Consider the following 60,948-nt stretch of genomic DNA (forward strand, 5'->3'; position numbering starts at 1 on the left):
CAAATAAGCGAAAACATCATTAATGATACCATTTTCTCTTCCATGATGAAATATGTTACTTTTCTTGTTCAACGACTGGAATTCAGAACTTAGGGCTAAAAATGGGGAGGATGTGAGAAAAATCGTCCACTTAGGACGTGTCACTCTCAAGGAACAAAAATATTTTCACTACAAATTCACCTCCACTACGAGACAAATGTATTGACATAAAATCAATGAATATATGTAGTTGCAACTCTTGAACTGGGCATTTTGGTTAGAGAAGTGACTGCTGAAGATTATAATTTTATTTCAGAATATGTTATGCTCTGAATATTGATCAGAATTGGATCAATAGTTTTATGAGGTGTGCTTCAAAGATTGATTCTTCTGCACGGAATCAAATTTTGCATCTTTGACGGTACTGCAGAAATGATTTTCTAACATCACAAATAATATGAAATTTGCCCAAGAGTGCTGATTTTTGGATCGTATGCATTTTACATCCATTTCTTTGCAGGTTTTCAAGAATATTAATTTAATAGGATGTCAATACTTTCTTAGTATTTTCCAGCTTCTCCTTTGGCATGTTCGGGGTCGAAAACATGTGAATACCATACCATATCGCTAAATACAGTCTCCAAAATTTATTGTTCGAAACTCTCTCTCCTCCACTACAGAAATCCCTTGACAACCTAAGATTTAACACTTTATCAAGAGCATTTTATCTCCCCCTTTAAATTTAATACTCAATCAATTTTAGACTTACTTTTGATATTGAAGAGTGGATATTGCCTCCTCCAAAAAATTAATTCTCAGTCTCCGCACCAGAATTTTCGCAACAGTCTAAGACAAGAATTGGATATCCCCTCAATTTAATGCTCAATCCCCCTCTAACTAAAATACCCGCTATAATATAAGACTTAGAGTTGGATACTGCCCCCCCCCCAGAACCCACATGTCAATTATGGCCTAATATGTAAAAGTTGGATATCTCTCCCCCCATCTTTGATAATACCCTTAAACATTTTCTTTTCTTCATCTAATGAATTTTGGAAAAATATATAAATGTTGAATTTTATATTATTTGAAGAGAAAAAAAAAATCCATCCCCCCAAATTTTGATGGCACAACCTGCGCCGTAATACTCCCCCTGTGGGCACCCCTGGACGCAAGCATTGAGCCTGGTGATTGCTTCGAAGCTGAGGGAGTTTGTGGCCATAAAAAGTTGCCAAATCGAGTGCGATGGAAACTAAACAGGGCTAAAACATTAAGTACATTATATAATGTTCTAATAGTTCAAGCAGTGCTTGCATTGCTTGTACTATATCTTCGCCACTGAATATAATGTTAATGAATCATTTATTCATTCTTGCGCAAGCGCGAGCTCCTTTGGAAATCAGCACACTCCTACATAAAAAAAAATAAAACAGAATTCTAACGGGGGTTGTAATACGGCAACATCAAAATACACATTAGTACTGTGAAAATATATCAAGATTTTCCTAATAAGACAATGGAGTTTTATGTTACAGACAACTATTGTACCCATTTTTGGCAAGTATGTGTCATGCCATCACTTCATGAGATTTTATATCCTGATCTCAGTCGGAGTTTCAGACCTCGAGATATGGAAAAACTGCTGTTCAACTGAAATTCTACCCGTAGATGTTGTGGGCTATGACTGACTTGGCATATTTTACATCACTTTTCTTCCACTTTTGGCTAATCACGACGATAACGGTTTGTTATTATTTGATAGTTGCATTTTTTAATTCAATATATGCATTACGTTTTTATTCTTCAACTGTGCACTCAATGCTCGTTTCCTAGTTTCGTTTTGTAACATATTCCTCACACATAGATTGATCACAACGGGAAAAATTCTATGAATGGTTCAATGGAAAATTCAGATATCGCCCTTTACTTACCTACTGCTCTTTTTACAGATATACTAGTTCACACAGGTCTCATTTTTTCTAACGGTAGCCCTGATGTTAGATTTAATAACTATCATCCTCTTTATTATCATAATTATAAAATGAAACTCACTCACTATAACTTATCATTTTAAATATATTTTATTCAATTGTATTATATAAAAAAAATAATTTAGGATGTAGGTTTAAGTTAGAAACCATGTTTATCCCTGATTGGCAATAAACAAGTTGTTCTAGGGGGACAGAACTCTCTTTTCTATAAAATCCACAGTGGTTATGACAAACATACCATGATGCCAGGGGTCCTGGGTTCGAATCCCAACCTGGGTATGGGTGTTCTTTTTTAGTGTCCCTTCATCAATTTCATCCCATCATCACTAATTCTCATCTTCAGGCTTTGCCAAAAGTGGCAGAAAAGCGAAGTAAATAAATTCTATAACATCCTCCCATCACAAATGCAATGTTCTATTGTAATGAACAACATGCATTGTTAGGGGAGCAATTTCAAATTCACCAATTATTGGGACACTCATCCTCTTATCCCCCTCCCCTCCCATCTTCAAAGTCTGTTTAACACTATACAGTGGTCGCATGGATCATAATATCTTTATTTAGCAGGTGAGGTAAATAGTGACCCATACACATATTTTCACGTGCTACTTCAGTTTGGTAACACTCTTCACCTTGGCTCCCAGTCTACCTTCGTGGAACAGTCCAGGGACTAGGTTTGTTCAGCTGTTATTTGACATTTATCCATTCTTGACTTGTTATTAGAGCTCATATTTCAGTGGAGCACAATAGTGACCCATGCAACCATTGACGGGAGTGTTTTTGGATATGCGGTATTTCTATATATGTAAGTACGTGTTTCTAAAATATGTTATGAATATATAAAGTGGGTGTGTCCGGACCAACAAAGTCCTATTTTTGAATTTCTTGGGAAACAAAATAACAAAAGTAAGAATCTAAGATATGTATTTTTTGTTTTGTTTCATTACGTACATATAATGCACTAAATTTAGAATTTCCTCCCTACTGTTGTTATGTGAACTAGAATCCTTCAGAAAGGAGATTCTCGGTATAAAACGAGAAATTTTGACCAATAATGAGTAAAAATGATAATATTCTATGGATCACAATAGAGATCCGCACAACCAATGAGGGGATTTTTTCCCGCACAACCACTGCAGTGTTAAAGAAAAATAAAATTCCATTGTCATCCTGAACTCCTTCAATCATTTACTAGAAATACACTATTCTAATGCACCTTCTAATAAATTGATGGATTAGAATATAACCAGAGGCACTCCTAAACCACGATCTGCATGGTATATTGGTCCACCAAAATGTGTTATGTGCTTCAAAAAGCTCTTGCTTTATTTTGGCGCATTATTATTAGTGTAAATAAAATCTAATATCGCCTGTGGTTAATTGTTCAATCTGCCTAACAGGCCCTACATGTGATAAACTTTGGATGCCTTGATATAACAACCTCATATTGCAATAGTTTTGGCATGAGAGAATGTCCATAAAAATAGAATTTTGATAGGATATAGTTGTTGCAGTTTTTCTACATTTCTGAAGAAAATCCACAAATAATTACTGGTGACAAAATTTCATGCGTAATTTGTGGACCTTAATTAGATAGCTTACAATTCTGTACACAAATATGAGCAGAGATAACGTAGGCATAAAGGGTAAAATCACATTTTAAAATATTGAAATGTGACACAAGAATGTATGTGAAGCTTCCCTACCCCAAAAATTCTAAAGTTCAAACATTGCTTGCAACTCAGTTCCAAGACAGCATCAGCAGATCAAAGAAATCACATCATGAGCAGTGTTACCCGTAGCAAATTCTTATACTTGCTTTCATCAATGAGGACTAATGGATTAATCGCACGTCAGTGGCTGGATGACCAGTTCCCAGGGAGGTGGATAGGTCGGCGAGGTCCCGTTGCGTGGCCCGCGAGGTTCCCTGACATTCACACCAAGGGATTACTACCTATGGGGGTCACCTAAAGGCAATGGTTCACTCCACCCCGACTCGCGACATCCACCATCTGCAAGAGAGGATAACGGAATGTGCCTCGCAAATACCGCCTCCCACAATCCTCAGTGTCCTGAAGAACTGGGAGCGTTGTCTGAACATGTGCTTTCCTGAAGAGGGTCGAGATATTGAGCATATCATGTAGATAATATAAGCTGAAGTTCCTGACTTTTGACTTACCCTGTATATAGAAATTGCCGGACTTCTGTTTTTGTTTTATTTGCATGCCTGCATTGGGGTTTTATTACTACTATATAAAATTAATATGTAATAAATATATATACAATAAATAAGAATTATTGCAGTAAACCAGGGACTATCGTGAAAACTTAAAAAGTGGGAAAATGTGAAATCTGGGAATATATTTTTATATTTTGCTCCAACAGGCTCATGGCATATAATGTATGGAAATGTAAACTCGGGGTTCCACTCTCTCTCACACACTCACTTTCACTCTCACACTCTCACTCTCTCTCTCTCTCTCTAATGCATAAACTAGTGGTAAATGTTCCCTCCGTCGATCCTGGTGGAGTTCCACAATTTATTTGTTCACCCAGCATTGTGAGGACAAGTTGGGAGCTACTTGAAAACAATAGTGGCAGCCTCTGGTCTAAATAGCCCCAAAACAGCAGCTTTGAGACATGATCCAATAAAAAGCCACTTGGTAAGGCTGTTCCATGGAGTTAAGCTGCAGTGCCATGGCTCTACCCTCAGAAAGAGCACATGCCTTGTCAAAACAGTTAAAATAATACCTTTACCAACAAGGAGATTCGAACCTCGCAAGCATTCAAGCTTACGGCTGCCTCATTTACGTACTTTGCCACATTCCCAATTGTTCTCTACACTTGCTCAGAGCTATCCGAGCCGAGCACAGTGTGGCCCTAGGTTCACGCATGCGCAGAGGCTTCAAAAAGTCTTGGCAGGAAATGTGGTAGTAGGGGTAGCTATGCTGGCCATAAGATACCAGCCGAGCAAATTTTCGTTTGGTATGACGCGAGTGCTTTCGCATTTTGTTCACATAGTTGCACACTTCAGAGAGAAGTCTCTAATGCTGACCGATTTGTAATACCCGTTGAAGTAATTCGTGAGAAAGATACTTTTCTGCCTACTTGGGAAGAACAAACGTAATATCTTCCCAAAATTTATATAACCGTTTAGATAGATATTGTATGTTTAAATTTGAATTTTGAATTTGATTTTAAAATTGTGGGAGCGTCAGCACTTAGGCTATTTTGCTCCCGTCACATTATACGGGGGCCAGCCCCTTATCATTACAAAGAACAACTCTAACATTGCATAATTAAAAATCTTAAAATGTTCTGACTTGTTAAAAGCTGAGGCTGGAAACGGGCACTCAGTACACATAAGGACAACAGGACAATACAAACAAAATTATACTGGCCATGGGGCCAGTCGCCAGAGCCTCGTTAGTCTTCAGTCCAGGGTGTACTAACGTGGTTGTATGTTTAAAGAGCCATCCAGAATGTTTGGTATCGATTTCTTCCCTTGCTGTAACGAACACAGACACACACACGTGTTGCAACTGACGGTGGCAATGTTCTAGACATTTTCCGTAAAAAAGAATTGTCTAAATATCAAAGGAAACTTGCATCACCAGAGGATTTTTTACTTTTATATTTTAAAAAATCACATGGAAAATCTATCATTCTATATGAATTTCACTTGGAGATATAATTCAATTTCTTAAATTGAATTATAAAATTTTTAGATCCACATTTCATTCAGCAGATAATCATATTTTAGTGGTTAGAAACACTGGTTCTTGATGTACCATCTGCTGTGCTGGGGTTGCAGAATTATAAACAGAGCAAGGTTAGAATACAGTGTTCAACTCGGAGTCTCTAATTGTTCAGTGTTTATCTTTTTAGTGAAGTGAAAGTGTCCGATGGTCTGTGAAAGGTAGGGTAGTGAGTGGAGATATTAGTGTTTTATTACATACACAAGTTTTTCCATGGTACTATACGATATTTAATTAAAAGTTAAACAACTTGGCTGTCCCACGCCAGATTTAAACATCAATTCTATTAAAAAAAAATAAGTGGTAAAGGTCACATATATTTCTTAGAAACTTTTGCCGACCTCCATGCACAGCATGCTACTATGCCAGGGGCCACGGGTTCGAATCCTAGCCTGGGCATGGCTGTTCTATGCGAGTGTTCACTCATCCTCATCTTCGCAATTCTTTGTGAGTGCACACAAATTGCCTTTTAATAAACTATATTGCAAATTGAACTCTTCTTGCTTTGCTAAATCTAACTTACCAGGTATGGAACTATACATCTCTTTTATTATTGAGAACAACCATTCTCCATTCATCCTAATCTTTGCGATTAGCCAAAAGTAGCAGAAAAGCGAAGTAAAATAAATCAAATCAATCTTAGGAACCCTGAACTTTTGTCTGCAACTTTAGTAAACAAAGTTCCATTTAAATTACTTCTTTCATTAGATTTCTATGACTAAGATTTCTTTACAATTTCTTGATCACGTTGGCACTACCCATAATACTAACTTCCAGCCACCACTGATCTGATATAGTGATCTAATGGAGATGATCCTAAATAATGAAAACATTACCATGGGCAGCTTATAGCTTTTAAGTGTGTTTCAGTCTACACAATAGAATAGATTCTTATATTTAGCTAAGTTTAAATTTCTTATAAATCAGGGTGTCCAGTTTCTTTTCATGTGGTCCCCTTACTCTCGAATTTGATTTTGTGAGATTGGACCTATATACTCCCTCTGTCCCATAATTATTGTCCGGTACACTTTTGTTTGTTGTCACAAAATACTTGTCCAATATTCAAACTGTGACATTTGTGTATACAGAAGAAGAAAATGAAACACGGGAATGAGTCATACAACGTTATTACTCAAGGATCAGTACAAATTGGCCGTTCAAGTATCCAAAAGAACATAAATAAAAAGTTACCATTTTGGCATACCGGACTATAATTATGGGACAGAGGGAGTAATAAAAATGGGAAGTGCTCATAAGCATGTACTCCATCAGTAACAAAGTAGGAGCTTAAGAAGTTCTCCAATTTCGTATGAATACATTTCTTCTCTACATGGTTTCTAGCAGGAAAGTATATTCTATCTGCGAAGCCTGAAGTCTAGAAAGTAAAGTACTGAAGAAAAATAGATTAGGAACTGTGAATTAACCTGATTTCAAAAAGAAGATAATGGTGATATCTGAATACGTAGGAGTTGGCAACCTAAATTCTTAAAAGTTGGCATCCTGAATTCTTAGGAGTTGGCAACCTGATTTTTTATAAGTTTGCAACCTGACTACCGTTGGGATGCAACGTGGCTTCCTTGAAGATGTCAAGAATGAGCCTAGTCTTCTCCCGTCCTCCATAGCCTAGGACCACTCAGGTGTCATACTGAGCTATACTGTGTCTCAACCTTAAAAGTCAGTATGGAAGTAAATGGAGTACTTCCCTCTCTCTCTAATACATGCATTTTGCCAATAGCTCTGTCCTTCTCTATCACCGCTGCGTTGCAGAATGTTACAAAATTTACAAAATGTAAAAGTAAAAATATTCAAACAGTGAAATCATTATCCTGTAGAGTTTTTTATGCTCCGTCATGAATTCATGTGATCTGAATTTTTCATAATTATGCAATTTTGCAAAACGCTCAATTTTTTTCTAGTAAATACTTCAAAAGCCATAAATATCAAACCGCTTGAAAAACTTCGCCCGTTTTTTTTTCTACGGGATCTATGATGTTTGTAGATATGATATTCTTCGCCTGAGTGAATTAATTTGCTTACGAGGAGAGTTATACGTGGTCTGTTAGGAAAGTAATGAGACTGATTTTCTGTAAACGATGAATTTTATTATTTTTACAAATCAAGGTTATCCCCTTCAAAATAGTTCCCTTGGGCAGCTACACAGCGATGGAGGCGTTGTTTCCATTCTTCGTAGCAATGCTGGAAGGCTTCTGCTGGAATACCTTTTAGCGCGTCAGTTACGCTCTTCTGGATATTATCCAAAGTATCAAAATGGCGTCCTTTCAAGTTGTTTTTGAGCAAGGGGAATAAAAAAAAGTCACAGGGACTGAGATCCGGCGAATAAGGGGGCTGGAATGCCTTTTTTTTGCCAAAAATTCATTGATGGAGACTGCCGTGTGACATGCTGCATTGTCGTGGTGCAGCATCCAAGTGCGTGCAATGTCTGGTCGCACACGTGCAACCCTTTTCCTGAGTCTTGCAAGGACTTCCCGATAAAAAGTTTGATTGACAGTTTGTCCTGGTGGAACAAATTCCTTGTGGACGATCCCCCGACTGTCAAAGAAACAAATGAGCATCGATTTGATTTTGGATTTGCTGCTTCTCGCTTTCTTGGGACGGGGAGAGTTTGCAGTGTGCCACTCCTGACTTTGGCGTTTTGTCTCGGGATCGTACTCGAAAATCCATGATTCATCACCTGTGATCACGCAATTATATTGCAACTTAGTCATGCCATTCTACTAGAATCTTGCTCTAAATATTATTAAAATTTATGTGATTATTGCAGTACCGAATGTCCCATAAGTTTGGAACCATAGGTATTGTTCATATTACTCCTTTTTCTGTTACAGGTAAACCATGACACTGATCAAAGAGGAGGGTGGGGACTTTGAACACATTCTTTAACTGTGTTGCCGGCCCCCTGTGGCAGAGTGGTTAGCACATCACACTATGATGACAGGGGTCCCAGGTTCGAATCCCAGCCTGGATGTTTGTGAGTGTCCATTCATCAATTTCATCATATCATCACTCATCCTCATCTTCGCAAATTAGCCAAAAGTGGCACAATCTTTAACTGTGTTGTACAATAATAAGTTCCCAACATGAACTTGGTTTCTTCTTCTCCTATGGTTCCACACTTATGGGACACCTGGTATTTAAAAACAGAAATTTTATAAGTCAGTTTTCTTATGTAATTTTGGCACAAAATTCATCAAAATTAGCACATAGATCCCAGAAAGTTTCAATCGTGATTATTTAAATTAATTCTGATACATCAGTATTGGTGCCAGATCAGGCCCATTTTAAAAGTATCTATTCCCTGGATAGAATTCTAATTCATTATGAAGTAATTTCTAAAGTTGACAACTTAACCAAACATGCTGGGTTCACGAAAGAGATCCAAATTAGTAAAGAAATGACATGACATTAATGTAATAAATAATCAAGTTTATTTGACAAACATTGTCTTTGAGAAAAACAGTATAAAAAATAAATTTAATATGTATAAGACTTTTCTTCTTTGGAGATTCATAATTATAGTTAATATTAAGTATGACATTAATTAATGCAACTTTAATTTAATTTAATAAACAAGCCTTTGTTTTCGACTAGACTTTGGCGAAATAAAATCACACTTTTCTGTTTTAACACAAGTTCATAGTTTAATATCAGAGAGAGACTTCCATGTAAGAGATGACGGCCCTTCTCCAGTGCTCATGGGATCTGAAAAAAGTTCCAGAAGACGTTTGCGTACGCGTTCATTTATTTCCTCCTCTTCAAATTCAATTGTCAGTTCTGTTGAGAAGGTTTTCTCACAAGACTTTCTCTTGCTTAAAGGCACAGCTTTCTCTAGGAACATCAACTGCTTTAGGTCGGCATCCTTTCCTTGTTCCAAAATCCAGGACTGTACAAGAATAACATTATTGTTATTGCACAAACAAATGAAGAACAAGAATTTTATAATTCCAAAGCAATGTTATTTGTTACGAATCATTAATATTTTGATATTAGTCATGTAAACCGAACTCCATAGTGCACCAGTCCCATGAAAAGACCTGACAATGAGTAAGTAGTCTTCTTACTATGTGATGCATTGTCAGTGCATCGTGTCCCACCACCCCTGTTTTCTGGCTTTCAGAACCACATATTAGTCATCTATCTATTATGTACCTATTCTTGTTATTTTACATAACTTTTTCTGCCTCTTTAAGCTAATCACATCGATGAAGGTTTTAATTGATTGATTTGGTTTATTTTTACTTTGCTTTTCTGCCACTTGTGGCTAATCGTGAAGATGAGGATGAGTGATGGTATGATTAAGAGATACTCGCAAAGAACACACATGCCCAGGCTAGGATACAAATCCAGGACCCCTGCCATCGTAGCATGATGTGCTAACCACTTTGACATGGAGGTTGGCAAATTGAAGAAGGGATAATCCGAAAGGAACATGCATGTTCACATCAGGACTTGAATGTGGAAATTGAGTGCAGAGATAAAAAACAATAGCTGTAGTTGGAAGGAACACCATATATTGATTGAATGATTTGATTTTACTTTCCTTTATGCCACCTTTGGCTAATCGCGAAGATGGGGATCAGTGATGATATGCATGGACGTCTGGAAGGGGAGGGAAGGGGGGGGGGCTCTTCCCCCCCTGGAAAATGAATGTCCATCTAAAAATTATCTATTTCACACATAAGTTCATTTCAGTCGCAGTAATTTGTGTTAATTATTATGCATTCGTTGAAGAAACATGATATTTTCAGACTGAAATAGTGTTCTTTGAGGGGGCATCACTATTATGGGAGAAAATTACCTTGCTTGCCCCTCCCTGGAGAAAATCCTGCGGACGTCCATGATGATATGATGATGATGAAGAAGGGACAGTCACAAAGAACACTCATTTCCTGAACACGATTCGAACACGGAATCCCTGGCTGGCGTTATACTGGGCTAACCACTCAGGGATGTCCGAACAGGGGGGAGGGGGGGGGGGCAGCCACTCATCATTGAGAGGGGCAAAATAGTAACGTTTTGGTACTACACAGATGACAAGATCACATAATTTCACATCTCCCACTTTACCTGCGTTACTACAAGAGCTGCTCAATGTAGCGACCCTGAAGTTCATTGCAAACATTGTACCTCCGAAGGATGTTTGCATACACACGCTCAAAAATACCGGTGTGTGCTGAATCGTGTCTGCTGCAGCCAGAACTCGTGCAAGCAGGTCTTCCTCTGACACTACAGGAGTCTCATAAACAAGACTCTTCATGTGGCCCCATACGAAAAAGTCAAGAGGAGTTAGATCCGGTGATCGTGGTGGCCAAGGAGTTGGTCCACCGCGACCTATCCACCTGTCCCCGTATGTTTGATTGAGATGTTGTCGGACGTCATGGGAAAAGTGTGATGGTGTGCCATTATGTTGGAACGACATGTGCTGTGTAAACAGAGGACATTGGAAGCAGCACATATGACATCAGGTGACTGAAGACATCGCCCTCCGTCAATGTGAGTTGCTTACCGTGAGGTGGGAGATGTGAAATTATGTGATCTTGTCATCTGTGTAGTACCAAAACAGTACGTTTCCGGACATGAGGTTCCTTATCAAAACTTGATCTACTAAATCCCCTAGAAGTGTATAATAGGAATTCTGAATCACCCTGTATATTTGAATCTATAAAAATTATAACAAAATGGCAGAACATTGCACCAAATTATAAGACACTTATGGATTTATCGGTTCAGTAATTTTACCGACAAACCGATATGCCTATATCAACTGATACCAATAGAGTACAGAAGTATAATCTGTTCCATCCCTAGGCCTACATACATAAGAGCATGCTTGTGTGCAACTGTGTGCATGTACATTTAAGCCTCAGCTAAATTTAGGAAAATGTCCTATTTTATCCATATGAAGCACATGACTTCTCTGACCATGTTCTCAAGTCAGGACTTAAGTGCTGGCTCCAAAACAAAACTAAGGAAAAAGTAGGTGCTCAGTTTTATTAATACGACTGACCCATTTTGTACTCAACACTAACAAAGAAGCAGAACTGCACTCTTTTTTTAAAAAAATATTAATAGAGAATGAGAAAATGCAATGTTTACCTGAAAACGCTGCACGACTAATTCACTCAGAATTTCATTCTGGCTAGGGCTCAAGTGATGACTTTCTACAACTGCCTTCCACTGGGGTAAAACTTTCTTCTTTTCTTCAATAACCTGGGCAAGACAAGAATAACTTAAATACAGGGTGAGTCAAAAGTCCTTTAACACCCTCTGTAAAAGGTAAAGGAATTATGCTGGGTACAATTGGCCCTGATAGAAACAGCTTTAGGGCCACGGGAAAGCATATTTTCATGTGTCAAGCAGATGTTGTACCCAGCATCTCGTTTACAGAGTGAGTCAGAAGTCTCCTAACCAGGGTGACTACTCTAGGACCATGATAAAATTCAAGTATAATTCCCGGTTTTCAAGGCGAACTTTCCAAAAAATCAAGCAGATGTATTTTCTATTTCAACCTTACGTATTACCGCCTCTCAACATCCACACACACAAATATCTTCATAATATAAAGGTCTATGTGATTCCAACATCCAAAAATTATAATTCAATTAAACGGTATATGTAATATAATTAAAATATTTAATTTAAAGTGCTGAGTTTCTATTTACAATCAGAGCCGCAACCACGAATTTTTGTCTGAGAGGGCAGGGAGAAAGTGCCAGGATAAATGTACTAATACTACTACTACTAATAATATTATTATAACATTATTATTATTATTAATTTGTTTTATTTTACTTCGCTTCTTGTGCCACGTTTGGCTAATTTGCGAAGATGGGGATGATGAAATTGATGAATGGAGAGTCACAAACATCCATGCCCAAGCCAGGATTCGAACCCACCGGGACCAACATTGTTGTTGTTGTTGTTATTATTATTATTATTAGTAGTAGTAGAATCAAAGACATTATCCTCGTAAATTATGCAAAAAAGGGGGTAGAAGTTGGTGCTAAAGCATTTGTGTTCGAACAAACGATTTCAATTATTTTTTCTCCACACGGCACAGTAGTTCGGATCCCACTTCAAACTGTAGGTCCAGTCCCGACTAGCCTTTCTGTGCATAAAGTGGACTTAAAACCACAAATCAATCAATCAATTTTACAACATTTTTCATTTAGATAGTTTGGCGCCCAGGGCCAACTTCCGCCGCCTCATAGCTATGGTTATAAACAGGGTTCCCACGCAAAAAGATGAAGAAGTGAGGAATGCTAGTACGTAATGGTAAGTTAGTGACAGTTGCAAGTGCAAGTGTGATGGGGGTTAAGCATACACCATTCGACTGGCCTTCACCTCATGATATTCAATTTCTGGCATATCTGTTGAGAAAACTATTTCCCTACATGATATTAATGTAGATCTGCTGGTCCTACAAGTAATTCCATTTTACACATATGTGAGCTTTTGAGGCATGTAAAAATTCACATATCATGTCATGACTATAACAATAGTTGAACATGATCAAAAACTTAAAATATGAACAAGTATTTATGAACAGTACATAATTCATATATGGCACTAGTAAGTAAATATTTAAAATTCTGTTCTAAATGCAGTAAATACACAATTAACAATATTGTACACAAAAGATGGCAGAAAATAAATATTTCCCTAAACAGGACACTCCATTTTTTTACTATTTTGTAAAAAAAAGGAAGAAAAAACTTAAAACTACTCCCTAATAAGGGAAATCAGATGAACACTGGTTAACTTTGGACATCAGGTTATCTTTATTATGCGTTTTCCACATCTTGAAATATATTTTACGTCATGTAGAAGATCAAAATCGGCTAATTAAATTTTAAAAAGCGCAAAATTTATGAGGGTATACACTTGGTCACCAACCCTGGAATCACATTTAAAAACAAGAAACAGCCAAATAAATAGATACGAGTTCCTTGCTGAAAGAGAAATGCTACAATAGCCTGGATTATCCACAGACAGGAGCATATTATAATCCCTCAGTTTTGCTTCATTGGGAACCATTAATCAATTACAAGATTTTCCCTGAGATTTGTATTTTTTTTTCTAATTCCCTGAGATTTCCAGGTTTTCCAGGTGTTTGGGAACCCTGTATAAACTTGATAAGACTAAGGAAAGCAGGAATTGCGAGCGAAGAGAGCAAGAAAATTTTACGAAAATAATTTTTATTTGCATAAAATTTGAATAGGATTTAGATTAGAAAAAGTTGTAATTTTTCACGTCTATGGAGAAAAATTCAAGTAGAATTCGCACATAATTCCTAGAGCCAAAAATTCACACATAATTCCCAGAATTCAAGGATTTCCCGTGAGTAGCCATCCTGCTAACACACTCTATAAGTATAAATATATATATAGGGTGTTAGGAGGCTTTTGACTCACCCTGTAAATATAAGAATTTGAAGGGCCCAGGACTAGACAACATTTACACACACAGACATTTCATTAAATTCCTTTATATTTGATTTCAGCAGGTGTAGCATCTTTAACCTTTGAAGTAATAATTATTAGTTCAAATTTAGTTATATTGTTGTTATCAGGAGGCAGTCCTTTATCTTGTCCTTCATTGGGACTCATTGATCAATTAAGATGATTTTCCAGGAGATTTTTATTAATTTAAATTCCCTGACATTTCGAATTTATCCAAGTTTTCCAGGTACATGAGAACTCTGTAATTTTGGGCTATCCCTTGCAAAAGAAAAAAAATGGGTAATAGTGTATGTCAGGGGTTCCTAGGTTCCAAAATCATTTTTTTTTGTGCCCTTAGTGTTTCAATATTTTTCCATTGAGCACATGTCAGAACATAGGCCTATCTAATACTTGCCATGCTCAGTTAGCATGGTTAGGTTGCTTGCCTTAAGTAAAAAAATAAACACACATTTCAAATTCAGAAATATTTTATGTGTAAAAAGTACTAAATAAGCACATATTTTTAGAACAATCATTATTGATTGAATATATTGGAACATTTTGTGGCATCCCTGCAAGCTAGCCGGGCACAGTGCCGCACACTTTAGGAGTCAACCACTGGTGTATGCAATCGACATGAGGATCTCCAAAGACATGTACATTTTTCAACATGACAAGACAAGTTAACCATCAGCCAATCATTAATGTATACTATATTAAAAATAGTAAGCTCTATGCATCATTATTACTGAAACACATTATGCACACAGCATTAATGTATACGTGACAAAAAATAATCATTAGTGTCAATGTTTTGAACCTTCAGATTATTAGTTTTGATGATTAAAAAGATAAATCTGCATTAAAGAGAGGCAGTACATGTTGCAAATAGTTTTACGTACCTTTCTGTACTCTGAAGGGAGCTCATAAGGTGACCTGTATGTTGGTCCTTCCATGTTGAAAGGAATTGTAAACATATGGAATTCCAATGGTGGCATGATATTGTAGATTTTAGCCTTTTCTGACTCGTCAAAATCACCTATGAAAGACAAACAAACATTCCTTTATGTTCCCGGATTTTACATTTCCATGCATTATACATATTTTCAGCATCTTAAGTTATTCTCCTTGATTCTCTGAAAAACGTTGTTGGTATTTTGTTTATTTTAGTTGTTTTTATGCCATTTTTGGCTATCAGGAAGATGAGAATAAATGGCGATACGATAATTGATTGATTGACTTGGTTTATTTTACTTTGCTTTTCTGCCACTTATGGTTAATCAGTTAATCACAAAGATGATGATGAATGGTGATATGATGAAATTGATGAAGGAACATTCACAAAGAACACCCATGCCCAGGCTGGGATTCGAACCTGAAACCCCTATCATCATATCATATTAAGCTAACCACTCTGCCACGGAGGTCGGTGGTGATAAGATAAGATGGATGAACATATTGACAACAAAAAAAAACTTCACAAAAGATTATATTGACTGTGGGTCCAGGCACCAGAACTTTTATAGCCTTCAAAAATGCAGCCCAAGGTGTACCATATGGAAGAGAGAATGTCTTCAGTGAGTCACCCCTTGCAACTTTCCTCGATGTAAACCATAAAAACAAGGTTCTACTGTATTCATTATTAGAATTTTTAAACACAAAGCATTATGACAGTATCATGTCTCAAATTTTGGTTTCAATGTAGTGAATACGAGTGTCACTCTGAAAGTTTTGAGAATGGAAGCCTTAAAATGAAAAAAAAAAAATATTCTGTCACACTCCAACACACTCTATACAACGTGTCATCCGTTCAAACCACTTTTTGAATGCTGAACGCCATGCGGCATACTACAAAGACACTGTTCATATGCAGCCACCACAGCTTCAGGTGAGTCAAATCGACGACCACAAATGTTTTCTTTCATTTTAGGAAAAATAAAAAAATCACATGGGGCCATATCTGGGCTGTAAGGGGGATGGTGTAATGTTTTGACTCGTGACTCGTTCAGAAAATCTGTTGTCCCCCTTGCGGTGTGAGCAGAGGCATTGTCATGATGTAGTATGATTCCGCGCAGGCCTGTCTTTGGACGGTTCCTCCTAAACGCATCAAACACTTTGGGCAGACATTTTGTTGTGTATCATCTGGCAGTGACTGTTTTTACGTAGTTCTTCAAGTGGAACTGTCACAATGTGCACACTAGCAGAGAAAAAGAGCAGATCATCTTTTTGCCAACACTTCTTGATCTCTTCACTTTTGTTGGAGGATCCTCACCAGAGAAGACCCTGACTGATGTCTGCTGCTTCGTTTCAGGATCATATTGGTATATCCAGCTTTCGTCACCTGTTATGATGTTAAAAATGTTTTTTGATCTTCCTCCAATTAATTTGTCCAACATTTCCTGGCACCAATCCACTCGTGTCCTTTTCTGCTCATTTGTTAGGTTGTGGGGGATCCAGCGACTGCAAATCTTCCTGACATGAAGTTTTTCATCCAGGATCTGTCTAACTGCTGTCGATCCAATATTTACGCTTGTCTGAATCTGCACTGCACATATGTACATCGTTGATCTTCTCTCAACATTCGTTCAACTTTCGCCACATTTTCACCTGTTGTGGCTGTTGCAGATCACCTTGAACAATCTTTATCTTCAAGGGAGTCCCTTCCTCTCTTAAATTCTGCAAACCATCAATCGATGGTGGCTTGTGAAGGGCAAAGATCCCCAAATGCACGGTGCAATCTTTCACGACACTAACTCTGCCTAAACCAACTTTGAAGTCATAAAAAATCATAGCGCGGAAATGCTCTCGTTTCAGATCCATCCTTGCTCGAAAGAGGATCTCTAAGACTAGTATCGAAGTTTTTTACGAATTTTGCCATATAATTACATACATTTTACTATAACTAATAAAGTGTAAGCCCTACTTACACGGCTTACATGGACGCTCTGCGCCTGTGCTTCAGTATTGTGTGCGTATGTCTCAGAGCATGGTGGGTGATGTTCAAACTGACACCTGCCAAGAAAAGTGGTATCTATGCTACTTGGGAGTCTTTCAGTTCAGACTACTTTGACAAAGTATTATTTATTTATACAACAAGCCTTACATCAAATCAAATATTTAAATTAAGAGCACAAATATTAATAATAAATATAATTCCAGAAAAGCAACGCTAAATAATTTACTTGTGTGTTAATTTGTACATGCATCTACCACATACCTGCCAGCAAAGGAGAGTCCCATAAGTTTTTGTCCACAGAAAGACCGCCGTGAAGCAGATGAGCCTCCAACAATGGGTATGTAGTGTTGTAAGGTGCTAGAACTATGTTGGTGTTGTACCGCCCCATTAAGAGAGGTCTTCTGGGAGTCAGAAGGAAGAACTTGCAGTTTGTGCACCTACTGCAATAGGAAGAAAGAACACATGAGAGATAAGGTCTCTCTGTTCAAATTGATTTGCAAATTCTGTTACATCCTTCCATACTGGTTGCCGAAAGCTGCAATCAGCACAGTTTAGATTTCCCGTTAGCAGCAGGGGCCATGCCAATTTTACTGTAGAAAATATGAGGTTATGTACAGAACTAAGAGCCATTTGAATCTTCTAATTAGTTTAACACGTTGACTGCCATGTGAGTTGTATTTAACTCATGCCAGTTTTACGCCTGGGGCCTCGTGAAGCATATTTAACTCTCACATCTTACATTGGGAGTCTCATGGTGCACAGGCAACTCACACTACCATGCTACAACAAACATGATACATGAAGGGTTGCCCCATGGACAAAATTTTGCAGATGGTACGTGAAAATCTTATTTAGTGATGCTGTTATTGTTACAATTAATACAAACAATTTAAATGCGTGGATCAAATGAATAGATGTACATTATACATTAACTTCAATTATATTTATTTTTGCCTTTAAATTTCACTTAAATCTGACAAGTAAACAAAAAAAAATATTCCACTCATGAACTGTTTTCAAGTTTTTCCAATTGTGCATTTGGCCTTGAATTATTGCTGGGCAGCTCCTCGAACTATATTGAGAAGTAGCAATTTAAGCAAAAAATGCACCGGGACTCGAATCTGAGTTTCTTGCAAACCATGCCTTGGTTCTACCAACTGAGCTGTCTTCTGTGGCTAGGCAGAAGCAATAAGAAGTTGCAGTCTACGGGAAATGGTCAAAAAACTTACACAGATTGTGGAGAAGCCAGATGTTGGCTTCATAGCTCAGTGGTAAAACACTGGCACAGAATGCTAGAGACTCAGGTTTGATCCCTGGATGAGCCACAATTTTCACGTAATTTTTCATGTACAGTAGAGCGTCGATTATCCGAACGACCGCTTAACCGAACTGTGTACTCGCTCGCACCTGTTACTCTGCCACCCTACCGTCCATCATCCCCCTCACTCCCAAACCAAGTTTCCCACAGTAGTCGCCGCACTGAGCCACCGCTGGCGGAACATTGCTTCTAATGGGGCCTTCATAAGGCGCTGCTGACCGGCCAAGCCGCCAGTCGCTGTGTTTCAACAATCAGCACACTTCTGTCGGTGTATGTATTGTTCATGCAAAATGCGTATGTAATATGTACATATTTTTGTTTAATAAACTGTACCACATACTATATATTCCTACTAAAGTTGCCTTTGTACTACATACTTAAAGAGATGCCTGTTTTTATGAATAAATTTAATGTACAGTACTTCTTTTTGGCAAATAAACATGTACAGTTCGATTATCCGAACAAACCAGTTTTCCGAACACCCATGTCCCCCAATTACTTCGGATAATCGATGCTCTACTGTAGTTATAATCTATTATAAATTTATAAAAATAAAATGTTATGGTACCCTTGGATTGGGAATGACTGATGTACACAATTGCTTCTTGTTTTGAAGAATATTTTGCACAAATAATATTTGTCAGATACCAATTTCTGAAACTGACTCTTATGACACTTCTATAATATTCTTCTTTATTCAGATTTATTCTGGGGCTCACCCAGCCTCAAATCAATGGGTACCTGAGGGCAAGCCTGAGAAGTAAAGGTGGCTGGAGCATTGTGCTGTTTACATCACCTTCAAAATTGCCGAGATCGAGAATGTGTGGGGCCTTTTTTTATTCAGATTAACGGGAACTTTACATTTTTTATTCAGATTAATTAATGCAGTTTGACAATCAAACTGCACAAGTTATAACTGTTATGACTGATTCAAGTTCACATTATTTAAATTACAAAATATCACGTCCTTATTTGCAAAGCATGACCATATGTTCAAGATATTGCCATATACTGGTGAGAAACTTTCAGAGCATGTGGAGGACAAGGCAAACAACTTTTCTTAATAACACGGTATCATTTGTCAGTGAGAATGACATCTTCTATCCTGAATGTATGCAACCACATGATTCGGATTTCAGTTGCCAGTAGCATTTTATTTGTTCTATCTGACAGGATGTTAAATTTAATAGTACATATGTTATGCAAACAATATCAAGCAACGATTGCAAAATTTCATTTCAGATGGGATCCTGATTACCCCACCAAAATACAACTCTAAAGTCAATAGGTAATCAAAGATTTTTGTCACTGCACACATGAAAACTTTCCCTACTAAGAAGATTACAGGTGCTAACAGGTACTGGTGGCTAAAGGTTGCAATCTTCTTCACTTCATGACTGTATCACATGGCATCGATTTCTTGCATTGAAGTTACATAAAAAAATACATGTTAGTTAGGGTTTGATTAATTCTATGATAAAACACTGAACAGTTGAAAATATAACATGCATTTTATAATAAAATAACATCGAAATATTGGGGTCCTTAGTACTGTATGGGACTTATGGCTACAGTGTTGCAGCATGGTTGCAGAAGGTTCCACTGAGCATTGAACATCTGTTGTAGTACATACTAAAACAAAAGTTAGTGAGTCACCATTAATGTTTAATATGAGAGCAAAAATTCCACAGTAACAAACCATACCATACTACTAAAATTCTTATTCCAAACCCTGATGAAAATTTTGTGTACTGTTTCTAGTAGATCCATAGAAGTCTTGAAAGATCTACTGTGTTCAGATTTTTAAACACATATAAATAAAAACTGCTGATAAGGTGGAAAGAAATATAATATTTACAGATACCACATTTAGCTAAACACACTACATACTATAGGGCTGAGCCGATACCACTTTGAACTGATACCGATGCCTATACTCTTACCGATTCCCACCAATACCGATACTCGAAAATTGCAATAATTAAAATGTGTTCAAAATATTGTTCAATATTGGTGTGTAAATATTCTTCTCCAATTTATGCATCAATTTACCAAGAAATTTGCTTCAGAATATTCAAGAATTACATCAGAATATTAAAATTGATGTTATGTAATCACAAAATACAGTTTTTCGAGAAGAATTGGTACAAAATAAAAATAAAGTTTGAATTTTGCATACTTTCCGGGATAATTAGACTCCATGAAAGTGTCGGGCACAATTTTTGTGCACCCCGTGAAAGACCGATATGCCGGAAAAGTATCGGCTGGTATCGGTAGAAGAATTCCAACCAATACTTTTCGATACCAATACATCGGTATTGGCTCAGCCCTAATTAAATATAATACTGAAGAAGTTATTTTTTCTTGTTGTTCCTCTACTGAACTGTTTTCAGTAGACCAATAGATGTTCTGAAACATCTACTGTGTTTAGATTTTCAACAGATACAAAAACAAATTGATAATCAGGAGGAATGAAAAGTTATATTTACAGCCAACATGTTGAGCTAGACACACTACATACAATATTACATGTCATACTGAAGAGAATATTTCACTTGTAGTTTTCCTACTGTACATGTACACTAGACCTACTGAATGTGTTCAGTAGAAAACCACTGACCTTCAGTAGATTTCCAAGAAATACAGTATAGTACAATTGATAACAGTAGATTTTGTCTACTGTAAGCAGTAGAAATTTCTAGTACAGAAGGAACAACACTTTACATTGCCTCATCACAGATCAAGAAGCAATAAAAAAAAAGGAGGAAGAAGGAAAGAAAGCACACACACACACACAAAGTAAACCCATGAAAGCCCATTGGCGATGCCATCTTCTCTTTTCGCAACATGTGTTTGTAGTGGATGACAACTGCCTCAGGCCCTCAAATTATGGAAAAAATAAGAAACAAATGTATCTATGTAAGATGATCTGGATCGTAAGAGAAAGGGTAGACAATCAAAACCTTACAATCCTTATGTTTATTGTATATGCATTACTTTCTCTTGGAATCTTAACACCTTTGTTCATGGCAAAACACTTACTTGGGAGAGGTGATCTCAAAACAAAAAAGCCCATAAGACCCCATACTGAACTCTTAACTTGGGATCTCTTTTATCTACCTTGTAGTAAGTGGCCTTACATCAAACCAAAACTAACCTCCAAAGTTGCTCAAAGAAAAATTTGTCCTAGCAGTTTATATTTATGTATTTCCATACCTATCGATGTACTATTTTCAAGATACATCAACAATGGATTATTATATCAAGTAAGGATAAGATAAGATCTAAGTTCATACTTACTGAATGATAATTTGTCGGCAAGTTGCGGTAACCGTCAAATTGCGGCAGCCCTCTACCATCAAAATAGAACCCACTGATCCCGCAACAATGTGACTATCATGGGACTTGTAAACATACAACGACCTGAAAATGTATTTGAGAAATCATCAGTATTTCTTGGCTCCAATAAGAACATTTCCTCTAAATAAAGTTATACACTATAAAGTTCCAATAAACAACATTCAAACATTTTATGAACCGAGCATATAACAACATAAAAACTAAACTAAACAATATAAACACTAAGTGGAACAGGTGCAAGTCGATTAACATTAGAACGGCAAAGGATTTGATATCCCCCTAGAACAGCGGAAAGGGTCATTTTGACGCATTGTAAAAAATGTATTTAAAAATTCTTATTATTTCAGAATGGGAACATATTTTTAATATATGTTATTTTCTGTACTTTATGTATTATAATCAAAGTGTTTAGGTGGTTTGTGATACATTTTCACTACAAAAAAAGTATATAATAATCAACAACTGAACACTCCCGAAAATGCAACATTTCACCACGAGAAACTGCTACTTGATGCAATATGTTCGGAGACGTCCAAGAAAAATACCTACATGACGATATGTAAACTGTAACAAGTGGGAACATGCTAAAGACAGGATGACACAGGAACAGCAACCTAGCGCTGATATTGCTGCACGCATAAATGAAAATTTACAGGGTTCAAATTGACCCCTTCCGCTGTTCAAGGGGTATAACGTGAATTTCACAGAAAGAAATTATATTTTGTAGATTTCAATACACCATCTTAAAAATGACAAAAAATTATGAAAAGTCACAAAATTTCGAGGAAAAAAATAAGAAAAACGTAATAGTTATTAGAGAAACTGTGAAGATGAAAATAGTTTGAGAATGAATTAATGTCTTAAATGTAAGTAGAAAAAGAAAAATGGGCATGCTAATATTCCTGTTTTATTCAGTATGATTGTCTTTTTCAGCGAACATAGCCTGGTCATGAAATTGTGAATTATATTGTTGTTATTAAAGCAGCCTGCCTCTCTGGAGGAAGAACTGCAATGATATGCTTCCATTTTTCTCCTGTCCCAGCTTTTCAAATAATTTCCCAGTTACACCATGAGGTGCAGCTGATACAATACTCCTTTGAAGGACCACAGTGCATATATATTACTTTCGTCTGTGTTATTTTTATCTATGATAATTAAATGCTTTCTTTGCAGCAAAGCCTCACCTTTTGTTCTAGTTTGCAATATTTAAACATTTCAAGTAACTTCAACATTTCTTCCATAACAGCCATGACCAGTGATCAAAAAATCATCTTCAGAGCTAGATGCCAGCTCTGAATATCAGGTGCCAGGAAACCACCTACTAGCAATTGTACATACTACGGTGTTTCAAAAGTCGCGCAACCCAAACTTTGAAAATGTATATCTTGAAAAGCGTAAGAGATAATTACACCAGGTTTTCTGCATTATAAAGCCTCATCCATTGAGATATTTTTCAATGCTAAAAAATTATCAGTTTACGCCACACAGAAAATTAGATAAATTAATAACTGGCGGAAGGCAGTGTTAAAATTTTTCCAGAAATGCATTTTTGAGTGAGAAATACACGTATATGTAAGAAATTATCAAAGGGTCATAATTAGATGTCTGATGCCATGTCAATCTGTCATTTGCGACCAATATTGATTATGTGCAGCATTTGATAGATTTGTGACTGGCGATTTTATGGGTTGAGTGGTGAAAAAGTGTTATTTTTGGGACATATACTCCGTAAATGGCAACACTAACAGGTCAAAATTTTGTCAACAGACACACACAACATGTGCTTAAATATTGGCCATACTCCATGACACGGGTTAGGTGGCAGAACAGCCTAAGGCTGAACCTCGCCCACGGAAATAGAGAATAAAGAATCTTCAAAATTTCATACATAATACAGCAAAAGATCACAGTCGCCAGGCTGAAAATTTTAGTCACCATGGCGACCTGGCGACCGGGATTTTTCGAGCCCTGGCCATGACCACATGCTGCTACTACCTCCTACTAACTGAACATACATAAGAGATGTATCCTCCATACAGCGGCCATATTAGAAGTGATGCTAGGGCTCAGGTGGTAATTTTAATTGCAAATAGCTTTTTTGCTGGGTGATGCAAAGTCAGCATAAGTCCCATTGCTTTTCGAGACTGGAGCCCACTACGACTTCTTCTCAAGTAGCTTTCCAATTGCACCCAGGATGCTGGATCAATATAAATATTTTGGGTGCTCCCACTTGGAAATATCAGGACCGCCTGCACCAAAGATGATCACATAAAGTATGTGATATACACATTCAGTTAGCGTCTGATCCAAAAGCAGTGACCACTAATTTTGAATGGATTAACATAAACACTAGAACAGGGTGCCGTTCTAGGGCTATGATAAAATTCCCTGTTCTCAAGGTGAACTTTCCAAAAATTCAAGCATTGGAACAGATGTTTTCTCTATTTCAACCTTAACATCTCTCCACCCACACACAAACACACAAATATATTAACAATATATAAAGGGTCTGTGGGATTCCAATGTATCCAAACATTCTAATTCAATTCAATTAAACGGCATATACGAGGCTTGTCCGGAAAGTAAAGATACAAACACATTTGCACGTTAGGGGAAAAATGTGTACCAAAGTTGGCAACACTGGCAGTAACCGTGATCCATACGACGAGGATTGGGAGTGAGTCGTCAGTGCTGCGCTGAGTCTTGTGAGAGGAACACGCGTTGGAAATGGCAGCGGCGATACCAAATCCCGCCAAGTGCGAAGTGCGCGCCGTGATCAGGTTTTTGCAGGCACAAGGAAAGCGTCCATCGGAGATCCACCAAGAAATTGTGACTGTGTACGGGAACGTAATGAATCGTCAAAATATGGCGAAATGGTGCCGTGCCTTCGCAGAAGGTCGACATGATGTTCATGATGAAGAGAGAAGTGGGAGGCTGTCTGTGATCACTGACGACCTTCGCAATCGTATTGAAGCAGTGGTGCGTGCGAATAGGCAGGTGACAATTCGAGAATTGTGTGTGATGTCTCCTGACAGCCCGAAAACCGCTATTCATGAAGTTGTGAGTGGGTTAGGGTACAGAAAGTTGTGTGCACGCTGGGTCCCAAAACATTTGACTGACGAACACAAACCCAAACGACTGGGATATGCACTGGGCTTTCTTACTCGCTACGCAGAAGAGGGAGATGCATTCCTGGACTCCATTGTGACAGGTGATGAAACATGGGTGTTCCACCATACACCTGAATCCAAGCAGCAGTCACTGCAGTGGCGCCATACCCATTCTCCAAAAGCCAAAAATTCAAAACGTCAATTTCAACCCTCAAGCTGATGGCAACCATTTTCTGGGATCGCCGCGGTATCCTGCTGGTGGAATTCATGTCGCCTGGAAGAACGATTAATGCTGAAACCTACTGCCAGACTTTGAAACATCTTCGACGTGCAATTCAAAACAAACTAAGAGGCATGTTGTCAAGTAGAATCCGCTTTATTCATGACAATGCCCACCCCCATGCAGCGAATGTCACCAAGGATCTGCTTGCACAGTTTCAATGGGAGGTCCTTCACCATCTGCCATACAGCCCCGACCTTGCACCCAGCGACTACCACCTGTTCCTGTATCTCAAGAAAAAGCTTGGTGGAAAACACTTTGCCTACGACGATGAAGTCAGGGAAGAAGTCACAACTTGGTTCCAGATGCAGGCGGCGGATTTCTACGATTCAGGGATACAAAAACTTGTTCCGCGTCTGAACAAATGGTTGGACAATGGTGGCATTTATGTGGAGAAATAGTGTATCAAGTGTAACTTTAATTGCGAGAAATACATTTATTTTATATCTTATTTTTGGTTTGTATCTTTACTTTCCGGACAAGCCTCGTACATTTAAAATATTTAATTTAAGATGCAGAGTTTACATTTGCAGCTTCACATACTCAGACTCGAAACACATGTACAAACACAAATAACAACTGTTATGGGATATACTAATCTATGAAAAATTGTTAATTGACTAAGAATTTCAAACTCAAATTTACCTATCAACTTCAAGATATCTTAGTCCGCAATAATATTCTGTCAGATTGTTCTGCAAAGGACGCTAACACAGTAACCGGACTGAGAGAATACTGTTTTATTTTCCATGCAGATTTCTTTTCCTTCCCTGATAAAAATAAAAGCTAAAGTGCTTCAGGGATTTATAAATATGTATAAATTCAATGGAATTTGGATTAATAAGTTGCAATTTTTCACGTCTACAGAGAAAAATTCACGCAGAATTCCCGGAGCCAATAATTCATGCAGAATTCCCGGAGCCAATAATTCATGCAGAATCCCCGAAGCCAATAATTCATGCAGAATTCCCGGAGCCCATAATTCACGCAGAATTCCCAGAGCCAAGAAGTCATGCAGAATTCCCAGAGCCAATAATTCATGCAGAATTCCCGGAGCCAATAATTCACGCAGAATTCCCGGAGCCAATAATTCATGCAGAATTCCCGGAGCCAATAATTCACGCAGAATTCCCGGAGCCAATAAGTCACGCAGAATTCCCAGAGCCAATAATTCATGCAGAATTCCCGGAGCCAATAATTCATGCAGAATTCCCGAAGCCAATAATTCATGAAGAATTCCCGGAGCCCATAATTCACGCAGAATTCCCAGAGCCAAGAATTCATGCAGAATTCCCAGAGCCAATAATTCACGCAGAATTCCCGGAGCCAATAATTCACGCAGAATTCCCGGAGCCAATAATTCATGCAGAATTCCCGGAGCCAATAAGTCACGCAGAATTCCCGGAGCCAATAATTCATGCAGAATTCCCAGAGCCAATAATTCATGCAGAATTCCCGAAGCCAATAATTCATGCAGAATTCCCGGAGCCAATAATTCATGCAGAATTCCTGGAGCCAATAATTCATGCAGAATTCCCAGAGCCAATAATTCATGCAGAATTCCCGGAGCCAATAAATAATTCATGCAGAATTCCCGTTGAGTAGCCACCCTGTAGAATGAACAGATAAACATGCAGACCCAGAAAGATGGGACATTTTTAACCACTCCCATTCTTAAAGGTTTGTGAAGCTGCTTAGAGTGGTATTACCTGAGATTTTTCAGCAGAAATATGTTGCTCTTGTGTGCTCTATGGACCCTCACATCACTCCCATTCAGTGTTTCGCTTTTTGGTGCTAGCAGCTGCTCCTGGATCTGGGAGACCAGAATCTTTCTTAAGCTGCAAAGAATAATGCAATAAGAAAAAAAGAACTGTATGGCACACAGAAAAACAAGTTACGTATCAGAAAATTACCAATAAACCAATGGCCAACATGATAGCATAGTGACTAATGCTCTTATAATCAATTCCCAGTAAGGGGCACAACACAGTGGTTTGGATACCACTTTAAGCTGTAAGCCCATTCCCAATTAACCTATGACCTCCCCGACGGTGCAGCGGTAGCGTCGTCGCCTTGTAATCAAGGGGTCCCGGGTTCGATACCCGGTGGAGGCACAAGTGGTTCGGATCCCACTTTAAACTGTAGGTCCAGTCCTGATTAGTCTTACTGTGCATAAAGTGGACTTAAAACAACAAATCAATCAATCAACCAATTAACCTATCTGAGCATAAATATGGACTTCAATTCTACCAGTGAACTAACATACTAAAATCTTATAACTAGGTCTCAAATAATGAAGTGGGGCCTCCCTGATGGTGCAGTGGTAGCATCGTCGTCTTGTAATCAAGGGGTCTCGAGTTCAATACCTGGTGGAGGCACATAGCGGTACGGATCCCGCTTTAAACTATAGGTTCAGTCCTGATTAGTCTTACTGTGCATAAAGCAGACTAAAAACACCAACTCAATCAATCAATCAAACAATTAAGTACTAAAAAAACAGCAAAATATGGACATATATTTGTATTACAAAATTCAAAAATATGCACTGAAACCACTCAAAAAGTAAGGAAAACGTAACATCAAAACCACTATATTACCAGCATTTCCATCCTAATTTTTTAAAACAAATTCCTGAAGTGAGAAAAACATAATATTTTGACATATTTCTGTTACTTTTGCAATATACAATCCAAGAACAACAAATGTGTTTTATAAAAAAATGTTCAAATACGAAACCTCTCCTGTTATCATGTAACAGGGTTTTGTATTGACAAAATTATCTTTCCGCTTTGTGCAAAGTAATGGTGGATATTTAAAATTGCACAAATCTTTTGGTGTGTACTTGGTTTCCAAGATGTTGGAGTTTTTGCCTCCACTTAACACTCTGTTAATAGCTAGAATTGTATTGTACTCTGGGTCAAAATGAAAGACATATCTTTCTTTACCACATCCCTAGCTGATCCTTCCATGTTTTCCAGAGAAGTGACAGAGTTAAAAATTTCAAGCCTGTCTGTTCAAGCCATTGTGTAAATATGGAAGGAATCTAAAAATAATTTAAAATGTGTACTTCATATGAAAATAGCAGAAAATATGTATTTATGTAGTTAAATACCGTATTCATTCATGTATAATGTGCACTTTTTCCAAAATCTTTGCCCCCAAAAACTGTGGTGTGTATTATGCACGAAATAATTCAGACAGCCAACATGAAACCGTATAAGGTCATTCCATGATTTTGGGACACTTGCATAGATTTTTCATGTTTACGGTACCCTATCATGTTATACCATATCGTTGTAAAGCTTGAATCCTGCAGTTTCTGAATATGGAAACAGTATTCAGTTCAAGATAACGACACTAATGTCAAATGCGGTTGAAATAAGTTCATCAAAAAATGAAGAAACGTTCTGATTTTTATGGTACTTTGGATGAAAGAAAACATAAGGAAAAAGATAATAAAAATTAAAATTTATTACTGGCCAAATAATATGATATACATGGAGTGTGTAAAATCCTTACTGGAATAAATCTTGTGTTGCTAACTGCTATTTGGAAGATCCTAAATTTGCCTCGTATAAATGATACATTAGTCACGGAAAGAAAAAGTATATATTTTGAAAAAGAAGGAATGAGCAATTGAATAGGTATGACACCATTCACTCTTGATCAGCATAGCAACAGTTTTACAACCTACAACTAAGAAAGTCATTTCTTGAAATTTGATTGTACTGCGCATTATATAAGAGATATAATTTTTTGTCACTTTTATCCATCCAAAACCAGAGTGCGCATTATACACGCATGCACACTATACATGCGTAAATACGGTATATCAAATAAAAATAATAACAACCACCCATGGCTAGACAGACCTTGAAGGGCCTAGCCGATCTCGCGACAGCCAGTCTCCCTCCCACAAAATGTTTTAATTTAATATTATACATTTATCAAGGGGTATACAGTATTAAATGTGAGTGTAACAAGGAATACATCGGACAAATGGGCAGGAGTATGGATATTAGATGGAGAGAACATGACAAAGACATAAGGGAGGGGATTCCCAGAACAGGACTTTCTGAGCATATTATTGATATGGGACATAAAATTAAAAAACGGGAGGTCGTCCGTAACGAAAGCAAACCAATTAGTAGGAATGTGTATGAGGCTTCATACATTTGCAGGGATAGAGGTAATAAATTAAATAGAGAGGATGGCAATGTGGATGAGCTTTGGGTTGGAATGTTTAGAAGATGGGAAGAATGCAACTACAGGAAAATTGGTTTCCATGTTACCCCAGACGTTATTCGGGCAGCTCAGATACCGCACAATTTCGCATACGACATGACGTAAGCGAGTAGGGGAGGTAAGCGGGAGGAGAACTGCTTGCGAACAACTTCCTGCATTCGGTGAGGGAGCATTCAGAGGTTACTATGGGTAGTGAAATGACCCGAGCTGGTTGTAAACTTTTTTAAAATTTTTCAATGTTTAAATACGTGTTTTAGATTAAAAAGGCCTTTTAACTTGTAAAGGAATATGGAGACAACAACAGTTTTAGACATAGTCTTTAGAATCCTGCATAACCCATATCAAACCCACATCCTTATTCCTGGTTTTTAAAATATCTTGACGTGACTATGGATAGGATTTCGTAGTCAAAGTTTTAGGCCTGAAGAGTAGATTCTCGAAATGTTGTCTTGTAAACAACATACTCACAAAACGTAAGTAGCACCTTTTTGTGTTTTTTAAATATTTTTAAAAAATACGTGTTAAAAAAAAGTAAAGTTCCTCGTGCACTTTGCACCATGCCACGAGACCTACGTAGGGGGATGTTGGGGTAGGACCCCACACATTCTATAGGCCATGTTGGAAGTGATGTGATCAGCAGCATGCTGCAGCCACCTTTACCCTCAGGGTTGCCCCCAGGTACCCATTTAGTTCAGGCTGGGTGAGCCCAAGGGTTGCTTTATGCAAGGACAAGGTCGGAAAGATTCCATCCTTAGATAACCCACTACAGGGATTGAACCAGGATCTCCTGCCTGGCAGTAGATGCCCTACCAAGCTAACTACCGCAGCTCCACGCAGACCATAATATTCGTCTCCTGAATCACAATTAGGGATTTATGTAGAGTGAAATGCATAGGTATTAACAGGCAAATTGTCAACTGCCATGTTTACTTCCTCCCTTTAACAAAATACACAGTGATGCATTTTGTAGCTACTGATGTCAGTGAGAGACAAATGATGTTACTCATATTAACTTTAAGACGAATGTAGCTACACAGACAATTTGCAAAGATGAAACAGATATTTAATATACCTCACAAATATACATGCAAGCACGCTATAACATTGTACCTGTCTGGCGTGGAGTGGCCGGTTGTTGCAATTCGATTGCTGCGGAGAGACTGGTTGCTCGAACTCGAGGAACCGACCAACCATCTCAGCCTTTTCCCATGGGAAGCACAGGCCAACACCCCATATGGGCTACAGACTAAGCTCTTGATAAGCCATGGCAGAAATAGGCCACGTTTCCACTGTTTCTTCACACTGTCATATCCATTGACTTCGCTGAACTTCGGCATAGAGGCCACAATGTGAAGAGGAATGGTTACATCTTTGCTGAAAGATGATACAAAACGAACCCTTTATAAACAGGGGTGGAAACTAATAAAAACAATTAACTGTCAAAAACATATTAATTACTGCCTAACTGCAGACCAATTTAATTACAGTTCACTGTAAAGTAAAAGTAAAACAAGGATTTACTTTAAAAATTGTATTATCTGGCACCCAACATTCACATATTCAGTCATTATATACTTATATTGAACACTAATATTATTTTGTACAAAAAAATCAAAGCTGACGCACTGTAAATAAAGCTGATGTGGGAACAACAGTAGGAAGCAGAAAAGAAACCAATCCTCAATCTGCAATATTTAAGTTTTTCAGCAATTAAACAAACAACTTTCATAATTCGGCTTGCTTTTCAGTACATTAATACTTATTGCCAAGTTAATAAAAATACTCTTTCAATGAAGTGCAGGGGATGGACAAAAATATGGAAACACCTGCGAAGAAAAGCCGGAATGCTGTAGCTAATAAGGTACAGGACTGCCTTTAGCTTCCAAAACGGCCTGCAGTCTCCGAGGAATGGACAAATACAAGTCCTGGATGGTAGATAATGGGATCTTGCACCATTTTTCATGCAAAACATGGTCACAATCCTTCTAAGTGTCCTTCTGTCTCTGTCACTCAGTGTACATTTTCGTCCACGCAGGTGTTTATCTGATGATGGCATTCCGGACACACTATTATGTCATCATGATTTTGGATAGAGTCCCTCTCGATACACCAAATAACATGGCTACTTTGGCAACAGAGGCGCCTGCAAGGCAGGCACCAACGATTTGCCCTCTTTGAAACACTGTCAGCTCGGACATGATTCAGTATCAACTGCACTGCACGCTATCTACAGTGCAACTGTCGACTCCTACCAGTCCGACAGGGTCCTATCTCACGGCACAAAACAAAAGAATGTCGCACCTCGTCCGATTTCAAGTGGAAAAATTGCATCGATATCACCCGTTCTGATGTCGTGGTGTTTCCATACTTTTGTCCCTCCCTGTAAGAAAGCTCACTCACAGGAACTCATATATTTCCCAAAATGCAATTACTAAAACAACAAAAATGACAAATTGAAGTAAAAAAAAAACTAATTAATCAATGTTGTTATTTAATGTATGCAACCAGGTAACTACAATAGATTTCACTACATAAGTAAAGAACTGGGCATTTAGAAATTAACTTCACAAATCCAAATATGAATTATATAATTTTTGCTTCATCGAAACTTACAGTTTTCTCTCGCAATGACGATAAAGATCGTTCCACAGTAGGGGCTAATTTTGAATATGATTTGAGGAAAATTACTGCATAAAAATAACAACAAAATAACAAAAATCATGGAATATATTATAGGCTAGTTACAGGTATATCAGATCAGTAATTTTACTGATTTGCCTTATTGGCTGATACAGGGTGTCTACCAAAATACGAAATCCAATATTCTTGACGTTTCTGTCCTTTTTCTTAACATTAATTTAATCGCCCCTTACTTAGGAATAGTTGGAAATTAAGACAATAGATATTTTTATTCAATGAAAAATCCCTACCACAATGTCGGTTAAGATGAAAACTGAAGCTGTACTTTGACAAGAGATGTAGACTTGTTTAAATTATTAATGCATGTAAAAAGTAACCCTTCAGACTTCATCCTGGATGAGGAATGGCCACATCACTTTATTTAATATTTTTCATGTTGAGGGGAATAAACAACGCGGTTCGTAATATAAGACGTAAATATTTTTAATAAAACTTCATGAATACAAGAATGTAATTCTTGAAAAAAGTTAACAAATCTTAACCACAACTCAATAAAATTTTAGGTTTCGAAATATTCAATTTTTATCGAGCCGTGGTTGTTTAGTCGGTGGGGCATCTGACTGCCATGTGGGAGACCTGGGTTCAATTCCCGGGATGGGTGATCTAAGATCAGACAGTTTCCAGCCTTGTCCCTACATAAAGTGGCTCTGGGGTTTACCCAGCTCCAAATCAATGGGCACATGCGGATGGAGGGGACAAAAGTAGCCAAATCATGGTGCTGATCACATCACCTCCAAAATGAGGTTAAGAATGTGTGGGACTCTGCCACCACACCCCCTAAATGTGCCTTCATGGCACAGTGCTACATGCATGGGCAACTTTGCTTTTAATATTCAATTTTATCAAATCCCAGTACAGGTATATAAAAATGAAAATTCACTATACTGTAAAAAATAGCAAAAATTCTTGACCACAAGGATAAGGTTTTGACTTTCTCTTGATTGGTTGACACCCTGTGATACCTGTCCCAGCTGCTACAAGGGACACCTTGAAGCAGCACAATAACCACATACAGGCATGATGTATTTTCTTTAGATCTTTCTGGGTTATTTATTCCATAAATATTCAGATGATTGTACATAGAATAAAAGGGCAAAGTGCAAAATAATAAAGTAACATTTATTCACATAGTAAATTCTCATTATCATTTCATTCAAAATAAACAAACTAAAAATTCAAATAGTGTATTAAGTACACTTCTGTTCAGTTAAAGTGGCACACTCATTTGAGTTAAAGTCCAGCATCATAGGCAATCGTGTTTGGAGGTACAGCCGAAGAAAATGTTCAGAAAACAGCATGCCATCAGTGGTGGTTACCACTAAACATTTCACCACATGCAGGGAATTTTCTGACTTTCCAAGTGAAAGAAAATGGTTACAGGAAAGCCTTGCATTGTAATTATTAATGCAATGCAGTGTAGAATGTTACATTTGAAAGACAGGGGAAAATTTCAGGAAAAAAAGAGTTTTTGAAACACTCAGAATTCCCCTGGGTGAATGTCGACATTGCTGTTACGTTATGCTAGGGGAAGGGGTTAATGGAACCACCATCCACTCCCAACTGATATCAAACAATTATGAGCTTCTTCCCAAGTGAAGGAATTGAGTCAGTTTTTTTTTCTTTTATATTAGTTAAGGGATTCTGAGTGTTATTTTCCTGTAGTTTACGGTTATTACAAGCATAAGAAAACTGTTTTTCGTTGTGACGTTTCAGGAGAACACACGCTCCCTTCATCAGACATTTATTTTCATTTTGACTAAAGATACAGTTATAACCGTAAACTACAGGAAAATAATTCTAGAATGCAAGCAATGCATACATACAAGAAAAACTATGATTATGAGTGTTTCGAAAACTTTTATTTCCTGAAATTTTCCTGTCTTTCAAATGTAACATTCTACACTGCATTGCATTAATAATTAAATTACAATGCAAGGCTTTCCTGTAACCATTTTCTTTCAGCTTCAGAAAATTCCCTGCATGTGGTGAAATAGTTTAATGGTAAGAACCACTTGGATGCTGTTTTCCGAACATTTACTTTGGCCAAATATGATCGCCTACAAAGCTGGACTTCAACTCAAATGAGTGTGCGTGCATGTCACTTTATCTGAACAGAAGTGTACAAGTAAAGTAAGTTCAATCTTTATGATTATACAAGGGTCGTTCAAGGTTGACCGGGATTTTCGTACGTAAAAAATCGATGAATAGCCGGATCATGATGAAACGTGCCGGTGACGTAATGTATTCCTTCGCGAGTAACTAGCGCCCGGCATGACGTATTTCGCGCATACGGAGCAGTTGCAGCGAACATGGCGGCAAGCAGTGTGTCTGTGGCTGTAGAGCAGCGGTGTGTAATCAAATTTCTCGTGAAGGAGAAAGTGAAACCAGCTGAGATTTTCAGACGATTGCAAGCACAGTATGGTGAACAAACGATGTCGCGGACAAGAGTGTACGAATGGTGTGAGCGGTTTCGCGAAGGATGGGAGCTGGTGCGCATGGACACATCCGCCCGACTGCAGTCACACCAGTGAATATCGCACGTGTTGAGCAAATGATTCTTGAGAACCGGCGAGTAACAGTACGGGATATTGCTGCCAAAATGAATATCAGTGTCGGGAGTGCTGAGACAATCATTCACGACCACTTACGCTTCCGCAAAATCTGTGCAAGGTGGGTTCCCCGCCAGCTGACATTCGATCAGAAGTGGACACGCAGGACGGTCTGTGAACAGCTTCTGAATCGGTTTCGAGCAGAAGGTGATGAATTGTTGCAATCCATCATCACGTGTGATGAAATATAGTTGCACAATTCAACCCCAGAGACCAAAAGACGCAGCATGGAGTGGCGGCATAAAGGTTCCCTGCCACCTAAGAAAAGCAAAATGCAGCCGTCTGCTGGAAAGATCATGGCAAGTGTCTTCTGGGACATGAAGGGCGTTATCCATGTAGATTTTCTGGACAAAGGGAGCACGATTAATGCCCAGTATTACTCCACATTGTTGAGTGGTGCTGTACGAAAGTCCATTCGCAAGAAAAGACCTGGGATGTTGTCTGGAAATGTCATTCTTCTCCATGACAATGCCCGCCCTCACACGGCCAATGTGACAACAACAACTCTGGCCGACATGCGCTGGGAAGTTCTGCCCCATCCCCCCTACAGTCTGGATTTAGCCCCCAGTGATTATCATTTGTTTGCACCCCTTAAAGACCATCTGGGAGGGAAGAAATTCACAACAGACGAAGCACTGCGGAGCGATGTCCTCTAGTGGCTACGACAACAACCAAGTTCTTTCTACGCCAAAGGAATTCGGGAGCTGCCAGAATGATGGCAACGGTGCCTCGGCGCGCACGGAGAATACTTTGAAAAATTGACATAGTTTGGTGTTTCTTCTGCTACCTATTTCCTCTGCAGAAATAAAAGTCCCGGTCAACCTTGAACGACCCTTGTAATTATTTATCTGATACTTACAACATTTTTTCTTTGCTGGGATTTGTGATGCAAGAGGCTTTTATGATCAGTCCCAATGCTTGAAGAATATCCACACTGATGAAATCTCTGTTACTGATTTCACCAACATCCTTAAAATAATTTATAACATTTTTGTAGTAATATAATTAATAGTAATTAAGAATTCATTGCTGTTAAATTTGTTACCAAAGCAATCACTTTATAGAAGGTTAATATTTACAAAAGGGAAAATAATACAGTATGAACAAATTATGAGTTGAGAGTTCATACAAATGTATCAATTCATACCAAGCACAGTTGGTTGACCATTTTTTGTTGTTAACATCTGTGCAAGGGTAGATCAAAATAAGCACCACTTTTTTTATGTGCCCTAGTTATAAAATGGTGGCCATTTTTGTTTCATGGCTATCAGCACTTTTGGCCTTTACAGAGAGTTGTGATAAATTTGATAACTCAGCTAAGGAAAATGATACAAAGCTGGTATAAAAAACATTGTTTTCAGTTCATTTAAAGCTTTATTTTATGTCTTGTATGTTTTCTTTACCATCTCTAATGCAAATGGCTGAATTTAGACAAAATTGATATTCACTTTTGAACAAAACTCGAAGTTTGGGATATTTTGGGGGAAGAAGAACTGTCTATATTTTTCTTAAGAAGGAAAATATACATCCAAAGTCTTAGCAGGAAATATTTCAGCTCTGTTACTGGTTTTATTTTTTAGTATAGTTCTTTGAATATATTCGTTTTCAATTTTTACTTTCAAAATTTGAGCCTCAATATCTCTGGTGGTGGTCCTAATAAAAACTTGACGTTTACAGCATAAAGAGTAGTTCTCAGTGAGGGTTTCCCGTAGAAAAGAAATTGAGTTTGATATTCCAAGGATAGCAGGGGGTAGCTGGTCAAAAAGAGCAAAATTTATGTTAGAAATTGCAAATAAAGAAACCTCTACTTTACACATCTTTTCATGCACAGTGGACTTTTCTTACAGGCACCTCTCAGTGAGTTCCCAAGAAGAGCAATGCTATATTTTGAATAATTTTAAAAGAAAAAAACAATTCTTTTACTTTCCACATAAAAAAGAGCACAATGAACAGAATGAAATTTTTCACCACTCATTTCTCATGGTCTCATGCAATAAACAGATAAAAAACATCTAAAAAATTTTAGATTTTACTCCCCCTCGAAAAAAAGGGATATGAAAATGTTGTTACTAACAATCAATAGTGCTCTGATTCAACATGAAATATTACACATGCAGTTCCATATAACATGTGACTGTTAGATACCTCTGCCATAGAAAAAATAAATTATGTACTCACATGTGGCCGCGGTGGCTCAGTCGGTAACGCGTCTGACTACCATGCTAAAGGTCCCGGGTTCGATCCCCGGCCGGTTCAAATCTGGGAACTTTTCTAACGATGGAAGCGGCCCCGGCACCCACCCAGCGTCGAATAACATGGGTACCTGGGGGAAACCCAGGGGGGTAAAGGCAGTCAGGGGCGTGATGCTGATCACATCACCCCCACTCACGACCGGATCAAGAAAGTGTGGGGCGTCACACACCCCCTATACGCATTCATGGCGTGGTGCTAAGCACAGGGGAACACTTTACCTTTTTTTTTTACTCACATGTTATGCACTTAACAGACCACAGAAATATTTTGCTCTTGTAAACACAAAAAAACATAACTAAATTATGCAAGGAAATCACAGGCCATTCATTATATTGGATAGTTTTTTTAACTGGATTTCAGAAATCCACATATTATAAATTTATTAATCAGTTCTCCAAATCTGGAAAATTCTTATCTGAATATCCATGTTTTTTGCCATCGTTAACAGAAATAATGGATAACAATATTATTGATTGACAAATTGATATTTCATTATGAGCAGACTGATGATAACCAATTACTTGATCTCATCCTTGCTTATTTAACTGTACTTACAGACTGAAGGACAGTGACGAGCTCCTCAACATGCTCCTTGATGAAATCAACGTATCGACTCTCTGACGCTGGCATCCGTCTCTCCAGTGAGCCATTCCAGGCAGCTGGACGACTACTGTTTGGCCATCTGTTTTCTAGTCAAGGTGCTTGTCACAATGCTGCATGTATTGCCTACAAGTTGTATTTCTAGGGCTGAGTCAATACACTTACCCAGTGCCTTTTTCTTCTGGGAAGAAAGGTTCTGATACTCTTCAAATTAGTTTGTTCTGGTGTTTATCATAAGAACTACTCAAAACACTGTGATATGTTCATAAATAATTACCTATATAAAGGTGCCGGTACAGTGGGATCCACGAGTATTACCGTGCAAATTGTCCATCACTATGTTCGTGCACTTTATTTGACCCAATAACAGCTTCAAGAATTAAGAGAAAACTCAATAAAAGTTGTTGACAACTTTAGCACCAACATACATAAGAATCCATCGCTTAAAAAACACACAGGATGTGAGAGAAAAATTAATGAAAATAGTCATGAACAATTTGCACGGTAATACTCAAAGATCCCACTGTACCCACAGAAACAAAAGCACTGCTCTTACCAATTTCCATCGATACAGAAAGTTGAAAACTAACAGTTCAGAGTACTTAATAATATTTATAATTTTTTTATACATATACGAGGGGTGTTCAAGTCAATCTGGGACTTTATTTTTACAGGTTTAAAAACAAATCCCAGGGTAAAGGTAGTGCATGCAGTAGGAACTGGCAACTGTGTCCTGTTATTGGTAGCCGGTGCTCATTACACACGCCAGTCCAGAGACCAGTATTGAAGATGCCGGACAGCAGTGTGAACGTGTACATGGAACAGTGGGTGGTGATGAAGTTTTTAGTGAAGGGGGCATAAAACCAGCTGAAATTTACAGAAGACTGCAAGCACAGTACGGTGATGAAATACTCAGCTGCAGTAAGACATCTGAATGGTGCAAGCGCTTCAAAGACATCTGTCACCAACAATCCCGGTCATGGTGGTTCCCAGCCCACAGCAGTCATTCCTGGGAACATTCAGCGTGTGCAACAGCTTATCATTGACAATCATTGCATAACCTGTCGTGAAATTGCTAAGGTGTGTAATCTTTCGGTACGAACAGTAAACACAATAATTCATGACATTTTGCTATTCTGAAAAGTAAGTGCATGCTGGGTACCAAAACAGCTTTCCACTTTTGACCGAAGAGTTGAAGTCTGTTTCTGCATGACAATGCAAACCTCATAACGCTCAACGCACAATGCAAACATTCCACAAAATCAGCTGGAAATTATTGCCACATCCCCCTTACAGTCTTGACTTAGTGTCAAGTGATTTCCACCTGTTTTGACCCCTAAAAGAATTCCTCGGAGGTCAACATTTCAGCAGTGATGACGAAGTGAAGCAGGTTGTCCTAGAATGGTTCAAACGTACTGACAAATTTTTCTATGCGTTCCAGGCATTAGTTAAACGATGGAATCAGTGTATAAATGTAGCAGGGGAGTACGTCAAAAAATAAAAGCAGTTTCCACCCCTTTAAATTTGTTCTCTTATTTTATAAACTAAAAAGTCCCAGATTGATTTGAACACCCCTCGTATATTTGCTACAAAATGGAATAGAATGGGTCTTTATTTAAGCAGGCATGTTTCGGCCTCATGGACCATTCTTACAACCAACCCTTGTCACAGATATAACGAATCAATGAGAAGTAAACAAAAAAACAAAACATGATGATACAATAAAGGTAATACAAAGATTATGTATTGGTAGAATTCATACATATGATTTTTCTTTCAAGTCCACTTTATGTACAGAAAGAATAATCAGGGCCAGACCTACAGTTTCAAGTGTGATCCAAACCATTGTGCCACATGCCTCCACCGGTTATCGAACCTAAGACCCCTTAATTACAAGGTTACCACTATGTCATCAGGGAGGCCCCACAATGATAGAATAATGCCTTGAATTGAGTAATATTTAAATTATTAATTAAAGATATGCAATAAGTTATAATTAGTAGCATATTGAAGTGTGCTAGCAGGTGAAATCTGTAAAAGCTCTACTTTTCCACCTCTATCCACTCCGACCATTCAGCGACAATGCTGCATTCCACAGAGAATAGGTTCGTTCTTTTAGCTGCATACCACTGCATATGTAATCCCGGCCTCACTTCCTCTGCGGACTTTCCATGGAGGACATAGGCTTTGACCTCTCGTTGAGAGGTGAGACACAAAGGATATGAATAACAGTACAAAACGTCCCACATGGTAAAACTCACTCTCAGTTGTTAGTAAGAATTTGCAAAGTATAGTGGGTGCGGGAACGTGGAAGTTCAAGCCGGTGTATAACGTAAGGTGCAAGATGCCCCACTAAGTTGTTCCTCAAACCTGGGACTTTGCATGGATCTTCATCACGGTCGGGTCTCTAGGTAAGTGTGGAGAGGACTTCGCTATTGTATCCCCCTTCTTGACAAAATAGGCCAAATTGAGTTATGAAATGAAAACCTCTCGTATTGAATAGTTTGCTACATCCCTTGTGACTCGGACGATCCCCAAGTTAATCATCGAGTCACACTTCAATGTAATGGGAGGGGGGATACGTGTCACATGATGTTTAAGTGCAAGTGCAATTATTAAGATTGATGTAGGTTAATGATGTTAGTGGGACAATAGTAAGTTCTTTAGTTCTTTTTCTTAAAACTATGATGGCAGATAATGTTAATCTTGTGCAGGCAGTTTCTTTCCTGTAACAGCGAGGATTGATTTAAAATATTTGGGGACTTTGGCACAGATAGCCATTTTGCACCCTTCTAAATATATGAGAAAAAATCCCTTACCTTAAAGTTAAAAAAGGTGTGTAAAGAGCTCCTTGCAAAAGGTTTAAAGTGCAAGTTGTAAAAGGACTTTAACAAGACAAACACAACGCATTAAAAAAGGCAAGAATAGTGTAAAAACTTAAGTCAGAAGCAGTGTAGAAGGCTACCACTTCTCAAAAAGCTAAAAACATGTTATAAAATGCTGTCATCATCTCCCACAATGAATGAAAAATCATTGGAAAGTTTTAAAACTCTGCCTGTGGAAAGTAAAGTACACACATTCGAAAAGAAGATGCCGAACACTTAAAAGAACATTACACAACACAGCAGAGGGTCCAGTTCTTGCAGCAAATGACCATGGGTGAAGGATTGTTATACATGGAGATTATGTGTGGGCATTTTAGATGGTGTTTCTTGCAGATATCATGTTCAACCGATGTTCTACCAGAACAAATATCATTGGAAGAAAATTTTGAAGGGCTGTTCTTAAGAATTTTGTGCATGAGTTAAGCATTTTCTTCTATTGTAGATGTTTAGCTGAGCGAGCCTTTTTTAAATACGGGCATATACATTCTTCTCTTTTTTAATTGGTTGATTGAGTTGGTGTTTAAAGTCTACTTTATGCACAGGAAGGCTAATCAGGACTGGACCTACAGTTTAAAGTGGGATCCGAACCACTATGTGCCTCCACAGAGTATCGAACCCGGGACCCCTTGATTAGAAGGCAATGATTCTACCACTGCGCCATCGGGGAGGCCCCTGATTTTTTATTTTTTTTTGAAGTATGTAATTTAGCACCTGGGAGATATTACTGTATGCTGCAGTGCAATAATGTAATGTGGGTAGGACAAGGATTTGCACAAGATGATCTTCAACATTAGCATCAGTGTGTGTTTTAAATTATAACAATATTTAAGTTTCCCCACAATAAATTCGACTTTAGCCTCACAATTCATTCAAATAAGTGAATAAAGTGGATAAAATGACATACTAAACAATTTCTCAGGATATATGTGTATATAATTGTGAATAATGTACATGAAGTGTGTTACATGATTTTTTGTGTTCCTTGCAAATTTCACCACATTTTCCTGTATATTCTGTGAAAAAGAACATAACATAAAATACATACATTTTCTGCTTTTTCTGGCAAAAGTTAGTACTTTTACAAACACAATAATCACAATGAATACACAGTGTGGCAGGCACAATGCAGATTGTTAGTTTGTACTATTTTACCCTAACTACATTTTTTCAAAATAAAAAGTTGAGCCCCTCCTAAAAAGAAAGCCAGACTATGATCCTGTCCCGTGAAAAGCCACTTGGGAAGCCTTACCCAGCGGGCTGTTGTACCATGAAGATTAGTTTGTTTGATAAAAGGATACTCTTCCATATGGATGGTAGCCTTAATATTCGACAAGGATGAAGTCAAACAGACCCTCTGTATGAAGAGAAATACAATAAACTCCAAAGTGTTGATGGAATAAAGTTTCACTTCCTCTGTAGAAAGCAAGAAAGAGAACACATACATCTTTGCATATTTCCAGTGGCGTATTCTGAAAATTTCACCTGGCTTACCGCAACCATTCTCATTTATTGTACATATATTTATTATGTACATATTAATTAGATATAATAGAAATAAAACCCCAATGAAAGCATGCAAGTAAAATACGAGGGCTGCTGGAAAAGTTAATGCAATCAATATGAAAAAAGACATGTGAAATTCTGGGAATGGCTTTATTGTTTTTCAAAGTATTCACCCTTAAGATCGATACACATTTGCATACGCTCAAACCAATTTTGAAAGCATTGTTTCCATTCTGAAGTTGATACCTCAGAAACTGCTGCTCGGAATGCATCAACAGCTGCTTCAGGCGACACAAATCGCTCAGCATGTATCTTATTTTTCATGTGTGGGAACAAAAAGAAGTCATTAGGTGATAAATTTTTACTCAACAAAAAATCAACAGTTTGGTGTGCTGAGTGAGAACTGGCGTTGTCTTGGTGAAGAATAATGTGACCATTTGAGTTTGTTTTATGCAATTCATTGATGACCTCTGGCAAACAAATTGTTGTATACAACTCAGCATTTACAGTCCTTCGATCATCTAAGGGAGAATTCACACCGAAGAAACACGCAACATGCAACATGCGACATGCAACACGAGTGTTTCACACCGAAGAGACAAGATGCACGTGCAAAGCGACACTTGGTTTCTTTGCTCAGTTTGCATGATGGTACCGATATAATTGCATTAATCAGTTTATTAATCACCCGAAAATAACGTAACAAGAGACATTGTTACATGTAAACTGCGTTGTAAAATTTGTGCAAGTTATTGAAACTTGGGAGAGGCATGTTGTGCACGAGAAAACTGAGAAATAATATGCACTCAAATCAAACTGTATACGCTAGACTTTTCAATCTGAATAAAGCAAATACCTAAACACTAGAGAAATGGTTCTCAACCTTCTTGAAACCATGTCACGGTATTCTTTTTAAGTCAATGCCCTTATCCGAAGAATTTTCCTTGTAAATCTTTACAGTATTGAAGATTTTATGCATGAATTAACATGTACCTATGAAATTAAATATTGATAAATAAATTCTAGCATAATCATAAGAGTAATAATAGTTTGATTACGTGTGTATATTTGTTGGCAAATATAAAAATATGGAAGACAAAGTGGTAACGTCGTCTCCTTGTAATTAAGTGATCCCGGGTTCGATATCCGGGGAGGCACCGGGCAGATCCAGTTCTGATTAGTCTTCTTGTGCATAAAATGGACTTAAAAAACGAAAACTCACAACTCAAATATGATATTGGGATTATGATAGTTGTCAACCAGTTTCAGCAGAACATTTCACAGCTCAGTATAGTTGATACGAGGGCACGGTATCGGGTCGCAAGCCGTGATTGAAAAACAATGCACTAGATTACTTTACCATGTTAACTAATATAGTTTGGACTAAAGTGCCTCCATAAGCTGACTTTTTCAAATAAAATAAGTCAGGTAAATGGCCAAAACACGGCCTCTTTTCACGATGTTGAAGGCAAATTACAGCCGATAGATAACTGCATCAAAAAACTTGATAAAGCAAAATGAACGTTGTGTTTAAAACTTAAAACATTGTTAAAACATTGTACATATTGATACTTTATTATATCAACAAATTAGAGGATCAAACATAATGCCGGTTGGGCTCTCTTCTAGAGTCTAAATACAGCTTGTTGGAATGAAGCATTCGCTGCGCATGCGCGAACAAGAAACTGAAGCAACACGATGCACGATATTGAGAAAACGGCACAGTCCGAGAGGTACGTAAGCGACATGCGACACGTGCATCTTGCCGTGTTTCTTCGGTTCAAAAGGTTGCAATGGTTACTGAGTGTTGGCTTCCAAGTGACACGTGTTTCGTGTTGCATGTCGCATGTTGCATGTTTCTTCGGTGTGAATTCTCCCTAAAACTATTGTTGCCACATGTCTGGTATAACCGAAGATATAAGTAATCATTTGCTTGGCAGCACTCCTCGAATGAACAACATTTGTTGGTTTCGGCTCACTTTGAAACACCCAAACAGTGGATTGCTGTTTAGTTTCGGGTTCGTTTGAATAGATCCAAGTTTCGTCCTCTGTAACGATGTAGTACACCAAATTTGACTTGCCTCGGTTGAATTTTTTTTTTTTTTAGCTTTTCTTTACACAAATTTACAAGAGCCTGTTTTTGAGCTTCGGTCAAGTTGTGTGGGATCCAACGGCTTGAAAGTTTCCGTACGTTCAGATGACCATGCAAAATCGCATGTATTGCTTTCATGTAAATGTTCAAGGATGCCTGAATCTCACGGTATGTCACATACCGATCTCTCAATCATTTGATGCACAGCATCAACATTACTGGCAACAACAGACGTGGATGGACGACCTTCATGAAATTCATCAGAGAAATGTGCGACCACACTGGAATTTCGGAAAACCAATTGTACACAGTCCTATTGGATGGTGCATCATCCCCAAAAGCCAAATGAAGTCGCTCGATTCATTGTTTCGGTGTTAAACTACATGTGAAATCATAAAAAATCATTGCCCGAAAGTGTTCACGAGAAATTTCCATTTCTCACATGAAACTACTACTTCAAATTGCTGTGAAAAATAAATCAATAGGCTTAAACAAACAATCAAAGATAATTTAAACATAAAAAAGGTCTATTTTTCCGATTTTTATAATAGCGGAACACTAGCGCCACTGTTGGTGGTAGTTTGCAGAAACTTTTCCAGCAGCCCTCATACAAAGCCCAACAACTTCAAATTTTCCAGCAATATCAATGTATATGAAGAAAGTTGATTTACATGGGAGAATATGCAACAGCATACTTCTACTGCAATTGAAAACAGGGTTGTTAAATGTACATGAAACAATAATTTCTAATGGGTTCTATTCAGTTTCCTTTTCTCTTGCACAATTTAAATTCGGTCCAAGTTGTATCTTGTTTCCATTTCAATACCAAACTTAGACCATATTTAAATGATCCGGAAAAAAGGATCTGGGACTGAACTGAAATACAAGTACTTTAAAGATAAAAAGTTTCTTTAAGGTCCAGAACCCATTTACGCTTACTGATTCTCTCACCTAGACCAGAATTGAATTTGTATACAATTTCTGTACCTTTAATAACCCTCGTGATGTTAAATGTCCCAGAACCCCTTAAATTCTAATGGATTCTATTGGGTTCCGTAACAACACTGGAACCTTTTCTCTCGCCCAATTTAAATTCAGTCCAAGTTGCATAGTTTCAATTCAATACTGAACTTGGACCGCATGTAAATTGATCTGGAAAAAAGGTTCCGGGACTGAATTGAAATACTTTAATGATAAAAAGGTTCTCTATGGTCCAAAACCAATTTATACTTTCTGATTTTCTCTCCCTGACCGGAACTGAATTTATTTACAATTTCAGGACCTTTAACAACCCTGGTTGTTGAAATCTGTTGAAAACTATTAAACAGATTTTAAGGTTTCCAAAAATATAGTTGTTTTCATACTGATGTTTTGAGATATGTATATTAAGACATGAAATCAAGTAAAATGAACACACTTTGTAAGCCTTGTTAAGCGTGTGATTTCTATCTATACTTGCACAAGACAGATAAGATACATAGGTTCAAATTATAACGACATAACTTTAATGTCCGGAAGCCATTCACATACATGTAACACCTGGTTACTATGACGACTAACAAATAACATGCTATAAATACAAATTATTATTCTTCTTCCTGTCATGTGACTATCAACCTTTTCATGAGATTAGCACATTTATCCCTTTCTTAGCCCCTGTTTGATGCTTCTGCACCTTTTTTCTTCCTTTTCTTTCATGTTTTGTTAAAAAATTGGACAGGAAAGTAAATGATTTCACTCTTCTTGAGCAGCTACGTAAAATCCTACCTGTAGTAGATTGTAGATTGTAGTGACTGTAGTCTCATTTTGTAGAGCAGAACGAGGGCTATAAAATGGTATAATATAATAATTGAAGCTCCAATAGCTTCCAAGATAATGGAGCAAAACCCGCGAGAGAAAACACAAAGTTCAACAAAACCTATTCGTCAGAACCACAGTTCTCTATGCAGTCCATGCGCATTATGTTCAGAAGGTGCAGACCAAGAGAGCATTAAATAAAAGCATTTTAACAGCACCTTTTTTAAAACATTTTCAGAACCTTTTTCTCCCTTTCCTGGCCATAATTTCGCACCTTAAAAGCATTTCCCTACTAATGACAGACTATAAAGAAACTTAACCCTAGAATACAATTATGTCATGAATTTTACGATGTCGATGAATACATTGCAATTTCTGTAGGGGCTCATTTCTTAGCAGTCTCAGTGGCGAGCATCTCTATTTTCATCACATACAGGCTAAGAAATTATTATTCTAATTCACTGTGTTCCTATTTTTGTGAATTAATAAATATTTACAAAGAAACAGCTTTTGTTATTTCAAGTAGTCAAATTTACGAATGCCAAGTTTGATTAAATTTGATTCTTGTGATTTCTTATCAATTTTGGCTATTGGGATGATGAGGATGAGTGATAATATGACTAATTGATGAAGGGACACTCACGAGGAACACTTATGCACATGCTGAGATTCAAACCCAGGACTCCCGGTGTCGTAATGCACCATGCTAACCACTCTGCCCCGGAGTCCAATTATTAGTAAAAAAAAATAATGATAACTGAATCAGACGCACACTACAGCCCACCTGAAGTACTTGGTGGCGGCACATCCATCTCAGTTAGCTTCTCTATCCACTCCTTGGTGGTCGTCTGGTGGTTGCTTACGGGAAAAGAGGTGAGGGAAGCAAGCTGAAAGTACATCCATGCCAGGCTGGGATGGAGAGAGAACTTGTCGCATGCAAGGTGCATCCACACATCATAGGACAGCGAGGGGAAACCTGCTGCACCTTTGGTCTTGCAGTACGTTACCACCCTCTTCAAATGCTACAAAGAAAACCAATGCTTTGAGCATTAAGATGCATCTATTATAAATGAAAATGACTCATATCTAACATTCCCCAATTCTTAAAATAACTCCAAAACGAAAATCACTATAAATCAAGGTTTTAAAATGTTATGGCTGTTTGCCAATTTAGTTGGCTGCGAGAGGATCTTGACGATTGGCAGGAAGAGTAGGATGCGGTCACCGGGAACAAGTTTCGTGCCATTACCATAGGTGCTTGGCATTCCTCAGCCCATCCCTCTCGCAGAGTAGTAGTTCTTCTAACCAGGTTGCGTATTGGACACAGCCATCTAACCCATGGTCACTTGTTACAAGGGCAGGACCCTCCGTTGTGTCGTGTTTGTAATGTAGTTTTAACTATTCGACACATTCTTGTTGAATGTGTCGATGTTGCTTATTTCCAGCAGACTTTTAATCTTTCCGGGTGTTTATCATCTCTTTTGGGCGATGATACCAGTATTTTATCAAAAGGTTTTTAGCTTCTTGCAAAGAGCTGGACTCTTCCACTGTCTTTGAAGAAGCTTTTAGTATTTTCTGACTTTTTAACATTTGTCTCGTGCAGGTCCCTGTACAGCCTTGCACTTTTATTTTTCCAAGGGGCTATTTACACTTCTTGTTTTAATTTTTTTGTCAGAATGTTAGATAAGGGAATATTTTCCCACCTACAATGAAGGGTGCAAAATGGCCTACAGTGCCGACGTACCCAATCATTTTAATTCATTCAACAACAATAATAATAATGCCATTATTATTAAGTAACTGGGTGCTGCCATGTCCCGGAGAGGGTAGCACCAGTCCGGCTTAGGCCAGGGTAAAGCATGAGATTCTCAGGGCAACTAAAACTGATTGATAACTTATTTGAGAAGGAGAAAGGAGAACAAAGGAAACAACTTGTTTAACCTACTACAGAAGGTACAATGCACCGTATATTCTTAATTTTCATTACATTAAACTTATATACAGGATTGTATTTAAAGCTGTCTCTTTGTTTCTTGGTCACATATATATCTCTACTAAACATATTTCATCTACGGGAAGGCTTCTTCTTCTTCTCTTTGGATATGTGATGGACTACTTCTTCTATCGTTGATTGGTTAATGGACTTCTTCTTCTATCGTTGATTGGTTAATATACTTCTTCCATCGGCTAATTCGTCTATTGGTTAAGAGGCTTCTTCTTCTATCAATTGGTTAATAGACTTCTTCTTCTATTAATTGGTTAATAGACTTCTTCTTCTATCAATTAATATGCTGATTCATATATTGGTTAATAGGCTTCTTTTTCTATCAATTATTTAATAGACTTCTTCTTCTATAAATTGGTCAATAGACTTATTCTTCTATCAATTGGTTCATATACTTCTTCTTCTATCAATTAATTTGCTGATTCATCTATTGGTTAATAGGCTTCTTTTTCTATCAATTGTTTAATAGACTTCTTCTTCTACTAATCAATATACTTATTCTTCTATTCGTTAACAGACTACTTCTTCTACTAATCAATATACTTATTCTTCTATAAACTTCTTCTTCTATCATTCAGTACACTTCTGCTATCGACGAAATCATGTGCCTTTCATATATTTATTCTTCTAGTAAATATATCTCTTATTTACAAAAGCACCTATATCAAAATTCCTTCAACCATTAAACATTGGATTGATTCCCGTATCTTCCCTGCTATATCTCCCTTCTTTTTGGGCTTTGTCAAAGATACAACAATAATTCAAATCAATATCTTTCTGTATGATGGTTTAATACAAGCAGAGAAAAGGGGTTAATTGAGGGGCGCTGCCTGTCCCGCACTCGACCTCGTTCCGGGTCAGCAATATATGCTCCGCAATGGAAGTGCTTGGGGGCCGCCACTGAGTTGGCACCGCACCGGGGAAAACAACCAAAAAGCTCTAGTGGGAAAACTCCTTCCCACTAGAGATATAAAATTGTAATAGCTTTTTAACTTTATTAATCTTTACATACAATCACATATGCTGCACGTGTCGATCATTTCTTTATCTCGCCTTTATCCATCTCCATTGTTTATCTCAGTTCATAAATTGATGTAAGCACAATTAATTTCAGTTTTCCAAAACACTTTCATTCGATTCGCTTGCGCATCATTACTATAATCTGTGATCCTAATATTTCTTCCACATGCTGCCATCTATGATTCCTTATATCAATCATTGGCTATATGGTTTACTTGTGCGGGTACGTAACAGTGCGTATTACTCACTATATAATATAAACAATACTAAAAATAGTATAAAATTAGTTTAAAGAACTAATCTACTTACGTAAGTGAGTGTGCAATTGTTGAAGACTGACGTTTCAGGGTAAAACTGCCCCTTCATCAGGTTCATAATTATTTCTAAGCACTAAAACATAATGCTGCATTATAAAGTGTAATATGAGGATTAGGTAGAGGGTTGGGTTAAAAACCTCACTATTTAAGAGACCCATTAAAACTGAAAACACCCATATCCATTAAGATCCCCTAGAAACAGGAACTCGTAAAAAAGATAAAACACACATGATTGCACAGCTGGCACTGGTGAAACAACTTCAATCAGAGAAGAGGTGAAAGCTACTTCCCCTATATCCCCTTCCTACTCTCCCCTCCATTTGCGTCAGCATTTCAGCGCGAACTCACATTCTACACCAGCAGCTCTGACGACTTCCGGAGTAACATGGAAATCAATGTTAGGTTCTTTCCTTGTTGCTTTGTCCCACTTTTTTGAAAAGCCTCACCCATCCCTCTTCCAAATTACCATCATCCCCATTAAGTTTTACATTTTTCCCCCATGCATATATTTGCAGCCTCGTAAACATTTCTATTCAATTTATTCCTTTTTTTCTGATAACCTCCCTCTTCATAACTTTATGCCCGCTCCTGATTATATGCTCCGATAGCCCTGTTTTGAAGACCCCTTTTCTAATGTCATCATCATTACACGCATGCTTCTACCAGCCTGTCCTATATACTCTTTTCCACATTTGCATATAATTCTTCAACAATTGCATACTCACTTACGTAAGTAGTTTTTTAAACTAATTTTATACTATTTTAGTATTGTTTATATGCCATTATTATTATTATTATTCCTATTATTATTGGCATGTTTATCCTCCTGGTACTTGCCCCACTCCTAGACAAAAATTCGTGGTTGCGCCTCTGAACTTATCCACCAAAATTTGATTCAAAATTAACAATATGAAAGCCTAAATATCAGCTCTACTTTATGATGCTTCATTTTTTGCTCAAGCAAAAACATTCCTCAACAACTGTAAACACTACTTCCTTCTGATGTATTGAATGAATTGTCATGCACATACACATGTACAAAAAAAAAAATTGAAGATTAAATTTATATTGAAACCTTAAAAATCTGATTATGTGGATTAATTCAAATAATTTTACAAACTACACATGTAAGTCTTAATAATTAGTAACTTTATAAGAATGCAACTTTTGCATGGAATACAAACCTCTGTAATACATTGAACAGATGGTGAATATGGCAGAATTCCATACACAAACATGTCACAATTCACCCACAGATTTAAGTCGGCACTGTTGACAGGATCCATTTTGTCTTGCAAAAGCACTATTAACTGAAGTGAAAAAACACAATGTTAAGCATAGCTAATATTATTAATGCTTATTGACTATTACCTTGGAACAAATGTGATGAAAATTTGTGCTATATCTTTACTGTCTACAATATTTGGATGCATTCTAATTAATGATTGATGAGGATGAATGGTGATACGCTGAAAGGACAATCACAAACACACACAATCAGAACCCAACAAGCCCCATAAGATTATACTGTACGAGTCCAGCCACCAGAGCCTCATTAGTCTGCAAAATGCAGTCCAGTGTGTACTATGTGGAAGAGAGGTTGACATATGGGTAGGGTGACCAGACAAATACGAGGAGGTACCCAAAAAAAACAACGGAATCATAATGCTGCGCGGATTACCGATGCAGTTATGGCTTGTGCCGCTAGGTGTCATTAGTATGGGATATCTTGCATCAATCTGCAAGTTGGCATTATTCTATGCTGAGCGGTTCGTTCGTAGTGTTGCATTGTTTGTGGTGTTGCGGCAAGAGTCTGGCGATATTTGAGTGATTGTTGAGATGGCGAACCACAAGGAGCGAAGGACCTGTGTTAAATTTTGTTTCTTGTTGGGAAAAATGGCTGCTGATACCGTTGTTATGCTTCACCAAGCTTATAATGAAGCAGCTTTGGGAAAGACACAAGTCTACGAGTGGTTTTCCCGGTTGAAAGATGGCGACATGTCAACTGAAGACTTGCCAAGGCCTGGTCGTCCTTCGAAGAAATGAAAAAAACATTGGAAAAGTTCGAGATGCCATTAATGAAGATCGTCGAAAGACGATCGAGCAAATTTCTGAAGAAATGGAGTTGTGGAGTACCTGCCAGCGCATTTTAACTGACGATTTGAAGATGAGAAGGGTGTCTGCTAAATTTGTTTTGAGTTGCTGTTTTAAGTCCACTTTATGCACAGTAAGGCTAATCGGGACTGGACCTACAGTTTAAAGTGGGATCCGAACCACTTGTGCCTCCACTGGGTATCGAACCCGGGACCCCTTAATTACAAGGCAAAGACACTACCACTGTGCCATGGGGGAGGCCCTGCTAAATTTGTGCCTCGCTTGCTGTCAGAGGAGCAGAGAAAGAATCGAGTGAATGTTTGTCGCGACTTGAAGGCTGAACTGCACAAGGACACAAATTTTCTCAAATGAATTGTGACTGGGGAGGGTCCTGGTGCTATGGGTACAATCCTGAATCAAAACAAGCATCCTGCCAGTGGAAGACTCCAAATTCACCACGTCCCAAGAAAGCACGTCAAGTTCGATCCAATGTGAAAACAATGTTGATTTTGTTTCTTTGATGTGAATGGGATTGTCCACAGGGAATTTGTTCCCCAAGGACAAACAGTGGACCAGCAATTTTACCTGAATGTCTTGAGAAGATTGCGTGAAAGCGTGTGACGGAAGCATCCAGAACTGTGGAGAAGTGGAATGTGGTTAATGCACCATGGCAATGCCCCAGCCCACACAGCCATGTCATTGCGACAGTTCTTGGCAAAGAACAACATGGTGCTTGTGCCCCATCCCCCATACTCACCTGATTTAGCACCCTGTGACTTTTTTTTGTTCCCGTGGATGAAGAGGAATGTGAAAGGGAAGCGATTCCATGACGTCAATGAGGTCAAAGACATTACGGACAAAACCTTGAAGAGTATTGCGCCAGAGGAGTTTCGAAACTGTATTCAACAGTGGGAAAAACGTTGGGACAATTGCATTAAAGCACATGGGCAATACTTTGAAGGTGACTAGAGTAGACATGCTTACCTGAATGTACCTACAACATGTACATGTACGGTTAAAATAAAACAAGGTGACAAAATTACATTTTTTTTGGGGTACCTCCTCGTACATTCAAAAAAGAGGACAGAGGATGGCGAAAAAGGAGGACAAAGTCATAAAAAAGAAGAAACTGCAAAAAAATAACATCACATCAAATTTGATCTGTGTAAAAAATCTTACCAACACTGCTCGCAAAGGACATTTTTTTTTTCCTTTTCAATTCTTGGATATTAGGATGAAATATTCCCATAAGTGAATGCAACTTAAAAAGAACTAATTAAAATTTTAGGTTTAGATTGGGACAAGAAATATGATTTTAATTCCGCTAACATTAGTATCACTCTTTCAACATCAGGGAAAAGTGGCAGCCACCTTACATTTTACTCATATTCGTTTTTTCCATCCTTTAAAACCTGGATAATTTCTTGCCAGATCATTGTTGATGAGTATGTATGACCGAAAAGAAACTGGCCTCCGTGGCGGAGTGGTTATCACAGCTGGGGTCCCGAGTTCGTTCGAATCCCAGCCTGGGCATGTGTCTTCTCTGTGAGTGTTCCTTCAACAAAATCATCATATTATCCTCATCTTCATGATTAGCCAAAAGAGGCAGAAAAGCGAGGTAAAATAAACCAAATGAATCAATCGAAAAGGAACTGCACAGAATTCATGTGTTTCAGCAGTCTGGGATGTGCTCAGAGGGCGAAGCAATGTATTGTAGAATAATACGAATGACCCAGTCAGGCAAAGTGATCGTGAACAGCTACCAGATGCTAGGTAGAGTATTACTTACACACCCCAAGTGATATGCCTTAAATGATTGTTACATGTGGAAGCATTCTCTATGCAGCACATTTGGTATGCTCGATGCTATATTCTTTCCAAAAAAGGAGGACATTTACCCATTTCTAAAAAATCCACCCAGATGCCGGACAGACACCTAAAAGGGAGGACATGTCCAGATAAAAGAGGACGTCTGGTCACCCTACATTTGGGTAGTGTCTTCATGCACCTGATGCTTTCTAAAATTCCTATGTGGTTAGTAAACAGTAGCTGAGAATCAAGTCCGTTGGTACCAGTGTTATTCAAAGTGGTGTTGAAAGTCATCATTGTTTTCACAAAGTAAAATGGTAACATAGATCCAGTATGGAATTTTCTTTTTCACAAATGGAGTAAGCCACCATCTTTAAAATTTAATGTAACAGAAAACATCAAGAGACTTTGTGAAAACAATGACGACTTTGAATTACCTTATGATATTTGGGATTCATAATTTTAAATAAAAAATAATGTGATCAATTTTTTTTATCTGAAATAAAAATAACAGACTGCTTCTTTTCACAGTTAAGTTGCTATATTACAACAATGTAACAGTGACAACATCCATTATATAATGGATTCTTTTTGTTTAAAAAATTGCTAACCATTGTTATAATTGTATCTTTAGTCAAAATGAAAATAAGTGTCTGATGAAGGGAGCGTGTGTTCTCCTGAAACATCACAACGAAAAACTGTTTTCTTATGCTTGTAATAACTGTAAACTACAGGAAAATAATCATGCTCTGTTCATTGGATCTCTATTTGCTACACCTATGTCTGAAACAGTTATTTTCCAAAATGAAAAATGTGTAACCGAAGTTGAGGAATCGACTAACTGACACATACCTTGAAAACTGTCTGTGAGTAGCATTTGAAGGGGTAAATGGCAATTCTTGTGTATGAATCGTTAACATGCTTTTTTATTAACAAAATAAGTTTTTTTTCATTATGCTTATTTGTTGTGTTGAAATGCCCGGGGCCCACTTGAAAAAATCCATTTTAAAACCCAGTGGGTTTTTTCATTAACTTTGGTATTTCAATGATTTCTGAAATGAAGGAATGTCATAGAGGTGTATACTAATGAAGATTGCATTTTAGATTCTTAGAATGTGATCATGACTCATTATAACTCAAGATTAATTTTGCTATCTAAAATGCACAACACTTGTAATACTGATATGAAGTAGAACGAAATAGCAGAGCTCAGTACACCAATACAAACGTATAATCTTTATTCTGTTTTTTTGGACTTTTAACCACTGTATTACCTATGTTTCGGAGGCTGAATCTGTCTCCGTCTTCGGGGTAGCGTGTAGTAGTTATGTCACACAAATGGTTGCCTAGGAGGATTATTCTTGGTGGCCTAGGCTGAAATGACACAAGGACCGACAGTGGTTAAAAGTCCAAAAAACCAGAATGAATAAATCACCACTGATTAGCTACAAAGAAGTATAATCTTTATTAAGAAATTACTTAAAAAAATTTATTAAGTAAAGTTGTAAATAGAAGTCACTGAACTCAGATCTGAAGTCAGTTTCTGTGTACTACTATCGTTGAGGCGCTAGCGTGAATTGTTAAATGAAGAAAGCTACGCAAATGGAAATATGTTGCTTTCAGTCGAAATATAAAATATATTCTAATAAATAAAAGTCACTGAACTCAGATCTGAAGTCAGTTTATTTCGATCTACTATCGGGGAATACTATGTATACTATCGATATTTTATTATGCTTGTGATTGAAAATAATAGTACACACCTGCAATTGATCTCTTGATGCTTCTGAAAAAAGTCGTAATGTATCTTATATCGTAATGTATCCATTATTGATACAACATCTTCTAATATCAATTCAAACATACAAACTTGCTATCCACAGAGGCACAGAGGTAACCAGGAAATCGTAAGAGAATAAAGGATAAAAAATAAACATTACTATGGTTTAGCAGTTTGTTGTGGTCTCCTGGTAGGTGTGCCGGGTGGAGAAGTGTAGTGGGCAGGTTGAGCGGCAATTACAAATGTGAATTAGATCACATGTATTCACATTTTATTTATAAAAGCTCGACAAAACCCATTTAAACCCCGATTAAACCCACCTGGGTCCAGGTAGGTTGGTTTTTTAAAAAAAGAAACTGGTTTTTTTTCAAACCCTGGAAATGCCTAACCTCAATTCAGAACGTGTCAGTGTTCTTTGCAAAAGTTAATTGCCCGTGTGTTGTTTCAAATTAATGTATCTTGAACAACAGAATAGGGGAGACCGGGGTAATTAGAACAGGAAACAGCCTGTAGAAGTTCCACTGTAAATTACTCAGAAAGTTACTGATGGATTTTTTTAAAATTTCTACCATTTAAAAGAACATCTTTTGCATATTTTTGAAAAAAATAATGAAATACCTGCATTGCAAATACTCGTCCAAAAAAAAAAAATTGTCATGACACCACAAAATTGTTCCAATTACCCCATTTGGGGTTAATGGAACATAAGTTAGAAATTTCAACTGAATAGCTTTAGATTGCTGTTGGGGTAATAAGAACATCATATATAAATGTCCCATTTACCCTGCAAATTTGAACACAATAGCTCTACTTCTTCTGGAGTTATCAACGCTTGTTTAAATAAAATCCCAAGTTAACGTCTTTTTTCATAAAGTTCAATTTCCCAGCTGTGAAGCAAACATGTGTGAATGAAAATCAGTGTTCTATGATTTATTTGAAAGGTTACAGGCCATTCTACAATGTAGTAAAGAAAAAACTTCTAATAGTTACATGTAAAATCTAATATACCCAAGCGAAATCAAGCAAATTACGCAATGTTCTAATAACCCCTTTGCAGAAATTTTTGGGGTAATAAGAACTTAGCTTATAAAAACCAGGCAAATTGCCCATAGACAACCAAACTCACATGGAAAGATGTGTGCCCTTATGTTTTATTATAGGGGTGAAGAAAATTTTGCAAGGGTTCTTTCATTCACATCCAGTATATGCAGAAGCAGACAAACACCAAGCATGCGTCACATCGTTTTTTGCAGGTGTATAATAAAAGTCAAATAAAACTTACTTTTGTGTAGTTATTCCAATAACAAATTTTCTGCTTGTAGGTTTAGTGTAGGTACATAGGTATGAAATGTTATTACACCAGTCTTTTCGTTTTAAATTATTCTACATTAACATGTTCCAATAACCCCATGTTCTAATTACCCCGGTCTCCCCTACATTTAAAGCAACCACTGCCTCTGTGAACTTGTCTGGAACAGTGCAGTCAGAATATGAAAATGGCTCACTATTTAAAAAAAACATTGAACACCACTGTGCTAAAGAGTTTTGTTTCGTAACTTCAAAATTGTATGTCCCAGAAATTAAAAGTACGGCTTCTGTCTCCTCCAAGTATCTCTTGAGCCCGTGCAGTGGATAAATATTATCACTAGCTCTCTATGTTGTTACTAAATATCTTTGGAAATTCCAGTAAGAGTAAAAGTAAGTGAAATATGTAGACAACACCATAATACAATTTGTCCTTTTTAAAAATGAACAATGCTTGTATGTGTACATTACAGCATGAACAAATTGTTAAATTTCAAGCTAAACTCCTGAAAAGTGTATGCTATTGCTAATTTTTATTGTGTTCCTTAGAAAGACATTTCTCTGAATTTTTCCTCCATTAGAATAAGTTTTTTTTTAAATGATCTTCAGGGGTAAGAAAACTGGCAATTTTTTGCAGATTTTTGGAAATTTGTGATTTTTAATTCACAAGATATTTTACATTTGATCCTGCAGGTATAACCCACACAAATGATTATGTTACAGATGGAAGTTGCAGAAATATTTCTGTAAATGTATCTTGAAAATGAAGGACAATGTAAAACTAAAGGTTATGAAGAAGGCAATACTGACTCTGTGTCCCCGCTGAAAAGTGAAAAAGTTTTGCATGGATTATGAAGATTATGTTGTTTTTAGCTCAAGAAGATGCGTTATGGTGAAGTAAAGTGCCTCTGTTTCCTTAGCTTGAAGACCAAATACTTAGCACAAGTGAATATAGCACCAAAATCGACAGTCCAATGCAACACTTGACAAGCCATTGCCCACCACTTCATAAACACAAAATATTAGTAACAAAAGTCAAGATATTTACAATAAATATAATTTACCTTACATTAAAATGTATTGGTACACTACCATAGAATGGTAAAATTTAAGTATCCCCGAAACGCATTTCTTCAAATTTACAGGAGAAATTACTTACCGAATGCAGTTTCTTTAGAATTGTGGAAGTTTAGGGAAGTGTTTTCTCGCATCGTTCATTCAATTTTGCTGGTAAATCATCTATTTTTCGATATAAATGTGTGACCGATGCACGAAAGCTCTTGCAATCATATACTTCCAGGTGGATGTAGCTTGTGTGTGATGACATAATCCCAGTCAATCCCGGTCAGTGTTTCCAAACACATGTTTTGTAACTGAAGAAGGTATGTTTCCGCAAATGGTGTGTGGGGCTACGCATATTTTTTTCGAAATCAATTTTTAACTATCTTAACCTATACGTGACCCTACCTAACCTTACCGGAAATGGTTCATGGGGCTATGTATGAATGGTTCGTGGGGCTCTGCGTCAATGGTTTGTGGGGCTACGTAGGTATTTTTGGTGGAGTGGGGTGGAAACACTGCATGCCGACTACGGAAGTGAAACTGTGACCGCCATTTAGCATGTTACTGAAGGGAAAAATAAACAAACAAAACTTACTTGGTAAGACTCTAGTTTACGTCCTTTTCCTAAGGAATATGTGTCATATATCGTTGGAAAGGTTATTTTATAAGGAATTCAACAAAGTAAATCCCAAGGCGAGGAAAAATTTCCTGGAGGAGAAAATCGAGAAAAACCGATGTTGTCCGGATATGCGTGATTGAACATACTGAGGACATTTTTCGATGATGAAGCACATATTTAAGGGTGAAATGAGTGCTAATGGAACCTAAACTCACAGGCCTGGTTAGTGACAAAGTGTAAAAAGAAAAACTTACTTACCCTACGGATGCTGGAGCGCCGGCTGTCTGCTAGCACGGTTTTGTAAACGGGCAAGAAGGAGTGCGCAAGAAAGACGTAAACTAGAGTCTAGCCCAGAATACATAAGTACCAATGTGAAAAAGAAGAAAATAAAGGAATTTCAGGCGTTTCGGGGATACTTAACATTTAATCAAATGGGGGTCGGTAGAGATTACGCAAAACATCGTTTTCCTCGCAGAATATATCCCACGCCGTTACACACAAGTTTCTAAATCTAATCTAACCTAATTCCAAGCTATAAAGTGCTGCAGAAATGGGACTGTTCTGCTTGTAATGTCAGAATGTTGTTGTTTTTTGTTTGTTTTTATGCACACAAACTGTCGTACGGAGAGGAGCACACAAACTGTCGTACGGAAAGGAAAGATAAATGTAAAAACTTCTCAAGAGAGAAGGCACGTAAAAATGTATACAATCAAATACATTTTCCAAAATAGTCGCATTTGAAATAAAAGGGCACACTACCGCCGAAAAAGTGTCACTGATTCATCTTATTTGCGGTCAGCAATTTCGTTTCACATACATTCTAAATTTGGAAAATTTCTTCTTTGTACGTTACTCAAAAGTACATATCAACATATAGGGTGTCATATACGCACGCCGTTTTAAACAAAATACTAGTAATAAATAAAGAAATGACAGAAAGCTTCTTTACCTTTGCGAAAGTACCCGGCACAGACGAAATGTTTGCCAACCAGCAGTGTAGCCAAACATTTTCGAACGATGTATTCAGTGTTGCCACAATCTGTAAGCACAATTTCCCTTTCCAAGGGGTAAAATTTCCCTTTTTCGCCCATTTTTTCCCTTCATCTAAAGAATTATTATTATTATTATTATTAATAATAATAATTAAATATTATCGTTGACCCATGTTCGTATGTATGTATAAAATGTTAATCAATTTAACTGTTAAATGCTACGACGCCAGGGGTACCGGGTTCGAATCCCTGCCTGGGCATGGCTGTTTGTGAGTGTCCATTCATAAATTTCATCATATCATTATTCATCCCCATCTTTGCAATTAGCCAAAAGTGGCAGAAAAGCGAAGTAAAATAAACCAAATCAATAAACAATAAAATCAATAACTTTTAAATGTGTTTTTGGAAGATTTAGATTTTATTTCTAAACCAAGCCAAATTTTTTGTTTTGAGATGAAAGCTAAAACCATCTAAAACTATGTTATAGTTGGCAACTGAAGATTTTCATCAGTAAAAATCAAAACACAAACAGAGATTGGATTTAGGGAGGCCACTGCCCCTTGTCTTTATCACACCATCAGAAGAAAATTAAAAATATTCTACACAAAATGTTCTAGTAAGGCGCACATATGAAGAGTTTGTGTGGAAAATCACATTTTTGCCTCCCCATAAAAGTGTTAAGTTCGGCGCATGGATATACGCGTTTTATTAAAAAAGATATACGTATACTACATACCTGAGCAAATGTTCTATTCTGGTAAATTTCACATATTAGGTGGAAACTTCTAAAACACAGCAAGTTTTTTATTAAAATTTAATCCATTGTTGGTCATTTCTTGCCACTCTGCACGGAAATTTTTAACTTGTTTCCGCGGTGTCTTTTCATCTTCCGATAATTCGCCACGACGTTTTCTAATATATTCTGGAGTTGCAGATCGTTTCCTTTGCTTCCCTTGTTCTTCCGTCGTCCAACACGGGCACAGCCTTCCACCAAACACTCGCACACGACGAATAACCCACCCAGTGTCCAATGGACATTTCCACTCAATTTTTTTTACAACAATTTTAAAAACTACATCCTGGAAAAATGACCCCTGCAAGTTCTCGCATTTCTCTGCGTCCAGTTTAAGGCAGAAACGAGACTTCCAAAGTTGCGAGGCTAACGTTGCGCTGAAAACACGCCCCGCCATGTTACTACGTCACTCCTTAGGGAGAGCTCGTTTGTCGTTTGCTTCGAGCGTCCAGTTCCGAATGGGTAGCCCACGGTGAGCGAACACGTGCAGCAGTTTTACAAATCTGTACCGATTTAAATAATGGAAGAAGGAGCGATAGGAGAAAGGAAAGCTATGCTTTGTAATGATATAACGATCAAATCTTGCTGACTATCAGGTAAATGAATTAATCGCCGTAATAAGCAATAACAAGCATTGGATGGTGGCTGTTCACCGAGACTTGGACTGGGGAGTGCGGAGGACTAGCCTGTTTCCCGAGCGAAGAGGCCGACCCTCGGGTAAAGAAACATAAAAATACAACTTTAGTACCGATGATCGGATTCAACTGAAATTTAAGACAGCTGAGCAGCAGATTATAATCGACGAAATCCCAAAAGCTCAATTTGATAGGAGATGAATTAAGCCCGATATTAAAGGTTAAACAGCGAGAATGGATAACAATAGCTACAGACTCCCTGGCGCTCTCTTCGGAGCGAACGTGCAGGTTACAATGGGCCTGGTCTAAGGGTAACCTCCCTTCGAGGTGCTGCTTGAGAAAGGTCAAATAACTCCAATTACACGGGCGAAGATAGCAGGATAAGAGGCTACAATTTGAGGACGAGTTACCAAGGCTTGGACAGAGAGGGTACCTTAACGAACATTTTGAATAGCAAATAAATAGACGAGCGGAGAAGCGGAAGACACAGTTTTACTCAGTTTTTCTTCGACGTGTTATCGTGCACAACCTCTCGCGAACCACCCGCGTAAAGTATTCGCTTTGTGTGTCGGACCGATCCGTGTTGTGTTTATTTCGCACGTGGTTGTTTACTATCAAGATG

The 60,948-nt window shown here is 37.7% G+C and overlaps 1 protein-coding gene across 1 annotated transcript; it reads right to left on the reverse strand.

Moving 5' to 3' along the window:
- Nucleotides 1–9,177: 9,177 nt before the first annotated feature.
- LOC146001898 (TBCC domain-containing protein 1-like) lies at nt 9,178–58,915 on the reverse strand. The gene is made up of 13 exons (XM_083139614.1): nt 58,856–58,915; nt 50,422–50,547; nt 46,680–46,917; nt 41,802–41,916; nt 37,574–37,700; nt 35,625–35,734; nt 30,567–30,830; nt 26,921–27,049; nt 21,762–21,884; nt 17,405–17,583; nt 15,090–15,226; nt 11,843–11,956; nt 9,178–9,629 (listed from the first exon to the last, which is right to left on the reverse strand). The coding sequence occupies exons 2-13, from the start codon at nt 50,521–50,523 to the stop codon at nt 9,381–9,383; spliced, it is 1,887 nt and encodes a 628-aa protein (XP_082995740.1). The 5' UTR covers nt 50,524–50,547; nt 58,856–58,915; the 3' UTR covers nt 9,178–9,380.
- Between the last annotated feature and the right edge of the window lie 2,033 nt (nt 58,916–60,948).

This window comes from Lepisma saccharinum, chromosome 18 (assembly GCF_977018435.1).
Source record: "Lepisma saccharinum chromosome 18, izLepSacc3.1, whole genome shotgun sequence".
NCBI lineage: Eukaryota > Metazoa > Arthropoda > Insecta > Zygentoma > Lepismatidae > Lepisma > Lepisma saccharinum.

What these genes read in the sequence shown, in the direction of transcription:
- LOC146001898 (XM_083139614.1), bottom strand. Translation starts at nt 50,523, where the DNA reads ATGGATCCTGTCAACAGTGCCGACTTAAATCTGTGGGTGAATTGTGAC. An exon ending in CTGTTCAATGTATTACAGAG is followed by an intron (nt 46,918 to 50,421) that starts GTTTGTATTCCA and finishes TTTTCTTTGTAG; the next exon opens with CATTTGAAGAGGGTGGTAAC. An exon ending in TTTCTGCTGAAAAATCTCAG is followed by an intron (nt 21,885 to 26,920) that starts GTAATACCACTC and finishes ATACATTTTCAG; the next exon opens with GTCGTTGTATGTTTACAAGT.